The sequence below is a fragment of the Impatiens glandulifera genome, chromosome 2 (genome assembly GCF_907164915.1).
Source record: "Impatiens glandulifera chromosome 2, dImpGla2.1, whole genome shotgun sequence".
NCBI lineage: Eukaryota > Viridiplantae > Streptophyta > Magnoliopsida > Ericales > Balsaminaceae > Impatiens > Impatiens glandulifera.
In genome coordinates, this window is record NC_061863.1 from 50,047,033 (window position 1) to 50,100,740 (window position 53,708).

Genomic DNA, 53,708 nt, shown 5'->3' on the forward strand with positions numbered 1-53,708 from the left:
ATTATCTAATTTATTTTGTCATGTGTGCAAAATTGCATTGGTACTATAAATGGTACTCACGTGGAAGTGTATCCTAAAGCAGAAAATTCGTATTGTTGGTGTGGACGATCGGGGCACACAACCACTAACGTAATAGCAATATGTAACCATGATCTCATGTTCACTTATTTTGTGCTGGTGCAGAAGGATCAATGAACGACTCAACTGTGCTTGATCGACATACTCCTCAATATCTTTTTCCACATCCACTCCCGGGTACGTTAATTAAACACATATCATGTTTATTGTAAATAATACTAAAATTAATTATTAATTTGTTACAGGAAAATATTATCTAGTTAATTCTGGGTATTCGAATCAAATAGGGTATTTATCCTCATATCCTCGAACAAATTACCATCCTCATCATTTCGGAGGAGTACTTCCTTCTACGAGAAAAGAGATGTTCAATATGCAACACTCTTCTCTCAGATCAACCATAGAAAGGACATTCGGAATTTGGAAAAATAAGTGGCGAATTATATCAAACAGAAAATCATTACATGGATTTAATCTTAAGAAACAACTTCAAATAATTCAAGCAACTGCAGGTTTACATAATTTTGTTCGGAAGAATAATATAAAAGTCATAGTGGATGATAACCCCAGTGATGACACTGAAGTACTAGTAGACAATGATATTTTATTGTCGCCTAATGTTTTACCTCGTAATGAAATGGATCAATTTCGAGATGAGCTTTCTAAAAAAGTGTATGATTGTATTAGACATGAATAAATGATAATTTTATATGGATTGTTTAAGATTTTATTGTCATTACTTTCTTTATTTGAATGTCATATATTATATTTAATACAAATATAATTTTGATAATAGACGTATTTATATAAGATTGTTAGAGTTGTAATATTTAAAAAAAAAATTACATTATAATATTTTTTTTATTTTATTAAATTGAAAAAATATGAACTTAAATTAATTAATATATTTATTTAGAATCATGGTTTATAGTTAGTTTATATAAAAAAAAGTAAGAATAAATTTTTTATAAATATTTAATTTAGATAAGGTATTTTTATAAATTAATTAATATTTGTTAGATAAATATATAAATTTTATTTTTTAGTATAATTATTTATTTATTTGAATTATTTAAAATTTAAATGTTATGATAAATAATATGATATGTTATAGTTAGATTTATATGGGGTTTTAATTTTTATTTAAGGTAATTAATACAAATAATATTAAATTTAATTAAAGGATAATTTTAGTATTTTAATTAATAAAATGATTGATTTAAGTTTTGATGTGATTGTTGGGGATCTGTGTTTTATCCCAATAACCCAAACTTTAATTTGGACCTTTTGAAATTAAACATCATTTATTTATTTATTTATATATATATATATATATATTTTCAATTCATTTATTCTTCAAGATTGTAATAGTATTAAAACTCATATATTAATACATTATCAATTCATTTATTCAAGATTTTAACAGTACTCAAGATAAATCTCGAGACTCATTATAACAAAACTAGTTATGACAAAGACATAGGGTTGAGGCTTGTGTTGAGTATTGATGAGAGTTAGGCTACTTGTGTTTGAGTATTGGGGAGAGTCAAATAAGGCTACATGTGTTGAGTATTGAGGAGAGAGTCAAATAAGAAAATAAGTTCAATTGACTGACTATTAGAAGAAGATACATTCATCAAGAACAGAGAATGAAATCACCTTCTTAAGAAGTAAGCTTGGATAGTTATTAAGATCTCTGAAAATAAATGTCTGAGTATTTTAGTGATGTTTTTATTAGAGATTTCTTCGCAAGCTATGCAAAATCAACTAGCTTTGTAAATTTGAAAGTTCTTATAAGAGAAACAAACATATTTTACCCATTTGAAAACACTGATTGAATACTATTCTCAACTTCAGTAGTTGTCTCCCCTATTGACATGAGTTCTCGCTTTGATCACTCAAAGCAAAAGATGGAAATCTGTAGCATTTCGATAGGCAATACAGAGTCAAGCAGTTTCATTCAACAAATGTTCTGAATCTGTCAACAATAAAACATAAGTATAGGAAAATCGCATTATTTGGTAAATGAAAACTCTCATTAAGAAATAGAATCACTTCCATAGTCATATATATATGGAAAATTGAAGGTAATGTGTACAACAGACAGATCGATCCACCAAACATAGCAAATAATCATTGTAGAATGATGACCTTAATTAACTCCTCTAACGTAAGTGACTAAAAATCCATCCTATGAAGCATCAAACAAACAAACAAACCAAGCTATTTCTGAATCTGTATCCTCTTGTCCCTTATGGGGAGATCAATTGGCTTTTGGGCTTCATGAGGATGGTCAGGGCCAGTGTACACCTTCAGATGGGTAAATAGTGCTCTGCCAAGCTGCAGCCAACAAAAACACAAGTTCGAATGAATGAATGAATGAATGAATTATGATTTTGACAAAAGACACCAGTCCATATATCTAACTAACTAGAAGACTCACTCTGCCCTTAGGAAGCATGCCGGAAACTGCATGTTCTACAATTCTTTCAGGAATTCTTTGTTGCAACTGATCGAATGTCTCTACAGTCATACCACCAGGCCTCCCTGAATGTCTCCTGTAAAGTTTCTGTGTCCTCTTTTTCCCAGATACTGCTACTTTTTCAGCATTCACCTTTGATTTGTTTCCAATTTTCAAATGAACCCAAACTCAAGAACAGCTTTCAAAGGAATTATATATACATATATACATATATACATATTACAACATACCACTATAACAAAAGCTCCCATGTCAACACTAGGAGTGTAGGTTGCAAGATTCTTGCCACGAATATGAATGGCTATAGTTGATGCTAGTCTTCCTAAGATTTTGTCTGTAGCATCAACAACATACCATGTTTTCTCCGTGTTAACATGATCAGAAGCTTTTGGATACCATGTCTTGTTCCACACATCCTGACCACCCAACAAATCCAAACCATTAAAGTGACAATCTTTCAACTAACTAATTCATCCCCAATACTAACTAACATTCAAGGATAAAAAGATAAGTAATTGTACAGTGAACATGAAATTCTAAGAAATTAAATCAGTTAAGGTCAGCAATGGGGGAGAAATTTTACTGGGCCGCTGAGTTGAGATTCTTCGTAAAGCCACCTCTGGTCCGAGGGAACGATGGATGAATCTTGGCATCGGACCTGAAACGAGCGGTGGGTGTTCGCTTGAATTGTGGGTTTGGATGATAATGCAATCAAGGGGAAACCCAAAAATTGAGGTTTCGTCAATGAAGCACGGTAAGGTTGTGACGAAATGGGTGAGAAGGCAAGCGAAGAAGAAGAAGATGAAGCGCAAATCGAAGCCATCTTTATCTCTTAGCTTCGGAAAGAGAAGCTTTTTATTTACTTAGTTTCGATAAGGTTCGCAGAGGGGTTTTGGTCGGATGGAGGAGATAAGGGGATAATAGTTATTTTGATCCCTGTACTTTACATTGAGGTTAAATTATCTCCTTATACATAAATTTATTTCAAATTTCTCCTACTTGTACATTAAAATTTATTAAGCTGGACAAATGGGAAATTTTACGAAATGACCCTCATAATAGGGTAGATGAGGTAGATGAGCTGGTGACCACTTCATATTTTTTTGAGGAAATTGTCCCTGTCGCGAGACGTAATCGGATGCCCTGTGAAAAGTTCACAATCGCGAGACGTAACCGACGTTCGCGAGAAGCAAATTTTTTTAAAATTTTTAAAATACAAATAAAAATTGCGTCTCGCGAATGTCGGTTGCATCTCACGAATGTCAGTTACTTCTCGCGAATGTCGGTTGCGTCTCGCGATTGTGAACTTTTCACGTGGCATCCGATTGCGTCTCGCGACAGGGGCAATTTCGTCAAAAATATGAACTGGTCACCCACGCATTTAAAATTATGCGCTGGTCACCAGCTCATTTTAGTTCCTTTGTAAGGTCATCTCATCAAATTTCCCGACAAATATTGTCTAAGGCTATAAGGGAAAATTTGATGAAATAACCTTAATAATTGCCTTAATTTCGTAGATGGCCAACGCCTAATAAAAATTGCGCAAATAATCACTTCCTATTTTTCGAACAAAAATACTCTATGTCGCGTTACACGTGACGGAATTCTAATTTGTCGAGTGTGCCATCGCGAGACGCGTCCGTGCCGTCGCGTGACGCGGGTATTTTTGTCCGAAATATAGAAAGGGGTTATTTGCACCATTTTGATTAGATGTTATCATCTGCACAATTAAGGAAATGATTAGGTCATTTCATCAAATTTCCCCTTTAAGTGATATATATATATATATATATATATATTTAATTCTGAAATATTTTCATTTGAAACGAAACAAAATATATGAGAATAACCAACAAAATATATGAGAATAAATTTGGGTTAGATCTAACTTGGTTCTAAATTTAATTAACACTAAAAATGCTGCATTGTATCGCTTATATTATATTCAATTATAATATTTAAACACTATTTATTGACTATTTGATATTCAAATGCAAATTAGATTTACACAATGAGTCGTTGAAGGTTTAAGATTGTCGTAGGCGCTTCATTGGATTGTCATTTGGTTGAGGAAGATTCGGTTTTTGAACATGCAAAGAGGAGCTTAACACGACTTCACGCACAAAATCTACGGCCTTTGGCCAACATGACCCTTCTTCTTCTTGTGCAGCAGGCAGATGAGAACTCTGTAGCACCATAAACGACTCACCATTTGCGACTGGTCCTAACCACTCTTCCCCGTTTAATCCTCTTTCATTGGACCTTCTTCTTAACATTATCGACGAGTAGTCAGAATCAGAATCGCTGAATTTACCATTGTCAGCCTGGGAATCAACAAGTCAATGTATCAGTATTTAGAATGAACATACTATTGTAATGATTTTGATTGAACCCAACTGATCCAATTAGATATACATCAACTAAAGCAGCATCCAATCCACCATAACATACTGTTAGATTTTTTAGACAATGAAACTTGGCATTAATAACTGTCTTGACACAAAGTTATTTGCAGTGTGTATGGCAACATCACATTTGTAAGTAAACTCATTAGTAGTAAAATAATTTAAAGGTTGTTGATTTAAACAATATTCAAATGATTTCCTCAAAAATTTATATACTTGATTCAGATTGTTTTATTCGAGGTAGAAAAACGAGGAAAGTTCAAACAGCATATTATTGCAATTTCGCCCTTATATAATGTCGTTAATTGAATTTCTTTTCACATTTTGAATACAATCCAGGGGAGAAACGCGAATTGAATCGCATTATCTTTAATTTCCAAATCAACACTTATCTGAGACTGTACAAAAAATAAAAAGAGAAGACATTGTTACAGTATAAGATCATCCAAGGTGAACTGTTCCCACCTCCCTGTGAGCAGCTGCTGTTGCGCTAAACGGTGACTTTTGCTTAAGCCCTACTCGAGCATTAAGCGATATTTGGTCCTCCAATTGGCTTCTTTTAACTTCAACCGGCATTTCTGATGCCGGTTTCCCATTTGCTTGTGCTTTAGTGCTGATCTCCTCCTTTTCTTTATTGGTTCCCGGAGAAATTGAAATTGTCATGGGAGATGGAGCAACACTATTGTGAACAGTAACCAACCGTGAACCAGATGCATCATTTGTGTTTCTGTAACTCTCGAAAGGTAGAACTGGTCCAATAGCTCTCATGAGGCCTGGCTTGTCTGAGCAAAATATATAATATCATCCAACTGCTTTGAATATTCTCAAATTTGCAGATAATAGGAAAAGGAAGATGGTGAACAAATAGTAAAACAACACCAGTTGAAGAACTCCCATCAACTTGCTTATAGATTTAACAAAAAGTAGAATTCTTGGATGCATTTAATAGACTCACTAAAACACAGCCAAATTTTAAAGATGATTTTTGCATCTGTTCCAAATACTGACTTCTATGACAAATTTTAAGCTTAAATCAGAATGAAATGCGATCACAGGTTCAAGGCCAGGTGATACAAGTTTGATTTCAAATAACACCCATAGAATAGTGTCATTTTTAATTTAACATATTGTACAATGCTGGTTAATGATATTTAGCCAGTTTTCAAAGGCCATGTTTTGATGTGGGTCATTTGAGATTAATTACAAATAACACTGTCCAATCTACAAACAACTAATCATTCACATTATCAACCAAAATACCCTTATATATAATTTTTCATTATATATTTTTACCCCTAATGTCTTTCTACCCAAATAATCTAATTTTCATTCACCTGCACCAAACAAGGTTATTTGGAAATAACCACTTAAACTTAATGAAGTTATTTTTGCAGGTATGCACAAGTGACAAGATTAAATTAAAGTACTACAAGTAAATGGAATGAAAGCAGACCTGTGGGTAACCTAGGTGGAGGGCGTAATGGTCTAACGACGTTTCCTGAAATTGTATCTGTAACCCTAGCAATGTTGCATGCTTCTTCCATACCTTGCCTATTACAAGGTACTGAAAAGTTTGCAATCGACTTTGGAGGTATCACACTTGAGTTAATGGTAGAGCTGAATAAAGGATAAATAGAATAATTCTCGGATTAACTAAACCATCTTTTGAGTAAAAATATATGTGATTTCACTCTCGGAGATAAAAAGAAGAAGAAAAGATGATCTTATACCGAGGAAGGGAGGCATGCTTCCTTTCTGGCGGAATAACAGGACCACTTTGACCACTATTTTCCTGGAGATAATTGAACTGCCTTCTGAATTGACCAACAGCACTGCAAGCAATTAACTTGGGGTGGTCAATTTATCTATTCGAGTTGGCTAAATTCAAAAGATATCTCACAGAAACATATTACAATAAGAGAGATGTAAGACCTAGGATACATAAAGTTTGGGCCATCAATGCCCTCCATGTGATCCTTGAGCATCTGAGGATGATGTTCCAGTATTTCTCTATAAATAAGCTCTCTAATATCCTCCTTAGTCACCCGTCGTCTCTCAAACTCAAATTCTAGCTTCGAGATGGGTTGACAAGAAGGTTCTCTCTCAATTTTAGCTAGCCCCTTAAAATAAGGATCAGCCAGTGCCTATTAAGCCATTAAATCAAAGAATGATTGTCAATGAATGTATTCTTCCAAAAACAATTATACAGCAAAAGAAAGTATTACTTACCTCCTCTGCAGTGGGCCGATCCTTTGGGTCAAATGCTAATAATCTTTTCAATAAGTTAAGGGCTAAAGGATCTGCATTTGGAAATTTCTCAGTAAATCCAACGGGATTCTTTTTTCGCATAGATGTCAAGTATTTTCTGGCTTTATCATTCCGAACCTACAATAGAACAGCCAGTCATTAAAATCCGATAATTCGGATAAGCCAATTCAATAAATTTTCTAGTCAATAACATACTCCGGTTATGGTATCAGATGAAGGTGTACCAAGAAGATTAGTAATCAAATCCAACTGATGAACAACACTTTTTCCAGGAAATAGTGGTTTCCCTGTCAGTACTTCCGCAAAGATGCAGCCAATACTCCAGATATCGATAGCAGGTGTATACTGCAATCAGACAAGGGTACTAAAAGTCAGTTTCTGCAATTTTTAAATGGAATCATAAAAAGCACCTTCATGGGATGGAACACAAGACCTGACACAGTTACCTGAAGGACAGGTATTTCAACAACTCCCAGGACAATTCAACAGTCCTCCTGAACAAGAAGTATTTTAATCTACTCATCACCACTTAAAGACACTAAGAACATATTCTATGCAGAAAAAAAAAACATAGTTCTTCAGTTGGCTAGCACTTTCTTAATATTATGTGAACTCCGACACTTAGAATTTAATTTGGGAAGAACTAACAATTCACTTATGGATGTTGCACAAAAAGGCATTTTCTTATCAAAGAAACGTGGACTTGGGAGAATCTGACTCATAACAAAGAGACACACTTTAGGACTAAGAGCTATACCCTTGATAAGAATGATCCGCACAGCTCAGGAGCCCTATACCATCTGGTAGCCACATAATCCTAGCAAACACATAAAATTTAACACAGATAGTTACTTGAATAAAGAAGTTAATAAAACATATTACTGGAATCATCCACCGGTTGAAATCATACCGTCCAGAAAATTGTTGCTGGCGTATCATTAAAGGCAACTCTTGCTAATCCAAAATCACATATTTTAAGCTTACAATTAGCATTGGCCAGTATATTCTTTGGTTTTAGGTCCCGATGGTATACGTTTGCTGCAATAAAATATCTTGATTTATATTTTATAGGTTGAATGGAGAAAAACAGAAAAGAAAAGTATTCAAAGTTGCTCACAAATGTACAATATCCATATGCTAAGACAGGCTAAAGAATGGTTACCAGTATGCATGTATTTGAGTGCACGTAGCATCTGATATAGGAAGAATCGATGGTGATCCGGCGTCAAGTCATCGTTAGCTTTGATGACCTGGTGAAGATCAGACTCCATGAGCTCAAAAATAACATAAATGTCCTTGAATTCTCGCCTAGAAGGTGGTAACATGATACATTTAATGTCAACTATATCAGGATGCAGCAAAAGCCTGAGCAATTTTATTTCTCGCAAAATCCGGGTAGCATCAGAAATGTGCTCGAAAATGTTTGTTATCTTTTTAATGGCTACTTTTTCCCCGGTTTGTGTGTCGATAGCTGCACATACAACCCCATAGCTTCCCTTACCAACGACTTCCAAAATTTTGTATCTATTAGCCTCCCCATATTCAGTGAAGAAGTCCATCTCTTTCACACTCTGTTATAGAATGCAACACCATGGAATTAAACACTATTTGCATAATGATAGATCTCTGTATCTTATCTTGAGGAAGAAGAGACAATTCAACATTATTTTTTTTTACATATTGTTCCTTTATCTATTCTATCCATCATACAAATATTGAAAATGAATGCATGCACTTTTGAAAAAAAAAATAAGAACATCCAATTAAAAGAGATCTCGACTCTTCCAGATGTTCAGTAAATTTCAACCTAATCCACTACTTAACTGTATCATCATGCATATATTCAGCACTATCAAGATACAATACTTGTTAATCAACTTAAGACAAAGTTAAACCGAGAAGATGATAGAAAGAACATCAAGATTCATGTTTTTGTTTTGAAGAAAGACAAGAGCAAGTTTCAGAAGATGAAATCCCAAGATCTTACCAATTAAACACCTCAAGTACGTCTCCACCGTTGAAACTAAATTAAAGAAAGTAAATAATTAATTGAAGACTAAAACCACTGGAATTCAACCGATCGGAGGAATCGATGATCGTAGAGTAATAATCAGCCGCATTTGCCACCAATACCGTCGCTAGTTCTCCACCTTTATCATCTCTCCGAGATTCTAGACCAGCGAAGAACACGGCCAATTCTTTCGAAATCCCTAACTAGAAGGAGTTCACCGTCACATATATCATCACAGCAACAGCAGAATCAGCAGGAGGAGAAGTGAAAAACCCTAGAGAGCAGGAATGGCAGATCTGAGTACACGCAGAAGAGATAGAGAGAGAAACGGAGGATATATGTGTTTCATTATATAGAGGAAAAGGGAAGAGAGAGAGAGAGTTGGATTTCGCGATACTCTTTTTCTCTCTCTTTCTTTATTTTTCTGGAATTAGTTTGATTTACGTTATTTATCAACTAAAATTATAAAGTATTTTTATAAATTGATTTTTTTTAATCAATTAAAATAAATTATATTTTAAATAAGATTAAAATATAATAAAGATAAATCAAGACCACATGGTAAGATATTAGAATAAGCGCGTGGACAACACTTGGCTCGAAAAGCTTCTTAGCCGCTTAATAAATTGGCTGGCTGCTATGTTCTAGCTCCGAAACACGTGTGTTGGACAGATATGGATTAAGATTTATGTGGACTATTAGCTTGACATTTTTTTCAACTTCAATTTTTTAAATTTAAATGTGATTTTTGAATTTTGGGTAGGTTAACTTCTTTTTTTGTTTCAAAAGTAAAACATTTTCAATTATATATTTAAATGATAAAATATTCTCAATAATTATAAATATATATTTTTTTAAATAGTTAATGTATATTAAAAATAATATTATAAAATAATATTATAAAATAAAATTAAGAAATAAAAGAGTCACAAAAATAAAAATAATAAAATATTACAATCATGTTTTACTTTTCAAAACAAATCTTATAAAACAGTATAATCCAAATTTTTCATCAACTACTCAAAGATTCAAAAATCACCTAATGAATTCTAGTCAAACTCAACAAAAGACATCAAATACTAGTCATACATTGACAATAGAAAAGTAAGTGAGTCGTCCATTCAATTTTTTTTTGACATATACGACTTGCCATAATACAACATTCTTACATTCATATATCATTTGTAAAAATCCACCGTGAATAACGTGTTGGGATATCAGGAGATGAAGTATCCCTTAATGCAAAACAATAACAACGTTGAACAATTGCAGAAACAAAAGAAAATTAAAGAACGCAAACACAAGATTTATAGTGATTCGACCGAAACAGACTTACATTCACTTTCGAAACACACAAGAGGCTCTCAACTTTATTATCAAGATTGTTATAGGAGTATTACAATTATTCTCTCATAATGAAAGATCACACACAACTTACAAGGAAGCGATGCTCTCATGGAAAAGACTTGACTTTCTAAGCCCAACTGCACCTTTAAATAAACTCAATTAGTTCAATATCAATATCTTGTACAAAACTCTCAAAGAGATTTTCCAAATATTCTTACCATATTTCTTAACTGTAAATTCATTCTCAACACTCCACATTGATTTATAAGTTATCTTCGTCTTGTCTTCCATCAGTTTTTTTGCCAACAATCAAAGTCCTATAGCTCCCAAATTCAGGAATCGTCAGCATATCAACAACATCGTCACATTCTTGGTAACAACTTCTCTTTACTCGATTATGCTTCTCTCGATATACAACCTCACATCGAACTTTAGTGTGGTAAGCACATTCGACAAAAGTAAAACCACAGTACCTTTAGGCCGCTTAAGTCATCCACACATATAATAAGTTATCCAATGTTTTTGCAAATTAAGATTTATAATCTAACGGATTACAAAAACTGTCAAAAACATCATCATCATCAAAGATGGTACATACATATAAAATATATCTTCACCAATGGTGGAAATACTTAAACCTAAGTATATATGGAGTGAAGAGAAAATAGTTGAAGAAAACATTGATTTTTTTTTCTTAACACCTACCTTCGTCTTGATTCGTCTCCCTCTTTTTGTCTTATTCTTGTCTCTGCAATTTACAATCTGATTATTTACATAAATCCTCAAGAACAACATCATCATGAAAGATGGTACATACATATGAAATGTATCTTCACAAAGTGTGGAAATACCTAATCACAAGTATCTAAGGAGTGAAGAGAAAGTAGTGGAAGAAACATATATATTTCTTCTCAATACACGCCTTCGTCTTGATTCGTCTCCCTCTCTCTTTCTTCTTCATTTTCAAAATTAGATATATGTCGAAAACTGAGGACATCCAAAACGAACTTCCATCGTCTACTCCTCAAAATAAAATATCAATCGAAAGTCGAGAAGACCCAAGACAAACTTTCATCGTCTACTTCTTCAAAATTAGATATCTATCAAAACCGAGGACACCCAAGACGAACATACATTGTCTACTATCTTAAATAAGATATTGATCGAAGTTGAGAAGAATCAAGACAAACTTCTATCATCTACTTTTATATAATCAGATATCTTTCAAAAATCGAGGACACCCTAGAAAAACATCCATCGTCTACTTCCTCAAAATTAGATACTAATCGAAAACCGAGAAAATCCAAGACGAATTTTCATCGTCTACTTCATAACAAATATTTAGGTATCTAGCGACATCTCTTTACTCAAACTCAATATCTAACAAAATATTTATCACCCATTTTGACTTGAACTTTGTACACTCAACCAACTTGAACTGCATACTTCTCTAATTGTCTTCAATTGTTTTTACCATGCTTCATAGTTTCTTCGAAAGAAATCGTGAATGTCCTTCCATTTGAATTGATCGAGCCTCTAATCCCTTTTTCATGACTATGAATCACATCTAAGGTCTCATTCATCTTTTCGCATCAGATGATAATTCAATGATCTCATTCGCCTTCAAATTGATCGACCTCTCATCTAGCCCATTTTTAATTACTAGGAATCTTATTCAAGATCTCAATCCTCTTCTCAATAAGATGATAAATCAATCATCACATTAATCTTAACAATGATCCACAATGCATGGACAATTAAGATAGAACAAAAGAAGTACTCAAATCATCACCTTTAAATTGACCGAACTTCCTATCTAGCCCCTTTTTCATTACTAGGAATCTCACTCAAGGTCTTATTCATCTTCTCACATTGAAAAATGCAATGATTTTTCTTGGTTCATTTGATAGTTACTTCATGATGTCTCCACCTAAATGTATAAGTGTTTTCCATTGGTATTCATCTTCTTAGTCTTTCATTAATATTGCGTATTAACTAGCAACATGTCAATTTTTAATCACTCGCCAACTCAATACAATCTTGTAATTCGGCCTGAAGGATTACCTTGTCAACAAGTCGACAATGTTGTCATTAATAAATGCCATTTTAATTAGACTTGTTGAGTATCATTCTTTCTTTCATCCATGGACAAGGATATCTCTTCACCAAAGTCATCTTCCTCTCCAACATTAGAAGAAATCTCAATGGTCCTATGACAATTCTTTCTTGGTAGTGTGCCTTTTTTATGACATATTTCCACTTTCAGTTGTGATTCCTCTTGAATCACTATTTGTGTCTATATTGTGTGTGCTCTAGCTTTGTCAAATTTCACATTTTGATCTAGTATAACATTATCTCCACCTTATTTTAGACAAACTCTATACCCTTTGACATTTTCTGAAATCCAATAAAGAAAATTTTCTTTGTCGTTGGATCCAGCTTCCCTTGCATTATCATGAGTTAAAGTTTTTGCACCAAAAACTCATTATACATATGTGATGTGTTCTCTTTTCTCCGTGATTGAGTTATATACAATGGTTTTTTCCAGGACATTGGTAAAATGACTAAGTGCTTCTACATTATACATATGAGCCGGGATGTTCCTTAGTTTGAATCAAATTTGAGTTGTTTCTTTCGATTTGCTAAATATGTTTATTCCTTCAGACCATCTTTCTAGTTTCATGTAGTTTGACCCAACATAAGTATGCCACAACTAGAGAGAGACACGACGGCAAAACCCTAGGTGAAGTGCGAACTGTGCGATCAGCGTGCCGTGTGTGCCGCGATATGCCGTCGCGGTCGTAATCGTCGTTGAAGAAACCCTCGATTGCAGTCGCAAAGAAATCACACACCATTCGTTGCCGTACGAACTGTGCCATCTGTGCGATTTGTGCAATCCGTGTTCCGTGTGCGTCGTGATTTCATCTCTCGGTCGGAAGGGTCGTCTTTCCGCAGAAATCTACTAAATCTACTCATCGATCTCTCGGTCAAGACTAGAGTACATCAGGAAATCAATTTCAAACTTATGTGTACTGTAAAGTTGTTAAAAGCTTCGCTGACACGAATCCGTCCGTGTCGGACACTTTAAATATGACTTTTGCAAACATTGTAGCTTCAGCAGTACGGGAAATTCCCTCTTTGTCAACAGTTGGTACAAGCCCGGCCAACTCTCTTAATCGGGCAATGGGTGAATCCAGCACATGCTCCCCTGATCCTAAGATAGAAAATTCGAATGCAACTAACCTCCACATAGGCTTAGGAGAGAATCACACGAATATCCTCTTTGAAAATCATGGGTCTCCAAAGCCAGGAGGAAATGGTGGAAATCTGACTGACGTGAGCAAGAGCAATAATAAAGATTTTGCAGTCAACACGCCAGGTATGTTTTTTACCAATCCCAATAACACTCATGAGATGAATGAAAATGATAATAGAACTGTTAGTGGAATACATGCTGATAGCCTAGATTGTGATAGTCTAGGACATGCTCTAGGAAAAGATAGAGTAGTTCTGGAAAATAGTCTAGGAAATAAAAATGCACAGGTCATTAACTCGGATTCTAATGGGAATCAAATTCAACTTGAGACTATTGAGATAATTGACTCAGACGAAGAAGCAGAGAAAATAATTCAGAAAGAATTGAAAAGAGAAAGAATTAATGCAGAAAATCTGGGTGAAACAGGAAAGATGCAAAGAATGGCAGCGAAAGTATTGGGTAAAGAAACAGACCCAAGGAAATGGAGGGTTGGTTTTAATGAAAGGGCCAATCTGAAAGGACTTAGAAATCAGATAACGAAATTATTGATACTGGGAAAGAAAGGCCAAATCGTTTTAAGCAAAGAGAAAATCCAACAGTACACAGAGCAGCTCAACCTACATTACCTACAAGACTGGAATCTCATAAAAAAAGAGGAGTACGATACTATTGTCAGCTGGTCTGTTGAAATTTTGAGAGAGCTCTCTAAATGCCCCAAAACCAGAGTCTACTTCATCAAGAACAATTCTAATTGGAATGTAGACCAGGTCTGGAAGAAAGCTGAAGAACAAAGAAAAACTCAAGGGAAGGATCAGAAAACAGGGCAAAACCAGAGTAACGAGCAGAATGAACAACAGAAACAGAATGTAGGGCAGAAAAACATAGGGGAAACAAAAGCTGACAATCCAGTTCAAGAGAGGGGAAAGATTTTTCTTGGAACATTTAAGCCAAAAGTTGAAATTATCGGTTCCCCGTTTGAATTCAAACTACCCCAAGAAGTTGAGGAAAACTGCGTAAATTCATGGAAGAATGTCATAGTGGGAAACTTCATCGGAAGAAATAAGGTGCCATTTCTAGTAACCAAAAAAACTCTAATGGAACAGTTGGGGGAAAATGATCTAGAAAAGGTAACATCAAACATTCATGACTTGTACTTTCTCAAATTCAAAGAAGGATCAGATCTCGAAAGTATTCTGATCAATGGGCACACATTTGTTGGAAAAAACTACATGAAACTCGAAAAATGGACAGAAGGTATGAACCTCTTCAGCAAGCCCAAAGAAACTGCGCAAATCTGGTTCCAATTGCGCAACATCCCTCCCCACATGTATAACCCTGAAGCATTAAGTCACTTTGCGAGCCTATTGGGGAGTCCACTCTACATGGACCCAACTACAGAAAAAGGTGAGCATATGACTTATGCTAGGATGTGCATTGAGATACACCCGAGATCAAATCTTCCATACCAGATGACGGTAACAGACAGAAAAGGTGAACCCACAATTATGAGAATCTCATATGAGTGGAGGCCGAATAGATGCTTTGACTGTAATACATTCGAACATGTCTGTTACAAGTGCCCGAAAATAATTGAAGAAGAAAGGAAGAAGAAGATCGAGAAAGAGACAAAGATAGAGACAGAAAAGAAACAGAAAGAAGAACAAGAAATGTTGGAAAAGGAAAAGGTTGAGAATGAAAGACAGAAAATGGTTACTAAAGAATTAGTATTGAGTAAACAGAAGGATCAAGATAAGGAAGGAAATTCAGAACATGGTTTTGAAGAACAGGGGAAGGAAGACAGAGTGGTAAGAGATTCAGAATCAAAGGCTGAGAATGAAGAGGTAACAAAGAAACTTGAATTGGAAGCAAGAATCAATAACGAAGAGGTTGTGGAAAGGGAAAGTGTGGGAGAAAGCAAGAAAGGGGAAGTGGGTGAAGGAATGGGAAAGATAAAGAAGAGGAAGCTGAATCGATTGAAACTGTACAATCTCCAATTCAAAAAAAAGTTGACCAGAGAAACACAAAAATCCCAAAACAAGAAGATAAGAAAATTAAGGAAAATACAATTCCTTATAGCCCTGCTATATGGGAAAAACAGAAAGGAAGAAAAAGTAAAGGAAGGGGAAGTAAAGCTGGAACATCTTCTTTTCATTAATGAACTTAATGACATGGAATATTAGAGGGTTAAATGACCCCATAAAAAGAAGAGAAGTTAGAAGAATAGCAGAGAAGAATGAAATCACAGTATTTGGAATTATTGAAACAAAAGTCAGATAAAGTCAAATAGAGAATGTTGCCCAGGGTTGCTTTAAAGAAGAATGAGAATTTATTCATAACTCTGATGGGATTAAAAGTAGAATCTGGGTAGGATGGGATAAAAGAAGGGTTGAAATCAAGAAATTTTTTGAAAGCAAGCAAGTTATTTTGACAGAGGTTATCAATCTGATGACAAGGGTAAAAATATTTTTTGCGGTAGTTTATGCAAGCAACTCTGGGACAGAGAGGAAGACACTTTGGAATGATTTAAGAAGAAGCATTACGGACGACGAACCATGGGTTATTATGGGAGATTTTAACGTTACAAGATTCAGGAATGAAAGAGAGCCTGAGACAGACATAACACAAGACATGCAAGATTTCAACGAATGCATTCGAGACATAAACTGCATTGAACCGTCTTTCTCAGGTAATCTATTTTCATGGTCAACTACAAGAGGGGCGGACAACATGAGAAAGAGCAGAATTGATAGAGGCCTAGTGAATGAAAAATGGGTGGAATTTTACCCAAGAAGCCAAATACAGGTTTTGCAACCAGGTATATCTGATCACTGCCCTTTGAAATTCTTTTGGGAAAAGGAGAAAAAACAGAAAAGACCCTTTAAGTTCTTCAACTTCTGGATGAAAGATGAAGAATTTAATAAAATCCTTAATGAAACTTGGAACATCAGAATTAATGGAACAAAGATGTTTAGAGTTTGTGAGAAACTAAGATTACTTAAAGGGAAGCTGAATAAACTAGACCGGAAAAAATATAGTGGGATTTCTAAAAGAGTAGAGGAAGCCAGAATGAAACTAGAGGAAATACAAAGCAAGGCACTAAGAGCCCCAAATCTACCTTATAACAGGGAAGAGGAAAAAGAGGCTCTTACGCGATTCAGAGACCTCTGTTCTAAAGAGGAAAGTTTTGCTAAGCAAAAATCTAGAGAAAATTGGCTTTCATTAGGAGACAAGAATACTTCTTTCTTCTATAAAAAATGTTCATCAAGGAATTTCAGAAATCAGGTCCTAAGGCTCACAAACTCAAATGGAGATGTTTTACAGGGACAAAAAGCAGTTCGTGAGGAAGCAATAAGTTTCTACAAAGAGCTGATTGGAACAGAAACTAGCACAACAATAGAGGACAACCGAAGATTGCTTCAACAGATTGTGCAAAGGAAAATCAGTGAAGAAAGTGGTAACAAATTGATTACAATAGTTAGTATGGAAGAAGTTAGAAAAGCTGTGTTTTCGATGAAAGGGGATAAAAGCCCAGGGCCAGATGGTTTCAACGCGAACTTCTTCAAAGAAAACTGGGAAATAGTGGGTAAAGATGTAAGCGAAGGGGTTTTAGAATTCTTCCAAAACAGGAAAATGTTGAAGCAATGGAACGTCACAGTGTTGAATTTGATTCCTAAGAATTCAATTCCGGAAAAAATTCAGGACTTTCGTCCTATTTCATGTTGCAATGTTATTTATAAAATTATTTCAAAAATTATTTCGCAACGTTTGAAAACAGTTATTGATAAACTTGTAGGATTAGGGCAATCAGCATTTATTCCCAAACGCTCTATTTCCCATAACATCCTACTCATGCAGAGCTTATTGAATGGATATGGAAAGAAAAACATATCGCCACGTGTGGCTTTCAAAATTGACATTAAAAAAGCTTTTGACTCGATCAGATGGGGATCAATCCACGAATTCCTCCTTGCTGCAGGTTTTCCAATTATTTTCATTGATTGGATTATGCAATGTGTTTCCACTCCTCACTTTGTTGTGAGCGTGAATGGTATTCATGGAGGCTTTTTCAAGGGTGAAAGGGGAGTAAGGCAAGGAGACCCTATATCTCCTTACTTATTCGTCTTAATAATGGAAATTCTTGACTGCATTTTAAAAATGCTTCTGAGAAGTCATCATTTCAAATTTCACCCGTACTGCAAAGAAGAAGCAATAACCCATATATGTTTTGCAGATGATCTATTTTTTGTGGCTTATGCGGATGTTGAATCTGTTAGTATAATCAAAGAAGCTCTAACAATCTTTTCGAGTATTACAGGTCTATACATCAATGAGGACAAAAGTCAGGCTTTCTATGGAGGGGTTAATGAAGAAAGGAAAGAAAACATTTTCAATATTATGGGAATCAAGGAAGGTGAACTACCAGTGAAATACCTTGGAGTACCCTTGTCATCAAAACAACTCTGATACAATCACTTTAGACAACTGGTAGAAAAGGTTAGAAATTCTGTTTTGGGTTGGGCTACGAAAAACTGTCTTATGCAGGTAGAATCGAGCTCGTTAAAAGAGTCATTTTTGGAATTATTGGCTACTGGGCACAACAGATAGTCATCCCAAAGAAAGTAATGGCTGAACTCGATAGAATCATGAGAGACTACATATGGGGAACACAAGGCAGAGGAGGAAAAAAAGTCAAATGGGAGGATGTTTGCACTCCCATAGAAGAAGGAGGACTAGGAATAAAAAGTTGTGTTGAATGGAACAAATCCCTCACCATCAAGAGCTTATGGGAGTTGGAGAAAAAAGCGGACTCCCTATGGGTCAAATGGGTGCATACAAGATTTATGAAAGAAGAGCAGAGTATCTGGACACTAAGCATCAACGAAAGAATGGCATGGTCATTGAAGAAAATCCTAAAAACAAGAAAAGATGCCTTTCAAATGGTGAAAACCACAATTGGAAATGGAAGAGGGGTACTATTCTGGCATGATCCTTGGTTGGATAATATTCCCATTATATTCAAAGAAGAAATGCAAGGAAACAGAGTTAGAAGAGAATACATCAAGTACTCATTTAGAGACGTATATGAAGGTAGATGTGATTCACTTTTGAGGCGTATTCCAGAAGGTGATAGAATTCTAAACCTAATGAGGCAGAAGCAACTCAATGAAAATAATGATGAAATAAGCTGGAAAACAGAAAGCAGTGAGAAGTTTATTACAGGAAAGGCATGGGAAATTGTTAGAACAAGAGGACAGGAGGTAGATTGGCATAATGTGGTATGGTCTCCAAAGATTATTCCTCGTCACCAATTTATTCTCTGGCTGGTATACAGGAAAATGTTGACAACAAAAGACAGAATTCGAAAATATATAAACATTCCTGATATCAACTGTGTCCTATGTTTGGGAGTTGAGGAAAGCATAAACCATTTATTTGGGGAATGCTCTTTTGTAATACAAATCTGGAGGATGTATGCTGCAAACATGAACATCATCAACTTTCCAAGAATATGGGAAGAAATCCAAGAGTGGATGAAGAATAAAGCAAAAGGAAGATCCTTCTATGTAAGTATGTTGAAATGCTACTTTGGAGCAGTAATCTACAATATCTGGAAAGAAAGAAATTCAAGAACTCACAGTGGAAGAAGTAGAACCGCTGAAGATATTTGGAGAGATATAACTTCAGATGGAAATGCACTCATTCAATCCTGGAGAGGAATCGAAAGGAATGATGAGAATAGAAAGCTCTGCCATATATGGGATATTTCGTTTGAGAAGATCACAAGTAGAATAAAAGTAAAAACGTTGTAAGCGCTAATTGATTATTGTTATTGTCTGTAATTCAATTATTGTTTCATTGTCAAATCTAGAAATTGTCTAGATCTGATCTTAAACTTTTGTATTTTTTTCCCTCTTTTGGGTTTTTTTAATGAAATGACACTAAGCTGTTTTCCAAAAAAAAAAAGTATGCCACAACTTCAGAATATTCTCTAGATTTATTCCTTACTTAAACTTTAGGAAATAAAGATCATTGATATTTACAGATACCTTTTTTAGTCCAATGTGCTCCCATTGTTTTAATAAGGCATCCTTAGCGAATAAATTGTAAGAATGCCCCATTTGAAAACTATTGATGTCTTGTCAACGCATAACGTCTTGTCAATACATAATGTCTTGTTCAGACAATGATACTTGTTTATGTCTAAAAACAAAACTCTATTATGGGAGGAACTCTCTCAAATGTTTAATCTCTTTCTAAATCTAGTTCAACTACCGAAATCACTCGACCGAGGATCAATAATGTTCTTAATTATAACATTTCTACATATAACAGTGGAAAAAGTTCAGGATATGTTGCAACCAGACTTTTGACACTACACTAAGTATCGTCTCAAAAAATGATCGAAGATTAATTTCCCACGATGAATCTTGTATGTTCGTGTAAACTCTTCTGTATTGAATAAATTATCTTCCAAATGTTACTATTTGTTGAATGATTAGACATTTTGGTAAACCATCTAGACCAATAATGATTATACTTAAATCTGATCATTGATACCCAAATAATATCCGACTTCCGATGCAAATCTATCATCTCATTACAATAAACAAATTTCGGGTATTAAGTCTCGCTTGATCCTTACAATATTAACATTATCTCAAATGAATATATATATATATATATATATTAAATTCTTAATAAAAATTAGACTTTCTTTAAATATTAATTTTCTTTTTTATTTAGTTAATTTTATTTTAGTGATAATTGGATAAAAGAATATCATATTTTTTAATTGTTATATATATATAAAGAACAATTTTGATTATGACTTTTTTTCAAAAAAAAATGGTAAGTGGAAAGTACAATCCTTAAGGGTAGTGGCCTTGTGATTATCTTTATATTTTGATTGGTTTAAGAATAATCTTTAGAAGTTCCATTAGCTTCAATTTCCAATATATATATATATATATAAATATATTAAAGCTATATTTTATAGCATTGTCTTGCATAAATTAATCTTTGAATAAGAGCTCTACTTGGATAGGATCATAGGATGTTTTTAAACAAAGATAGATCTAATAAATAATAATATAACCCACTATTCTCAATTAAACAAAATCATATATATTTAAATAAGCCACTAATATATGTCTAAACCAGATTTATTCATAATTAAAATATTATTGTTTTATTTTTATAAAATTTGAAAGATTTAACATGGAGGCATCTCCTATTGAATGATCAGTTATCCTCCTCCGGTAGAAATGAAGATGATCTAGATTCTATGCAATATGAGGTGAGCTCCCTTTTGAGGACGAAGGGTTACAACAAATCCAGGCGCATGATTATAGTATGGCGAAAGCTCAAACTTAAAGTGTTGAAGTATCATCGCTAGAGCCACCTTTGCTTCAAACATTGCCATATTGTTCCCTATGCATATCCTAGGACCTCCTCCAAAAGGGAAGAAACAAACTTGTTTCTTCATCGCCTTCGCTATTCCTTCACTGAATCTCTCCGGTTTGAATTCCTTTGCATCTTCACCCCAAACTTCTTCATCACGATGAACGAAGATCGTCGGCACTATCACTCGCACTCCACCAGGTAAGGTCATCTCTCCTAGTTTCGTCTCTTCATGAACAATTCGCATTAGCATTATTGATGGTGGATATAATCTTAGAACCTCGTTCAATATCATCGTTACCTGGTGGTAAATATGTACATAAATCGCGATCTGCAATGAAATTAAATGAAATGAAAGGAGGTAGATCGATTTTACTTACAACTTTCAGACGATTTAGCCCTTCGTAATCTGGTTTTCTTTCACCTAGGACTTTCTGAACTTCTTCCCTTGCACGTTCTTGCCAATTCGGGTGTTGGCTTAATAAAACTACAGCCCATGTTAGTAGATTTGCAGTTGTCTCTTGCCCTGCGAAATAGAATAGCTTGCATTCTTCTATTACTTCCTTGATACTCATTCCAGCATCATGTTCTTCAATTTCTTCCAGATTTGCTCGTAACAGCATAGCTAATAAATCTCCATCACCTTCTTCTTCAACTACATTCATGGCCTTCATCTTGTTCTCTATTATGCCTAGCACAAGACTATCTATCTCATTGTAGATTTCTTTCATTCTCTTATTTGTCTTGTTTGGCAAGAACCTAATTAGTAGTAGGGAACCGGAATCCATAAGAAGACCTTTTAAACTAAGGAATCAAAGTAAGATAATTACCTCCATCCTGGAATCAGTGACTGCATAGCAACATATACAAGTTGAGACTGTTCCTGTTGGAGCTCAAATATCCTTCTTCCTTCCTCATAGCAACTTCCAAATGCAACCCTAGAAATCACATCCGATGTTAAGTTACGCAGATATGGCGACACGTCCACCTCACTTGATCCTCCTTTTGGGATTAGTTCCTCCCATTTGTTTATTATCTCCCTACAGCTTGTATATATGTGCGGCAACATTTGCTTTGGGAAAAATTGAAGAACAAATTAGAAGATGATTGACCTTGTTGAACTGCAATTATTAGATCTGAAGTCAGTTAGTTTACCTTTAACTTCTCTGCATAGAAAGCTGGATTCATAATTTTCCTATGCTTGGTCCATTTCTCATCCTCATATGTTACAAGGCCTGTGTTTAATAATTTGTGAACAGGGCTCTGCTCTGGTTTTCTAAATGTATTGTTCTTAAGCAATATTTCATTTATAAGCTCAGGATCCATGATGTTAATCCTCGGAAGTGGCCCGCTCCATGAAAAACAATTTTTACCTGATTTGTTTTTCTCGGAATTAATCTAAAGTTTTATGAAGTAGAAAAGAAAAGAAAAGAAAAGGGGGGGTGCTTACCATGTTTCTTCATGATATGATGGTGGAATGGCAAAACAAAAGGCAGGATGTCATCGGTTACGTTTAGAGAGGTAGAACTTGCTTCTTTTGCCATAGTAGCCATATCTATAGTATCTCCATAGAACAACCTATAGGGGTTTCCCTTGAGACCTTGCAGTCTCAGCAACTTTTCTAGCTTTTTAGGCTTCAACCATAGGCGATCCAGAGCTTTCCACATGTATAGTAGTAGTAGTATTATGAGTGTTAAAGCAATGATCAGACTGATCTTGACTTCCATATTTTGAGATGAAACCTTCTTCTATTGATATTTTCAGAAACAGGGAAGGGTATGATCATGGTCATGGATCAATTCCTTATATTTATAGAAGTTTGGGACCCAATTTCTATACAAGTTTCTTGGAGTTTTGAAAGGGTATATGTCAAATTGGATGGACAGAGTATTAGATTTTGCAGACAATATGCCTTCTTTATCTATCTTAGCTAACTAAGTGACATTATGTAGGTCTACTAATGATTGATGATATAAGAGAAGATACATTATTATAACCTCTTTCCCCCCTTATTCTAATTTGGCCAATAAAGGACCACAATATGATGGAGTAGCATTGGTTTTGAATGGAGCAATCCTAATTTGGCTTATGTCATAGTGTGCTTTCGGAGAGTATCCACCCACCCTGAGTAGTTCATATGTCAAGAGACTTGAATGAACCAAGGAACTAACAGCCAACTTGTATGATCTTTGTTCTTTTGTCATGAATAAGTAAGAACTATTTGGTGTTTTCATATTCCTTCAATGATTGTGTTAAACTATAGAAGAAGTTCCTTTCAAACAATGGTATGATGATTTTCTTTTTCTAGTGGGGTAAGTCATTATTGTGATGAAATTTAGGACCACAGTTTATATTATCTTTTATTAATCAAACCCATTATATTATCTTTTATTAATCAACATGTTTGTTTTTGGTAGGATTCAATTGTACTATACTCAAAGAGGTTCCCACATGAGTCTTGCTTAGTGTTTCGAGTTCGATTAATGACATTTAGAGTCGTGCTAACTTCCTTAAAAAATAAAAAACACAACATGACTATATATATATATATATATATATGCTGAAACTCTTCTTCTGTAACAACAAATGATTATTTATTACAACAAATAATTCATTTTCATTTCAAAGCTTTGCACAATCACTAGACATAAATATGTTTTCAAATGTGAAAGAGACCAAATAATATATATCAGTTTCATTAACATTACTACTAAGAAGAATCAGGGAAGACTACACATAACAAATGCAAACTAGTAGCTTTTGAACTGGTGATCACACAGGGGTCGAGCCTTTCTTTCATACTGCACATCTATATCAGAGTGGAAGCATATACTTTTCCAACCCTTCCCTTCCCCTCCTCAAGAATCAATCCCAATCCCAGTCACGTGATGTCGAACCAAAAATGATAGCAATGGTTACAAGAACAGCCTATATGAATGCACACAAAGCATAGTATCAAAGTCAAAAGCTAAGGAGGAATAAAGGAAGAAGGTTTCACGGTTTTGTTTGCTTACAGCGATAGTACATGAAACATATCCTGGCTTCTCTCTGTAGTCAATTCTTCTGCTGCAAAGTATAAAAAGTGCTCCAAGATACCAGGGGATTCCAACAAGGAAGAAGCCAGTTATGAACCTACAAGGGAGACAAAAGAATGATGATCAATGAAGAAGAAACAGTCAATGATGATGACAAAGAAGAAGAAGAAGATGAGAATGGTAACATACAAGAACCATCCCATTCCAATGCCACAGCAAGGAAGACGTCTCTCTCTCATTGGCAGTCCTTCAGCAATGGCATAACCTGGGATTGGGAAGGATCAACATTTTCAGCATAATTGAACAAAAAGGTTTCTATCTATAATCAATGATCAATTATTCAGAATCTATTTCAGCTGTCATTGCAATTTGAAAAAATAGTGTTGACCTAATTAAGGTGTTATATATACACCATCATTTGTACTGTTGAGTTATGGAGGAGGAGATGAAGGATCTGGATGGTAATTAGTTACAAGACAAGAACAGAAAGACATATATGATCTGCAAGGTCAACCAATGGATAGTTATAGATACCTGGAACTGTCTGATAACCATGAGCATAGTACTGCGGTGGTGGTGGTGGTGGCTGAGCAAAGGTTCCTGGAGGTGGAACTGGTTGAGGGAAACCGATAGTTGGCTGAGGAGGATAATTGGCTACTCCCTGGAAGGTACCGTAGTACACCTGCGACGGTGGCTGTTGGTTAGGTGGATAACTGCCAGTGGCGATTCCTCGTTCTTTCCCCTCTTCTTCGGACATATTTCTTGCTCAGAATTCTCTTCCAAGTCTTGAAAGTCGTCGTCTTCAACTGTAATTGTTACGATTAATTAATTACTTCACAATCAAAATGATTGAAGAAAGGCTACTACTTCCTTTTCACAGGGGAGAATGATTCATAGCGACAAAGCCAGCCAGGCAGGTATTATACAAGGAGGAAGAATTTGTATATCAATAATGCAAAGATTCGGTTTGGTTTGGGCTAAGCCCAAAACATCTTTAGGCCCATTTACACTCATTCTATTAAGGGTATGAGTCATATGACAATTATAATTTGACTTGATTTTTTATCCGAATTGATTAGTTGGGGCGAGCCGATAAAACCCAGGTTTGATCCGAGATAGTATTTGTGTCCCACTCCCATTTGACCTCTGACACTTCCTAAATAAGAACTAGATGAGTGAATGATAAGAGGGAGAATTTAAGAGAGTGATATGAAATGACCTCATTGGTTAGAGAAAAGAAAAAAATATAATTTTTTATTTTTTCAATCAATTAAATTGTTTAATGTATCCACCACTTAAGAAGATGTAAATGTATTGTCTTGTTCACTCTTCCATTAAAAGATTTAGACTTTTTTTTTCTTCATTTCCTTTTTAAACTAAATTGATAAACAAATTTTGAAACATGACCTAAATAAGATGATAGATAAAATAAAAAGTTTGATAGCATAGCAAGACAAGGCCATTGATAAACTCCATTACAAGTTGAGGTTTGATTAGGGTATTATCTATCTATCTATCTGATTCATAGTTTCATTTCAGGTACATGCATCACACCATCATCCATTTCCAATAATTTCTTCCAAGAGAAGCTCATTATTGCTTCTATTTCTCGACACCATCAGCAGACGAATCATTGGTGCCCACATACCCTTTTTCGGAGCATAACCATAACAAACCATTTTCTTAACAGCCCAGTTCACATCTTCAACCAGACCTTGACTACACAGCCCATTGATCAACAACTTAAACGAGTCATAACTTGGCCTTCCACCTGTAGACATCATCCTATCCATAAAATCCTTAGCTTCCACAAACTTCTTCCCTTCAAGCAATCCATACACCACCTCCTGATAAGTTGCTTCATTTGGTTCACACCCTTTAAATCTCATTCTCCTTAAAAGCTCAACTCCTTCTTCCACTTTCCCTCCCTGTTTCCTCATCCCCCAAATCAGAGTATTGTAAGCAATCGTGTCTAACTCAATTCCCTCTTTCTCCATCCTCTCGAACAACCCAAACGCTTCATCAAATCGCCTGCGTTCAAACAAACCGTGCATTAGAGTTGAGTATGTTCTCACATTTGGCTTGCAATGTTGTTTAGGAAATTCGTCGAGCAGTTGGAGTGCACCATTCAGGTCACCACATCCACATAGCCCTTTGATTAGGATGTTCAAACAACAGGCGTCAATTTCAACTCCTAATTTCGAAGCACCCATATAAACCTCATGGATAATATCGAATTGCTTAGTGGACACAAGTAAATTGAGAACGAAATTGAAGGTTTTGATAGTTGGCCAACATTTGTAATTCGGCATATCGAAAAGGGTCTCGATTGCTCGGTTTATTCGGCCAGCTAAATGACCGTATATCTTGATTACATGGTAGAAGAAATCATCGGAAAGCCTGCAACTTCTTTCGATCTTGATTCTCTGCATTAACTCTTCAATTGCGTCGAAATGTTTGGCCTGTGCTAGCTTAGTGATGACTGATGTATAGACGGCTTCAGTTGGCCTGTAGTCCTTACGCTTGGAGATTTCATTGAAGGCCGAAATTGCTAAAGTTGGATCTTCAAGGGTTTGGAAAATCTTAACAACTTCATTAGGGCTTAACCAGTCTTTATGATTGATGAGGAAATCAGGACTTGCAGATTTCGGAGACGACCTAGAAGAAGAAGAACGAGTCCATTTTGTAATGAAAGAAGGAACCCAGGAAGGTCTACTACTGTATAATCTGATTAAACAGAATTCAGATTTAGAGAGTGAACTCATCATCTCTTACTACCGGCCGATGACGGCGATCTCTACTTCTCTCTCATCTCTTTCTCAAAACCCTTCCATTATTTAATTTAATTTTTATTTATTTATAAGAACTTAATTTTCATCAAATTTGGAATATTAATTTGTAAATATACCTAATTATCATTTCAGGATTGGAGTTTGAATTTGAGACATTTTATCAGATATGGCTTAAACTTTAATGTTAGTCATTTTAGGTTAAACTATCCAAAATTTAACGTTTTAGTAAAATTTGTTTTAAATGACGTAACAATTATTTATTTTAATTTAATTCCACTTGTTATATTGTTTGATTTAAACAAAATTCCTTCTATCTTCCATTTCCTTCTCCTTCTCGCAATTTGATAAATACAATAAATAGTAAAAGCATATTTTGATATCATGAATTCATTATTTGGCTTCAAGATTCTTCATTTCCTTTTCCTACTCCTTCAAGTTAATCTAAACCTCAACTTCATTATTTGGCTTCTATCCTCACCATACTACACAATGTAAAAAAAAAATGAAATGATTACAAAGGTAAATGTAAGTTGATCCCGCCGCGGGATCTTCTTGAATTAAGAAAACGATGAAAGCACCGTAAAGACGAGAAGAATATAAACAAGGTTTTCAATTTCAGCAATTCATCTATATTTTCACTCAAAGAGAAATACGCCACTTCTGGAATCCAGTCGAGCAATGTGGAATCCAGTCGAGCAACGTCCAAAATCGGGCAGCAAATGCAGCGATCGGATGTAAAATACATCGCTACCCAAGCATTGAATCTTCATGGCCAGACCCAAAGCTGATTTCGTACTCAGGCTGGGCCTATCTTGGGGTAAGACAACATATAAAGTTGATAAGACTCCCACCTTTATAGGATTTTCATTTTTAAATATTTAATAATATTATTAATTATATAATATATTATTAATATTATTTTTTTCTTTTTTTTCTCTATTAATATTAAATATATATTATACAATATATATTTAACTTGTTTATCTTCTTTTTAATATCTTATTTTCCTATTATAATATATTAGTCATTCATATTTCAGTTTATATTATTAAATTTTTAAAAAATAACAATTTTTTTATTATTATTTTAGGATTCTAAAATTTAAATTTGCATTGAGTTCTAAATTCTTAGGGCCGGCTCTCCAGAAACTTAAGCTGATTCGTTTATGCCGACACCGTCTACGAAGAAGTCGAGGTTTGAATTATCTTGAAGGAGGAGGAAATGAAGAACCTCCAAGCCAATAATGAATTCATGATATCAAAATCTTCTTTTACTATTTATAATATTTATCAAAATTCCAAGATGGAAGAAGAAATGGGTCTAACTTGAGGGGAAGATAAGAGGGATTTTGTTTGAATAAAGTAACATGACATGTGGAATTAATTTAAAATAATTAATTGTCACGTCATTTAAAACCTAAAACCGCCCGATTTTGGAAAGACTCAAATGGTTCAATGTTAGATAGTTGGAGTCCCAAATGGCTAAACTCAAAGTTCGAGTATTACTTGATAAAGTTGTCCAAAATTCGAGTCCCAGATAATAATTGGGTCAAAAAATATTTAAAAAATCAAGAATTTAGTTATTAAATAGTATGACAAATTTGTAGAAACAATCTTAAAATTTGTTAGGATGACTCAAAATACGAATTCGTTTGAGTTCCATAACGATGAGCGAAAAAGTAGAGAAAAACGAACAAATCAATCATGCGATGTCAGAAGAATTTGTACAAAAAAACTCTGAGCGGCAATAAAATTTGTCCTTCGTGAGTTGGTAAGTAACGTCGAAAAAAGTTATCATGTGATAACTGATCATATGTATATGGTCAAAATGATGAGAAACTCGTACAAATCAGTAAAGAAGATCCGTAGGAGAGTCTCTAAATGAAAGATCAGTTTACAAAATTCATTATTGAACAAAAGAGAAATCACTTCAAATCTAACAATTTCATCTCTTTTACTGTTAAAAGAAGTACACATATTCGAGAAAGCATTACTCAAGACAATCGGTGGGTAAAAATAGTATACGACCCATCAAAAACTGAGAGTATTATTCCGATTATAAAAATTTGGGACAAAAAATTCAATTCGACTAATAAGATGTCGGATCGAACCAATTAAAATGCGAACTCAAATTTAAGCGGTGGAAAAGAAAATGATACATTATCCAAAATATTGATCCAAACTATTGAAAAAAAAAAGTCATAAAGAGGTTAACAACATGACTCAATCTTCTCTATACAATTTTTAGAGATAGAAGTAAGAAATAGAAGTATTTTATCTTTCATATATAGATTAAAACTTGCTTAAAATTATATATGGCTTGAATAATTTAAAATATAAAAGTTGTATTATAATATTAAGCTATTAATTAAATTCGAATTAATATTAAAATTTTAATAATTTCTCAAAATTAAATATAACTTAAATTATATATATATTAAAATATTAGAATTATAATTTGAGTTTAATTGAATAATGAATTATAATTTAAAATATATTTTTATATAATTTATATCAATAATAGATATAATATTATATATCTAGCTAGTAAAGAAATGAAACAAAATTTGTATTATGTGTAACGCATCCATTCAGTTTGTTTATGAAGAAAGAATAAAAGATCATAATTTCTAAAGTTTTCTACTAGATAGAAATAAAATATCTAACTTAATTCTAATGAATTCAAATTTAACTTAATCAAATTCCAATTTAATTCAAACATAAATAGTTATCCAATTTAGTAATTCAAACTAAATTTTGTTTAGTTTGGAAATTAATTCTTTCAATGTTTATCCGTAACTTCAATAATAAAATATATATGCATAACATTCAACAATACAAATCTTTTATGTAATAACACTCCAGAAGAATTCAAATGAGCTGAGAACGGTCAAATCTTATATTAATAAAATAAACCTCTAAAGAAAAAAAATAACAAATATATAAGGAACTTTTGAACCGTCATAATTAAATAATAAACCCTGTTATCATGCAAAATAATTATAATTAACCAAAAACACGGTTTCAATCAGAATTAAACTCTAGATTTATGTATAATTTCTATCTCTTTATTACTTGATGGTTACTCTACTAGAGTGAGTTAGTTAACAATTAAACGATTGAACAAGAATCGTATATAATGAAAGCCCTCGGGCTAGGGCAGCTCAATCCCCATGGCAGTCCATTTAATAAAATATTTAAATAAGTTTAAGAGTGTTTTAAACTTAATACGTAGTTTAAGATAGAAATTTAGAATTTTCATTTGGTTATAAGTTCAAACCTCACCGAAAATAATTTTTTAAATCAATTTTAATACTAGATCTAGGACAATAACAAAAAATAAACTTTTACTTCTATCGGGGTCAGGGCAGGGTCAGGGCAGCCCAAAATTCGGGACCGACTCTAATCATGATATACATGTTTAAATTAAAAGCTGTCAACTTCTTACATAAAATTAAGACAAAGTTTAAATGTAATTATATATTTTAGTTACCCATCCTATAACTAAAGAAAATTCGAAAGTTGTTAAAAGTATATGGACATCAAAACCGGGGTTTAGGTAGACTGCACAAAATTACCACTTAGAGCTAGGCAAAACACTTAATTCATTTTGACCTAGTTCGGTTTATATATGTTGATTGTCTTCTATATTTATCCATTGGAGACAATATGTACTATAAAGAGGTGACCACCAACTGTTGGAATGTTTTATTCTTTATTTAATTAAAATTAATGAAAAGTCCATTTGACATTCACGTCTGACTTTTGTTTATATGCATTGAAAATTTTGTATTGAATTAAGAAGAAGATGTTTGCTAGCTAGCTAGTAAGGTGTTAGAGGATGATTCTGTTTGAAAAATTAAAACACTTACATACAATGAAATGGTCAGGGTATAGAGTTGGATTGGGTTTTGGGTCATAACTTAATATTAAAAAATAAAATAAAGTCTTTTTTAAAACTGGTTAATAATTACTATCCGTTTGGGAACTAAAATTAAAAAAATACTTACTTCACTAGCTTTATTTAAAATGCCTTAAATGAAAGTGATGACTTTGGGTAATGGGTACTCTTACTCTACCTGTCGGGCATTGAAGTCTGATTTTCATTTTTACTATCCGATCATAACCTTGACCCGACATGTATCTATATTTCTATCACGATCCTCGATTCGTCGGATACCCAATCCCCGATTAAAAACTTATAAGATTTTACAAGTTGAAGAAAAAAAATATAAATGTAATAAATAATAAAATTAGTAATACCAAATTATTAATAAATATTATATATTTATGTTGTAATTTTTTTTAAAAATAATAAATTGGTTGTTACTAGTAAAAAAGTTAGAAAAAATGTTGAAGAAAATTTAAAAATTGAATATAAAAAATGATGATAGGAAAATCAATTTTTATTAAAAAAAAAGATGAAATGAAGATATTTTTTTTAATATAAACAAAATAAAGTTGGAATAGAATATAGAAAAGACCAAATATTTTATGGTAATATTTGTAATGATTAATTATTTGAAATGCCACAATAAATTTTAATAATAAAAAATAATTTTATATTAATATAGTCGGGTATCAAATCTGAGTTTCACATTTTCCCATCATCATCTCCGACTTCGTATCCGATCAGATATCTTCTTCCGTACCCAATTTAATATATTGGGGTCCGACTCAAATATACATATACTCATTATCATTCCTAATATGAATGCTAATTTTTTTTTTTACTTGTTCAACAAGAATTGGAAGTCAATTAATTCCATATATAGTAGTAGGTCAATCTTACAAATACGTGATCGATCAACAATTCAAAATTACGTGAAAAAACATTAATTTGTGTCTCTGCATGCACCCAAACATGTTCTTATATCCGTTTAATTCGATTGAAATTATGATCATGTATATGTTTGGTCAATATATAAATTCTCAGCACGAGATTCAAGTTTGGTCAATAATATTAATGATGTTGGTTTTGAATCTACTATATATATATATATATAGAATATGATTTTCTTTTAGCTTTCGTTGGATTGGACCATCTACCAACCAACCCCAATTAAATGCTTGGTTCGCACGCATATCAATATCATGTGCTGACTCAAATAACAGTCAAAGCCCACCATTCTTCTTGTATATTATTATTATTATTATTATTATTATTATTATTATTATTATTATTGGGTTTTAAAAGCTTTATTAAGATAAAATATATATTATTTAATTTTTTAATTTATTGAAGTAGTTTAACATATTTTTATATTCATAATTTATAAAATAATTTATTATTATTATTTTAGTTGATAAATAGAATAATTATAAATAAATAAGCTATGATATAATTTTTTTTGTTAAAAAAATACACGCCAAACATACCATCAAACTAAGTTATGCTTTTAAATTTATAATGTCTCAAATAAAAAATGATCTATTCATTTTTTTTGCTAAAAATTCATTTCCCATTTTTAAAGTTTTTCTTTAAATGCTACATTTTACCTTATATATGTAAATGATGTGGTCTAATGATTGGTTTTATCATTTAATTTCTTTTAGTAAACTTATAAAATAAGCTCTCAAAGTTAATTTGTTTTCTAATTAAACTAAAACTAATATTAATATGATTTTACAAGGCTTATTCAAAATGAGAAATAATAGGGAGCGATAATAATATTAATAAAATGTCGACCAGAATGATATGTAATTTGTTGAGTAAATTCAAAATTAATATGAGAGAATTTTCAAATGTATAAGACACACTTGTCAGCTTCTTGTTAATATAATTTATATAATTTATTCTTTCTCATTCAAATATAATTAATATAATTTCAATTATACAACAATTATAACTCAATTCTTATATTTTACTTTGCTTTTTTATAATTAATTAATTATAATGTTAAATATACATATTCACTTTATTTTCTTTAATAATAATGCATACAAAACATAAATTTAAAAATAAATAAATTAAATAATCGTAATGAGTTATAAAAAAGAATTTTGGTTCCAACTTGAACTTTACAACTAAAAAAATGTTAGTCAGACACATAGTTTGATGAATACAATTAATTTTAAAGTAAATACATTGAAACTATTTGAGTTTAAAGCTTGACTTCATATATTAAATATTTAAATATAACTCAATGACCAAGATTGTAATTAGCGAATAAAATGATTATCTAAAAAGAAACAGCAAATAAAATGATTATCTAAAAAGAAACATTGGAGGTTGGTTGTGACATGCAATGGTACCCAATACCATGTGTCCATTGGTCGAGATTTAGAATTTTAAATTCGGTTTAGAGTCGAGTACAAGGAGGAAAAAAACCTTTCCATCAGATTCAGAGTAGGGGATGGATTTCGTAAAATTCAAACCAGATACCCATCTATATTAATATTAAAAAATATAAATAATTTTGAAATAAAAATTATTTTGAATTTTCACATGCCATGTCACGTTATTACAATAAATATATTTAATATATTTAATTCTTATCTTATCTTCATTTCATGTCAACATCAATTTTTTAATAGTAAAAATATATTTTTCTTCTATTAATTTTTATTTTCCCTTCTTTAATAACAAATATTTTTTCCTTCCACACTCTTTATCTTCAACATTAATCAATAATTTCAGTTTTTGAAAATAGAGAAAAGTTCTAGAGATTAGGCGCCGAAATCACCATAGTTCAAAGGAAGCGCGTTCAGCACAGGCGAAACGACACAATCAGGGACATACCTAGAAAATTATGTTGGGGTAGGCTTGAAAATGAATTTAGAATAGATTAAAAAAATAACAGAAAAATTATGGTTAAACGTAAATTTGACTATTTTACTATGAATTAAAGAATCAAAATGAGATTCATCAACCTTTTCAGTTCATCCCTCTTTTATTGCAAAAGAAAAGGGAAAAAGAAAAACAAAAGAAGAGGAAAACAACCTGTTAATATAACATGTTGATATGATTTGATATAGTTTATAATCTTTGTTTGTAATTTCTATTAATTTAAAATCTTTATTTGTAATATTTGTTTGTATGTTTGATTGTCATTAATCAGGTTCTTTATTGTCGTTTAATTGTCATCATTTAATAATAGATAGGGTTGGTCTAACTTTGATTATTGATCCTCCACTTTTAGAATTTTAAAGAAATAGGTTTAATCGTTTCCCAAAAATTAAATATTAAAATAAATCATAAAAAATAAAATTAGAGATCCTATTGTAAAAAATATATATTTTGAGTGAGCTCCTTAACATAAATAAATTCGGCATGTGATTAACTATTTAAAAACAAAATTATTTATTAAAAGATATTATCTGAATATAAACATAATAAAAATAATAACTTGTGAAAAAATATCCATAAATTGTAAAGACACTCATAAAACCTATCAAACAAACCTTAAAAGATTTCTTTCACCCCATAATTAAATAAACCCCTTATACATCTCTAACCATCTCTTTATTTATATATATATATATATATATATATATATATATATATATATATATATATATATATATATATATATATATATATATATATATATATATATATATATATATATATTAAAAAGTAAAATACACAACATAGAACAACATGAAAGATTGGTCTTAAATATATTTCTCCCATCATAATACTCCTCTCTCTATATATATATATTAAAAAACAATATACGGCATGAATGTACACAAATTAAGGGGTTGAAGCCCACCTCAACTCTTGAATCTATTTAACTCTTGAATATTTTCGTCCCTGGACACGATTGATACAAAAGAATGATAGGCACATGCGGCACGATCGGTACGGTCAACACAGTATTATCTTGCGCTGTTAGTCATCAAATTGATGCTGGAATCATCATTGATCAAAGAAAGTGCGATCGGCACAGACGGCACGTCACGATCGATACATACGACACAATATTGTTTTGAACCGTAAGTCAGTCATTAAGTGTCTTTAGTCTAGGGTTTCTTATGAATTTAAAGCGCAACTGAAAATTCTCTTGATTCTTGATTGTAGTTTATCTGTGATCATCTTTTAGGATTTCTGCAATTACTCTATTTTGTACTCTGTTTTTACCATCACAGGGAAGGTGAAAAACATAAGTAAAAAATTTAAAGAAGTTAAGAAGTTTGTGCTGGAAGAAATTAAGGAAACAATAGTCAAAGAAATTGAAAAATTGTTGAAGAAGTCAACAAAGAACAGTAGAATAACAACACAAATAAGCAATATGCTTCAATTGCTGCTGGGAAAATTACTGTAAAAAATAATGCAGGAAAATAAGGAAATAATGAAGGAGCTTGAAAGATACGCTATAATGAAAGAGCTAATTTGTTTGGGCTCAAGAATTAGATTACAAAGGTCCTTATGTATTCCAAAAGGGGAGAAATTGTCATTAATAAGGAGAAAACATAACATATTATAATTCCACGCAACACCCACTATCTTCAAAATTAGAATCTGCTGGAAAAAAAAAAATATAAAGAAATTGTTCAATTGTTAGTTGCTACAATGAAGGAGCTGACTAAGACTCCAAAATCTAAGTAATATACTATCAAAAGTAACTCGACGTGAAAAATTAATGAAATCTAGAAGAACAACAAAGCAAAAAAGACAGAAGATCATGCTTATAAAGAGAAAAATATACTTGGGCAAACACATACAAAAATGGAGGTACTGAATTTTCCATTTTAATTTAAATTGCCTATTAAAGTAGAAGAAAACTGTATAAAAGAATGGAAAAATATAGTTGTGAGAAATTACATAGGAAAAAAATAAAGTATCATTCCCAATTACTAAAGAGTCAATATTGAAGCAAAAAAAAGGAAAATAGCCGAAGAAGATTTCAACAAATGTCAATGATCTATATTTCCTTAAATTCAAGACTTAACTGAACCATGTTCAACGCTTCAACACTTAACTGAACCATGTTCAACGCTTCAACACTGTTTTTATGCTAAAAAACTTAAAATTTTAGTTATGAAGGTCATGGTCAACGTTGAACCGAGTCATATTTAGCGATTCAGCACTGTTTTTATGTTAAAAAACTTAAAATTACAGTTCTAAAGGTCATGTTCAGTGCTGAATAGAGCAATGTTCAGCGCCGAACATAGCCATGTTCAGCTTTAACACTATTTTTATGTTAAAAAAACTTGAAAGTTCAATTCTGAAGGTAATGTTCAGCGCTAAATAGAGCCATGTTCAGCGTTGAAATGAGTCATGTTTAGCGTTGAATTGAGCAATGTTTAGCGCTTCAACACTGTTTTTATGTTAAAAAACTTGAAATTTCAGTTCTGAAGACATGTTCAGCGCTGAACTGAACCATGTTTAGCGCTTCAACATTGTTTTTATGTTAAGAAAACATAAAAATATTTCAGTTTTGAAAGCATGTTCATCACTAAACTGAACCATGTTAAGCACTAAACATATTTAACGCTTCAACATTGTTTTTATGTTAAAAAAAATTGAATTTTCTTTTTTGAAAATCATGTTGAGCGCTGAATAGAGTCATGTTCAATGCTGAACAGAACTATGTTGAACACTTCAGTAATAAATGCCATGTTCAACACTAAATAGATCCATGTTCAGCGCTGAATTGAGACATGTTCAACGTTTAAATTAACTATATTCAACTGACTGTTTTATCTATTTTTGTAAATGTTTTTAAGCACGGGTCATTTATCTATTTTTTTTAGAGTATATATCAAATGATTCGTGAGTCCTCGACAACACTAGCAGTATTGGCCTTAATTGCTATTGAATCTAATGATTTATATGAAACAAATAAACTATAATATTAGGGTTTCTTCCTTAAGAACATACCATTTCTGACGACAATGAGAACTTTGCTTTGATTCGCGAAATTTGGATTGGGGCTCGAAGGTACAAACATGGGAGTGATTTCGTAGCGTTTTGGATCGAAAGAGTTAATGAGAAGAGTCACGTTGAGAAAAACCATTTCGTGTTGTGAGAGAGGAATACAAGGATGGGTGAATTGCAGCGAGCGAAAAACCCTCAATTTTTTTTTATTTAATTTTCTTCTCTACATCCGATGTGGCATGCCACATTGGATTCACTGTATTTCGTTGCGATGTCAATCGCTGCCTCATTTTTCTAATAATTATATATATTATGTGATCAACTCACTCGTTCGTGATCTTAGAAACATGTGGATGACCTTATTTTTCTCACGTTCTCTTTAGTTCAATGATAAATAGTTCCAATGATGTGTGGTTTTTAGAGTAACGATTTGACTCTCAAAATCTCCATTCTCATAATTAAATTAATATTTGGTAAATTATCTCATCCCGACAATAAGAATTTTTAAAGTTTTCCATGGTGTTCTCGACATGGTTTTCAGTAGAGTCCATAAAAAATGTTGAGGGTACAAAGATTGTGATACAACATTAACAAATGTGTAAATGGTTGGAATTAAACTAATTTAATTGGTGAATGAAAATAAGAATGTAGGTAAATAAAATTCACACTCCATTCAATTGATAAAAGGGTTTAGAAGAAGTTTCAAATTTTATTCAAACGTTGGTAAAAATTTTTTTTTTTTAAATATAAAATAATATATTTATAAAATATTATCATAATATTATAAATTATGATAATATTCTTACACATTCAAATATGAATTAATAGTGAATTTTAATTTAAATTATAATTAAATATTAAATATTAATTATTTATATAATATTTAATATTTAATATTTATTTATAAAATAAAAAAAAATACTTATCAATTAGGTAACATATAGACTATTCAATTAGCCAACTGTCTAAACATTATATTTCAACATAGAAAATCATTAATGTTAAAATGAATGGACTAAATTCACATGGAATTCTCAGCAATATATACTTATTTTTTATTTATTTTTACAACTGACCACACATCTTCATCATCCATCTCATTCTCTCTTTTTAAGATTTAAAGAGATAATTCTTTGGACCATTTTCTTTAAACCTTATGATTGAATGAGGTATTTTGTCAAGTTCGATTCGTAGTGATTTCAGTTTTAAGTCATTACCAAATTATTGTACAATGAATGTATTTGATAATTTCGTTTATTTGTATATTTTATTTCTTTGTAACATCATACTTAATATCATTTTTTAATTTAAAGATAAAACACTTAACATAAACTATGAATGCCCCTTGTATCCGAGTCGTCGAGTACCGGAGCATTTGATATCTTTCAGCATTAATTCCTAGCTAGTTGGTTAATCATGAACCCGATGAGAATTGGCTAGGGGTCATTGTATTCAACACACTTACAAACTAACCATGTAGCAAGACTACATGTATCATTCATTATCACAATAAAAAATATAAAACTACAATGAAATCTTCTCCAACCCATTTTCAAAAATAATAAATTGTTTACACGGTATTAGTTAGGAAAGTAAGCGATTGAGTTGGAGAACCTGTCTAGCTAAAATTCCCTTGCATTTCAAGTCAAAGCAAAAAAAAAAAAAAAAAAAAAGAATTTTCTCTCATCTTGTGATGGAAATAAAATTTATTTGAACTCTTCACATATATAAACTTATAATATCCTTTAAAAAATCATTAAAACTATATATAGTTTAGTTCTTTATTTTAAATATTCATAAAACTGGAATTGTACCCCCCAAAACCTAATTCAAAGTTGAAAATTCTTTAAAGACTTATCTATATTATGGTATATTAATCATATTTTTCTTCTAAAAGTAGCATGTGCGCATGGTGTATCAGAACTGGATGGCATACAATTCTAGATCGATGTAACCAATTAATGTTTTATAGCATGCAGTCAAGACAATATATATATAATAATTAAAATGATAAACATACCTGCCATATTAACATTTCTCACCACAAAATATTGAAATTTGTTAGATGGGTATATTATTAATATATTTAGTTAAAAGTATTAGCTATTATATATAGAACAAATATTAGTTGTGAAGAATATCATTTTAGACTATAACTTTGTTAGAAGTTTCAAATATATTTATGTTCTACAATATATATATGTTATATTTATCTAGTTAACTAAAAAATAAATGAACTCCGGTCCGGGTGACTTCCAAGCCAATAGACCAACTCCAAACTTTGCAAAATTAATTTTTTTAATAATATTTTAACTTTATTATTTAATTATAAAATAAAATATATAAAAAAAATTTATTCTTCACCATTTTCGAACTTGTTAACGCTAGTTTTACGATATGTTTGTTCTAAGTGAACAATTTTGGCTTATGTTTTCATTTTATTCTCAAATTGTTAATTAATTTAGTTGTGTTTTAATTGTATTTAGTGACAAGGTGAACACTTATATTTATTTTTACTTTTATTTTTTTGTTATCTTAAACTCTCATTCATTTATATTATATTGTAAGTAACTTTATCAAAAATATATATTAAAATTATTTTTTGGTGGACTATTTAGTTGGAAAGAAATTTGAAGTCGTCTGATGAATATTATTCATAATGTTATTATTACGACGTTTTCAGATATACGTTTCGAATAGTCGGTAAAGTCGGTCGGGAAGTTAATCGTTTTTCTCGAAAATTTATAAGCTCGATAATTAACATATTTATCAGTGATTGGTATTTTTTTTTTTCTAATGTCATATTTTTATATTTTTAAATTATTCTTATCATTTTCAATATACATGAATTAATCAAAATAATAATAATAATTATATATATAAATTTAAAATTATTAATCTTATTAAAATATTTCAAACTAAAATAATTGTCTCAAAATATTTCATTTTAAATTATTATTATTTTCATGAATATATTGATATTTATTTATTAAATATTTAAATATTTATTTTAAATAAAATGTATTATAAATATATTTATATATAAATTAAAATTTTATTAAAAAATTAAAATTATTATTTAAATATAATTTATTCTTAATTTAAATAATTATAAATAAAATATATATACAGTTTTAAATTATCAATCTCATTAAAATAATTAAAAACAAAATATTTAATTTCAAAATTTTACTACATTTAATTTTATAATTAAATTAATATATTAGATATATATTATTAAAAAATATTATAATTATAAAAGTTGTTTGACCTGATGGTCCACATAGATTTAAAGATTCCAAATCTAATATTTTCTTAATTATTTTAATTTCTATTAATAAATAAAATAATCAGTGTTTGCTAAATGACAAATATATATAAACATACAATAAGTTATACCCTTGGACCTTGGTCTCTCTTTACCGTCATCAATGAGATCGGTCATTAGGTAAATCTATTAAAATCAAGAGATTAAAAAAGAAGTTGATATCTACTTCATTAAAATACACATGCATGGACCTGAAGAACAGAGCAAGGGCCTGTTTGGACAGCGTTCTCCCGAAGGGGAATCTCGCAACCGTAACACAACACACTTGATGTGTTGATAGTTGAGATGAAAAAAAAAAGTGTTCTTTTTGGTTGTATAGAATGAGAAGTTTTTAAGCGTCGTCATACATCGTATGAGCGTATTGCTGAATAAAAAAAATGATTTGGGGATTACTTGGTACTAATATGATTGTTGCTCTCAAAAGGTTTAATATAGGTCTTCAATAGGGTTTAGGTCGGCTTTATTTTGTTTATAATTTATTTAATTATTATTATTGTTTTTGTTTAAAATAGGACTTATTTTGAATGTAACTTTTGAATTTGTTTCAAAATTAAGAAGAAGAAAAGAAAAGTGAAAAGAGTTCTAATGAGTTTTGAATGTGATTTTTCTTCTTCATTTTCTTCTCAAATTATTTATGTATAATGTATTTGAATGAACACATTATACATACATGTATATACAGGGGCGGAACCAAAAAATTACCTGTGGCTGACTCCAACTTGCATATCAGATTTAACTTTTTATGCTCTGTTTTTTTTTTCCAATAAAATTTACACGATTATTAGAAGATGGAGACTCGTCATGCCCTCTCAATGCACACACTTGCAAAGTGAGTCACCGAGTGCTTTCAATAGTTGTTGTAAGCCGTAATCTGTTATTTTGTTTTTCATCTGAAGACTATGCATTCAGTACTTTGTCAATATGACAAGGATATTCATTAGATTATCAAGATATTCAACTGCCCTATCATGTGGTGAAATATTACATCTTATATGCATAACAAAAGAGCATCTATCCTTATCATTAACTCGCTTTCAATATTTGAATCCATCTATTGTAAATGTAAGTTTTGGGGGTTGCTTATGTTCAAACAAGAAACATGGGAAACAAAAAGCAGCATCTTTCAAAGGAGAGTATTCTAACCAAGTAAAATTTCTTAAACCAATGACTTTGGAACCGTCGATTTTGATTTCCAAATTTAGTCAGCGGGTACTCATCCTTAATAGGTTGATATGACCCCATCTTGATATAAGCTCGTCTAATTTCATCCCTTTGATTAAAAGGATATTTCCATATCGGAATACTTAATGCTGGATCAAATTTAAGAGAACTTACATCAACATCAATTCTAGGAGATTTGTTAGGTTCTTGAATAGGGATATCAAATTCTTTATTTAAATACCGAATCAAACCAATGTAAATATTTTAATTTGTTTATTAATATTAATTTATATTTTCTTATAAATTTTTGAAATAGTTTAAAATTAAAAAATATAAAACACTATTATTATTTTAATTTTTATATTTTACCCTTATAAATAATTTGTATTATTAATTATATTGAAAAAAATAAAAAAAATAATGTATAATTATTATATAAATATAATTAAAAGTGACCTCATTTTCACAGTTTAGTTATATAACCAACTGGACTAAGAGTCATATATAAAATACATATATAAAATGTTTTAGCTAAGAGTCATATATAAAATACATATATAAAATGTTTTATTTTAAGATTTTAATTTAGGTGATGCTTGACTTCGCCTTGTATATATACTCTAATGTAATTGCTTGTATATATACTCTAATGTAATTGTGTAAGACTATAAGCTAGCTCTATGATCTATTATTATTATAAAAATAATAAACTATGAATAGCAAATTAATCTTATATGAGTTGTGTTAATTTTTTGAAAAAAATTAAATATGGCTTTACTAAGTTGATTATATATATATTTTTATTTTCTAATTTAGGAAACTAACTTAATACCGATTATATTCTAGTCATATCTAATAATTTATATTTGATATACATTAAACTAGTATTAAATAATTAAATAAATAAAATCAAGTAAAAAGTACATAAATAATAACACTTTTAAATAATTTTTCTTATTAAACAAAATATAAAAATAAAATTGACCTATATCAAGTGAGAAGTAACTTCTTAAAAATTAAATGTCACGAGTTTACGTAGAGCTTTTTAAGTTGAGGTGGATGTTATAGTTGTGAGACATATAATAAGTCTTTCGTTAAATTTTTTTTTTTTTGGATATATATATAAAATTCCTTTATTGTAACACTAATTAATATAATCCAGTTTTTTAAATAGATATAAATTAATTTTTTTATATTAAAATTTCCTATAGTGAATATATACCTTTGTTAGTGAGTTTTGCATATGCATGTTACACGTATGACGTATATAGACTGTCATACCATTTCTATTTCATTTAATATATAAAAAAAAATAAAAAAATAAAATTTACTTCAACTTGAATTATTTAAATAATTTAAAATACTTCTACATTATTTCACTCATTTTCTCATCAATCACATTATTTAATTTATTATCTAATATATTAAAATATCATCTACTTAAAATTATTATTTTTTATTTTATTATTATGTATTAATATATTTTATGTCATTTTAGTAAAAATATTTTTATATCTTCAAAATTATCACCATTATTATTTATTTTTTCTCCGTTATTTAATTTATCATAATCAAGGCGGATGATTGTACTGGGAGAATAATATATATATGAAATATTAATACTTTGACTTGACTCACATTCACATGAAAGAAACATAAAAATAATATTATTTTAAATTTAATTTCCAGGTCTAAGTTGGACAAGTTCTTCATAAAATTTAATACGCAATCAAGGTCGTGGCTTTTGAACAGTAGACAAGAATTAATCTACTCAAGAAGCAGAAGGAACTTCTCTTTAATTTCTTCAACATTTTTTAATACTGAACCTCCCCCCAACAACTACTTAATATCCTCCTCCTATATATATGCAGTATGAAGAACACAAACTCACAAACTCACAAGCTTTTACAAACACATACAAGTTAAAGTTTAAAGTTTAAAGTTTAAAGTTTAAGTTCAAGTTCAAGTTAGAAATGGGTCGTGGGATTGAAAGTGTATTCATCCCTGTTGTTGACATGAACAAGATTAAGTTTCCTGGAGAAATGGAGAAGATGATGGGCGCATGCATGGAATGGGGTTGTTTTCGCCTCATTAACCATGGCATTCCTGCGCCGTTGATGAGGGAAATGAAGGCTGTTTCAAGGTCGTTTCTCGACCTCCCCATGGATGTAAAGGAGAGAAACTTTAACCCTATTGGTCGTCGAGGATACACTGCCCCCCACCAGGTCACGCCGGTTTTCGAGGCTTTGGCTTGCCATGACATGGCTGCACCCGGTGCTCTTCAGGATTTCTTTGATCAACTTGCTGCCTCTCCTCGCCAAAGGTTAGTATTAACTCTTAGAAGAAAATAATTAATTTGTTGCAAATTATGAATATTAATTAATTTGTTGGATATGATGATAGGGAAGTAATGTCAGAGTATTCAGAAGCTATACACGATGTTTCTAACATGGTGGCGCGAAAATTGGCTCAAGGATTGGGACTCAAAGAAAATGATATATTCAGTGAGTGGCCTTGTTTGTTGAAAATGAACAAATATAACTACACTCGAGAATATATAGGGTCCACGGGAGTTTACCTACACACGGATCCTGGTTTCATAACCGTCCTTCAAGACGATGAATTAGTAGGTGGGCTCGAGGTCGTTCATAGGGAAACCGGCCAGTATGTTTACGTTGATCCTCTTCCGGATTCTCTAATCATAAACCTTGGAGACCTTGCAGCGGTTAGTAGTAACTTTTATTATTTGAATATCTATTTTTAGACATGATCACAATTTTGGAAATTAATGAAGTAACGTTCTTTTATTTATATATTAGATATGGAGCAATGGGAGGCTATGGAATGCGAGGCATAGGGTTCAATGTTATGAGGGAAAAGTTAGAATATCGATTGTTTTGTTTATGTTCGGAGCAAAGGAAGGGGAGGTGTCCGCACCCGAAGAATTTGTAGACTCGGAACATCCACGCTTGTACAAACCGATCAATGCTGATGAATATTGGTCGCTTCGTATTGCTAACCGCTCTTCAACCGGAGCTGTTGATCTCCTCCGCCTCGATAACTAAAGTGCTAATATAGCATGGAATCAATTAAAAAAATATTTTTAAAGATAACATTGTTATGGTAAAAGTTCATTAACATGATTTAATTTATTCTATTCATGATTGTTACACATTTCTTAATATTTTCATATTTTGTAATAATTGTATGTCAACATTGACTTGTATTCCTATCTAAATAATAAAGATCTCTGTTTTTTTTTCTTAGACTGACATGGAATTAAAGTTAGATGTTTTTGATTTGAATTATGGTATAAAAATAGTAATATGAATTATAATTAAAAAAAGTAATTTATATGTAAAATAAAAGATAATATGTTTATTAAATAACACTAGAATTTAAATTATAATTCAAAATACAAATTTATACCAAATAAAATTCATCAAATTTTATTTTTACAATACTATTTGAGTTTTTAATAGGTTGAATTATTATAATTAATATAAAACAAGCTCATTAAAATTATTTAAAGTTAATTTAAAATTAAAAAAATAATAATTTAATAGATAAATTGAATATTTAAAAAATATATATAATAGATAATTTTTTAATAAATAAAAAAAAGGAGCTCCACAAATCGTATAGATTGGGCACATTGTTTGACTGATTCCGATGGCACATCACATTTTTCTTTTTGTAAGAATATATATTTCTTACAATAATTCAACTAATATTTATTTTTGGTAAATAAATTTGACTCTAATTTGAATAATCGGTTCTTTCATAATTAATTAGTTGGTCACATATAATAATTTATATAGTCAAATGAATGAAATACAACTAGGAAAAAGAAATCACTACAAAAATAGATTTTAAAGTGGAACTATTAATTTCGAGTTTTTATTAATTTTTAGAAATTAAAATTAAATAAAAAAAAAACTAGAACAAAAGAAATGCAGCTGCAGGGCTTTTATCTAGAAGAGTTTTCTTGGCATCATAAAATAACTTGTTTATTAGATAAATTAAATTTATTCAAAGTGTATATTTTTTTTAGTATTTGTTTGATTAGTTTATTAATTATATTTTCATATGTTAATTTTAACTTGTTTAGCCTGTAAGTTTTTATTCGTTTGAACGCATTTTATATGTTTGACTTGTTTAATATGTTTTAATCTGGTCAATATATATTTTTGAAATTAGTTTAAAATGGGTTGACATATATTTTGACTAATTTAATAAGTTTTGATATATTTAACACTGATAGACTTGTTTAATAGGATTTTTTATATATATATATATATTTTAAACTAATTAACACATTTGAATCAATCTAACACATTTTTAATTTAGATGAAAACACTTTTTTTATTAAATATGGAAAATAAATTATCAGTAAAATATTAAAATAAATTAATAAGTGAAAAGTATAAAATCTAAAAAATTATGTTAATATAAATAAGTGTTTTTATGTTTTTTTAATTATATTATGATTAGTATTTATTTTTTATTTTTTTAATATAAAAGCTAGCTTAACTATAAGGGGTGACTTTCATTTTCATTCTTTTAGTGGATTAATATTTATTTTAATTATTCAATGTGATTAATATTACACTTTGTAAATTATAAAAATATTTTTTAGAAAATAATGAACTGTTAAATAAAATGAATCAAAATATTTTTATCAATCAAGAAAAGTTTAAAAGTATTTTTTTTTTATAGTTATCCTTAACTTAAAAAAATAACTACTTTCCTAAAATATTTGAAACATAAGTTTTAAATAGTAGACAACCATAAAAAAAAATCTGGATAATTCAAGTATCCCTATCTACACAAGTCATGAGTAGACAGACTTGCACATCGGATTGAATTATCACGCTATTAACTTTGTACGGTATAACATAATATTATCTTACTCAGTAGTGGTCTTAAAACGACATAAATACGAGTCAATGCGATTATGGATTGAACATTTCACAAAAACAGACATGCATATCACGACGTTGTCCAAACTTGATATGACATGAGACTAATGACCTCATTACAATCTAAAATATTTTAAGTGAGAATCAAATCCATGCATTTTGAATTCTTAAATACTTTTTATTTTAGTTTTTGTTAGGCGAGTTAACCTAAAAGGTTGAATTGAGTTGGATATAGTCAATGGATTATATAGAGTAATTACTTTTATGTTATTGAATTATATTGAGTAATATATATTGTTTAATTTGTTGTACTTTTAATAGTTGTTCATGATTTATGAAAAAATATTTAAAAGTTTAATTAATCAACTTACTTCCTTAAAAAATTAATACTTTTTTTTTGTTTTGTGAATTTTATTTAATAAACATAATTTAAAGAGTACTTACATTTAATAAATACATTTAATAAAAAATGATTAATTTATAAAATAAAATAAAATAAAAAATATTTTAGTATTTTAATTAATAAATTGCTTAAATTAAGTAATGTGATTAATAAGAGTAAATAATCCATAAATTTTAAATCTTTTTTAATTCAACCAAACAAAACTCAGTAAAGATGAGAAGTTGGTAAGTTTTTTTTTCGCATTCTTCTAGAGAAGTTTAAGAAAACAAAAATAAGTTCCAACATATCTCTTTAAAATAAACGATAGTTCAAATTCATAAAAGAAATGCATGTTAGGAATGAAATTAACTTTTAAAAAGTCTTAAGTCAAAGAATTTCACATCTTAAAATTTATACATTAGACTTGTTCAATGGAGAAAGCAATGTACTTGAAGAAAGTACTGTCATATGTGAAAATATACTATACATATAATGCAAAAAAATCTAGATTTCTAATTGTATAATATTTAATTACTCAAATGTATCAACAAAATCGTTTGAATTTTTCAGCTAATGATTTGGATCCTAATTGAAGAAGTCAAGTCTAGTAAAATTTGAAAGTTCAAAAGTTAATTCAAATAAGTAATTGAAGGTCATGTGTTGCTTTTTGTAAGATTTGTCAACTAGGAACTATCTTTCCAATAATGGAAAGGTGGTAAGTAATGGATCGAAGAAGGACATGAATGATGCATTACACGGTACAGTAATAACAAAAATTTTATTAAAGAATTTTCAACTCAGAATTATTTATCTTTTTAAATTGGTTTTATTATTAAAACAAAGTAAAACCAATTAGTGAATAGTAATGATCGTAGACAGAGCTGGTCCCGAAGTTTGGGCTGACCCAGCCCCGGTAGAAAAAGATTGATATATGTTTTGTTGTCTTAGGTCTATTTTAAAGAATTGTTAAAAAAAATGCTTTTAGTAAGATTCGAACCCATAACCATATAAAAATTCTAAATTTTTTTTTCTTAAACCACCCCGTCACAACTATTTATATTTAAAATTACAATAAATTTAATAAAATAGTTTGATATTTTTAACAAATGGGCTGTCCTAACCCGAGGTCTTGCCGGGTTTACCCGGCCCTGATCATAGATAAAGTGAACCCAACAAATTCCATTAAAACCCGCCCCGAATGGGTCTAGTGATATCAGACCCGCATTAAAGAAAACATTAATCCCAAGTCTAAACAAGTAGATTATGTTGGGGTGGGGGGCAAAACAGTCAACAATTCCAACATTTGTTAATTAAAGATGTTTCAACTAATAGAAATTATGTTTTAAATCTTGAAAAGTGTAAAAATAATTAACTAATTAATTAATTAGATGTCTTAATCTTATGTTATGAGGTATATGTAACAAAATCCAACAAACCCCTTTTCTATTAAATATTCTTGAAAAGGTAAAACCTTCTTGGATAAGACTTTTTCAATTAAGAATGAAAATTCAAAAGTGATTAATCAAATGATAAAAATCCATTATAGAATTTTGTAGCAAACCATAGCCCAGTCTTCCTTTGTGTAGACTAATAATGGTTCATCACCTTCCTAAAAGAACATATATTGGCCCTTTTTTGGAAAGAATTTATAGTGTAATTATTTCGTTTGAACTCAGCTCCAGATCGATGCAAATACAACTAATTTTAAAGTAGGGTAAACCAATATACAAATTGTGGTTAAGAAAGAACACATAATGGCATTCTTAGTCTTTTCCTCAATTTGAAAATTGGTTAAACCAAACTGCTACATTTTGGGTATTGTCTAATACAAATTATTCTAATATATCTCTGTTGAATATGTCTTACCCCATAACTATCTAGTGATCCAACTGAACCAAACATTACATAACTTCATACATATATATAGGTATCAAAGACTTAAGCCTTCTTAAATAGCCCTGTTTGAATTGAAATTATAAAATATTTATTTAGATAGAATATGTAATCCATTATTACTAAGAAACTGAAAGAAACTCCCCAAATAGAAGAAATAGATGTAAAAACAACTTAATGAATCGAGAGATTAAACGGGAACAAGAGGGATTCACCGAAAAAATACTTCTCCTCCCCTTTTTTCGGAAGAAAATGTAGGCTCTCTTTTCAGCAAAACATGATATCCTTACATTTCTAAGTGTTGAGTTTATTTATGTTTCAAACCATAGTTTGAAACCCGGCCCAGCCCACCGGTCATTAAACCAGGTTGGGTTGATGAAAAAACCGGAAATATAATCAATCCAGTTAAACCCGGCCAACCCGCCGGTTGGATCGGAAATCCGGCAGCCCGGATTAACCCGAGTTTATCATATTTTTTAAAAAAGTTACTTTTTTTCCTTTTTCATTTATCACTCTCTTAGTTCTCCTCTCTCTATTTTTTTGTTCTCATTAGGTTTACCTATTTATAGTTCAATATGGGTAGATTACCGATTTCAAGTTCTAGACACTAAAAATGTCAAACTTTTTCATTCACTTTAAGCTCCATCTCCTACTTGAACCAACTTGATTCCGTTTTTACCAGACTAAAAAAATAATTTAAGGTGGCATTGTAAGTCATAACTTAAACTTAATTTTTTCTCAAAATAAAAGCATAGTTATCCAAAAATCGGAGGTTATAGTTTGATTTGAAGTCTTGTCCCTCGCATAATCCAGTTAAGTCTATTTTATTTCATATTCTTTTAAGTTATTGTCATTATTTTTTTTGAAAAATTGACTTATTTTGAGATTCATACTTCATATTGTCATTTAATATTATTTTGAGGTTCATACTTCCTATAATGATTATTAGGTCTCTGAATTATTTTTTTTACGTGTAATTTGTTCCTAGATTATGTTGGAGAAACACCAACATATGCAATACCAAATAAGTGTACAATCTTAAACTTCTGTAAAAAGAAAAATTGATCATGCATAGACTCATCGTAGAGAAGACTTGGTAATTAACCAGAATAAAAAGTTACTCATTTATCCCTATAGTCAATAGTCAATTAACAGATTGTAATTGTGAAACAATATTTTGAATTTTGATATTTCCTTTGACTATTATTATATAAACAATTTGATGAATTTTTGATATTTGTATTATTTTATTATTATATGAAATTACTGGTTAATTAGTAATTCAGTCTATTCACCCGGTTGATGTTCGGACCGTGTTTCAAAATTATGCAAAAAAAAAATTGTCCATTGTAGAGAGGACTTAATAATTAACAAGAATAAAAAGTGACTCATTTATCTCTAGAGTCAATTAAAAGATTATAATTGTGAAATAATATTTTGAATTTTAATATTTACTTTGATTATTATTGTATAAGCAATTTGATGAATTTTTGATATTTGTATTATTTTATTATTATATGAAATTACTAGTAATTCAGTCCATTCATAGGGAGAGAAGATGGTAGAATGTAGACAGTTAATGAAGATCCGGCCCCGAATTTTGGGTTATCCTAACTCCCGATAGAAATAAAAGTTTATTTTTTATTGCCTGTATTAAAAATTAATTAAAAAAAATTGTTTTTGGTAAAGTTTAAACTTATAATAAAATGAAAAAACTAAATTTTTATGTTGAACCACTAAACTATAACCTATTATGTTATGCTCAAAATATTCATATATTTATTTAAATATTTATATATTTTATTAAATATTTATATAAATGGGCTGTCTGCCTGGACGAGTTAATGATGGGTGAATTAGACGTCACCTAAAAACTAAAACGCCTTAGCAATTTTTATTTATTTAATTATAAATTATACATATCAGTTATCACCACCATTTAATATTTTATCTTTCTTCAATTATTTAATATTTTAAAAAAATGTTTAGTAATATCTCTCTTTAATATTTTATTATTATAAATAATATTTTAAAATTATTAATATATATATTTATAATTTTAAATATATTATCAAATCATTTTTATTTAAAATTAAAACGTTAAAACAATTCTTAAAAAAAATACTGATATTGAAGATAAATATAACTTAAACTATGAATAATTAATATTCAATATTAATAAATAAAAAAAACACTCTCAGATAATATAACATGAGAAATGATAAATTTGAGAGAGGGGATGAGAGAGAGAATGATGTGATGCAATTTGATTAGCCAAAAAAATAATAAAATTTCTCAATCTTCTCTCTCTTCAACTTTTGTGATGTAGTGACACATCATTCTCTCCCCATTTCCTCCTCCTTTGTCAATTCTCAATATAACATTATGAGTTAATTAATTAATTAATTAATTAAGTTTATAATACATTTAATAAAATAATAAAATATATAAAAAAAAGTTAAAAGAGAAAAAAATGGGAGAAAAAAGAGTTTTAATAAATATATATCTAAAAATTATATATTTATATATTTTATATATTTTATTAATTTTATTAATTTATTTATTCTATTATTATTCATTTTAAAAATAAATAAATAAATAAAATTATTAACAGCACATCATTTCCTCCCTTATTTTTTCTTCCAAATTATTTCTCTAAATTATTTCTCTATATATATTCCAAATTATTTCTCTAACTTATTTCTCTATATATCAATAATAGATGAGATAAATAATTAATTAAAAAATAATTAATAATTTTTTATTTAATTTTTTATTCTCCTAAATATATATTTATCAAATATAATATATATTTTAATATATATATATATATATATATATATATTGTTATTAATAAATTATTAATAGAGAGATAAAAATAAATTATTAATAAAGAGAAGAGATAAATTATTAATGACGAGAAATAAATAAATTATTCCACTCATTCGTTTAAGTCATTAGACTATTTCCAACGAAAAACCTATTTTCAAACTTATTTTTGGTGTAAATGTCACATCAAACAGTAATTTTTCTCCAACCTCATTCTCAACCCCAAAAGAATATTCTTATAATATTTTTCTTTACATCAACTTTTATAACCTTTTAATATTATCCCAATATCTTACAAACTTATAAATTACACCACAATATTATAATATCATTCAATTATTTTAAAATTAATTATAAATTAATTATAAAAATTCATTAAAAATTACAATACACAACCAAAAAAAATACATATGAAAAAAAATACATATGAGATTGAAATAAAAAATTATTCCTACAAATAAAAATGAAATAATTTTTTAAATGTTAGAATTGTTGAACATTATTATAAATTTATGTTATATAAAAAATATTATATAAATTAAATTAAATTATATAAATAAATTATATAAATTAATTAAATTAATAATTATAAAAAAAAAGTTTAATATAAAATATAGGATAAAAATAAAAATATAAACAAATTAAAATATAAATAAATTAAAATATAAATAAATTAAAATATAAATAACTTATATAAATAAGTTAAATATATAAAATTAATTAAATAAAAGTTAAAGGCTAAAATGTAAATAAAAAAAATATATGCTATTGTGTATAGTAACCATGCATATTCGCCTCCTTTGGAGAGATGGAATGAGAAATCTGGTTTTTCTTTTGGAGTTTGGTTTAAGGATAAATCTCATTTTTGGGTTCCATTGGAGAGGGTCTTAGTTACAAATGTTTAACTTTCTATCCTTACTCATTTTTATTAATTCATTCAAATTAGTAACTTTTATTTTTTCTGTTGTTTTTTTTTTATTTTGATAAAAAAAAATAAGGAACTCAACCATAAACATAAACGGCAATAAAAATTACTTTATCATTTTATTTATTTTTGTTTATACATGAACCATTTAATTAAAATAATAATAATAATTTATAAATTTATTATTTTGCATTGGGAATACATTATCTTTTTAATAATTTATTTATTATTTATGAAAAGTGATCAATTAAAAAAGAAAAAGTTAATGCTTTTACATATTAAAATATACAAGTCAATTGAATAATCTCCAAACATCACAATATTGTTGGGAGTTAAAAATAACTTTGATATTTATTTCCATAATAGTAATTAATAAGGTACCTAAAAATTATCTAAATATTAAATATTAATGTAGCCAATTAAAGGTTTTCAAAATCAGATTATATAAATCCCATTAATCATTAATGTTTAATTAATCTTCGCATGTAATGATGTACCAAAATTACAATAAACTAAAATTATTAAATTTTTTATTTGAAACATATCAAAAGTACTTTTGTTGACTTTGAAAAGGATAAAAGTAATATAAAATGTAGCTTATGTATGCATGCCTTAATCAACATAAAACTTGTAAATCCTTAATTGTAAAAAGCCATTAGGATTAATGTGACACGTGTGATTAAATATATTTTTTAAAAATTTTAAATAGTTAATGTGTCCCAGCTAACAATGGATGGCTCGGATTGATCTGTCAAAAGTACTACCTCTTATATATAAACAAATTAGAGCCATTGGATGGTCCATCAATGACATGTGTAGAGTCCAGATGCATTGAGTTATGTTGTAGTAGAGAACATTGGATCACTGTGTGAGAGTAGTTTAAAAGCCCTCATAAACATAATATCATTTCTTAGTTTGCTTGTAATTTTTCATAAGGTTTGTTTCCTCTCTTTCTCTCTCTAAATTATTTGAAATTCTATCATCGAATATAACACTTTTAAGATAGAACTGTCAATTTTTTCTTGTATAAACAACAACAAAAATATAATATCAAAGATTTGGTTTTGATCTTGTATATAATGTTTTCATGATGAAATGATGAAGCAACAATTTCTTGTTTATCTTATATATATAGATTTAATATCAAAATTGAAGTTAAATGATATATAATTGTCGAAACTGATTAGATTTTTGTTTATATGTCACATCTTGATTTCAGAGGGAAAGTCGATCATTTGAAAAGCTAGATAGCTGCAAGTTCTAAAGTTCAGTTTGGTGAAAATGGTGAGTTTAATCTTATTAATTAATCATTAATATACTTTTTATATTTCTTAGGTAATTTTGATCTAATATCAACCATGTAATTTT

General features: G+C 30.3%; 6 protein-coding genes across 6 annotated transcripts; 1 reads left to right on the forward strand and 5 right to left on the reverse strand.

Annotated features, from left to right (window-relative positions):
• Nucleotides 1-2,119: 2,119 nt before the first annotated feature.
• On the reverse strand, nucleotides 2,120-3,442 carry LOC124927867 (50S ribosomal protein L13, chloroplastic). The gene is made up of 4 exons (XM_047468356.1): nucleotides 3,144-3,442; nucleotides 2,791-2,976; nucleotides 2,522-2,692; nucleotides 2,120-2,418 (listed from the first exon to the last, which is right to left on the reverse strand). Exons 1-4 carry the CDS (start codon nucleotides 3,381-3,383, stop codon nucleotides 2,302-2,304), a joined length of 714 nt encoding a protein of 237 aa, XP_047324312.1. The 5' UTR covers nucleotides 3,384-3,442; the 3' UTR covers nucleotides 2,120-2,301.
• Nucleotides 3,443-5,218: 1,776 nt separating this feature from the next.
• Nucleotides 5,219-9,563, reverse strand: LOC124925924 (mitogen-activated protein kinase 19-like). Its single transcript, XM_047466061.1, has 10 exons — nucleotides 9,221-9,563; nucleotides 8,396-8,804; nucleotides 8,144-8,271; nucleotides 7,991-8,050; nucleotides 7,429-7,578; nucleotides 7,195-7,350; nucleotides 6,898-7,109; nucleotides 6,696-6,797; nucleotides 6,419-6,582; nucleotides 5,219-5,747 (listed from the first exon to the last, which is right to left on the reverse strand). Exons 2-10 carry the CDS (start codon nucleotides 8,790-8,792, stop codon nucleotides 5,407-5,409), a joined length of 1,710 nt encoding a protein of 569 aa, XP_047322017.1. The 5' UTR covers nucleotides 8,793-8,804; nucleotides 9,221-9,563; the 3' UTR covers nucleotides 5,219-5,406.
• Nucleotides 9,564-21,094: 11,531 nt separating this feature from the next.
• Nucleotides 21,095-23,029, reverse strand: LOC124928077 (cytochrome P450 CYP72A219-like). Its single transcript, XM_047468610.1, has 5 exons — nucleotides 22,699-23,029; nucleotides 22,404-22,621; nucleotides 22,079-22,320; nucleotides 21,629-22,007; nucleotides 21,095-21,549 (listed from the first exon to the last, which is right to left on the reverse strand). The coding sequence occupies exons 1-5, from the start codon at nucleotides 22,973-22,975 to the stop codon at nucleotides 21,124-21,126; spliced, it is 1,542 nt and encodes a 513-aa protein (XP_047324566.1). The 5' UTR covers nucleotides 22,976-23,029; the 3' UTR covers nucleotides 21,095-21,123.
• Nucleotides 23,030-23,902: 873 nt separating this feature from the next.
• LOC124928078 (60S ribosomal protein L18a-like protein) lies at nucleotides 23,903-25,180 on the reverse strand. The gene is made up of 4 exons (XM_047468611.1): nucleotides 24,818-25,180; nucleotides 24,473-24,548; nucleotides 24,263-24,380; nucleotides 23,903-24,176 (listed from the first exon to the last, which is right to left on the reverse strand). Exons 1-4 carry the CDS (start codon nucleotides 25,038-25,040, stop codon nucleotides 24,114-24,116), a joined length of 480 nt encoding a protein of 159 aa, XP_047324567.1. The 5' UTR covers nucleotides 25,041-25,180; the 3' UTR covers nucleotides 23,903-24,113.
• Nucleotides 25,181-25,705: 525 nt separating this feature from the next.
• LOC124926255 (pentatricopeptide repeat-containing protein At3g14580, mitochondrial) lies at nucleotides 25,706-27,103 on the reverse strand. The gene has a single exon (XM_047466450.1). The coding sequence runs from the start codon at nucleotides 27,049-27,051 to the stop codon at nucleotides 25,840-25,842; it is 1,212 nt and encodes a 403-aa protein (XP_047322406.1). The 5' UTR covers nucleotides 27,052-27,103; the 3' UTR covers nucleotides 25,706-25,839.
• Nucleotides 27,104-43,362: 16,259 nt separating this feature from the next.
• On the forward strand, nucleotides 43,363-44,454 carry LOC124924840 (2-oxoglutarate-dependent dioxygenase DAO-like). Its single transcript, XM_047464829.1, has 3 exons — nucleotides 43,363-43,712; nucleotides 43,793-44,114; nucleotides 44,209-44,454. The coding sequence occupies exons 1-3, from the start codon at nucleotides 43,363-43,365 to the stop codon at nucleotides 44,452-44,454; spliced, it is 918 nt and encodes a 305-aa protein (XP_047320785.1).
• The last annotated feature ends 9,254 nt before the right edge of the window (nucleotides 44,455-53,708 follow it).

Coding starts and splice junctions, on each gene's coding strand:
- LOC124926255 (XM_047466450.1), bottom strand. CDS start 27,051: ATGATGAGTTCACTCTCTAAATCTGAATTCTGTTTAATCAGATTATAC.
- LOC124924840 (XM_047464829.1), top strand. CDS start 43,363: ATGGGTCGTGGGATTGAAAGTGTATTCATCCCTGTTGTTGACATGAAC. Junction 43,713..43,792: donor GCTGCCTCTCCTCGCCAAAG/GTTAGTATTAAC, acceptor ATATGATGATAG/GGAAGTAATGTCAGAGTATT. Junction 44,115..44,208: donor ACCTTGGAGACCTTGCAGCG/GTTAGTAGTAAC, acceptor TTTATATATTAG/ATATGGAGCAATGGGAGGCT.
- LOC124927867 (XM_047468356.1), bottom strand. CDS start 3,383: ATGGCTTCGATTTGCGCTTCATCTTCTTCTTCTTCGCTTGCCTTCTCA. Junction 2,693..2,790: donor TGGGAGCTTTTGTTATAGTG/GTATGTTGTAAT, acceptor AACAAATCAAAG/GTGAATGCTGAAAAAGTAGC. Junction 2,419..2,521: donor GCATGCTTCCTAAGGGCAGA/GTGAGTCTTCTA, acceptor TGTTGGCTGCAG/CTTGGCAGAGCACTATTTAC.
- LOC124928078 (XM_047468611.1), bottom strand. CDS start 25,040: ATGTCCGAAGAAGAGGGGAAAGAACGAGGAATCGCCACTGGCAGTTAT. Junction 24,549..24,817: donor TGGTTATCAGACAGTTCCAG/GTATCTATAACT, acceptor TCCCAATCCCAG/GTTATGCCATTGCTGAAGGA. Junction 24,381..24,472: donor ATTGGAATGGGATGGTTCTT/GTATGTTACCAT, acceptor TCTCCCTTGTAG/GTTCATAACTGGCTTCTTCC.
- LOC124925924 (XM_047466061.1), bottom strand. CDS start 8,792: ATGGACTTCTTCACTGAATATGGGGAGGCTAATAGATACAAAATTTTG. Junction 6,798..6,897: donor CCAAACTTTATGTATCCTAG/GTCTTACATCTC, acceptor AATTGCTTGCAG/TGCTGTTGGTCAATTCAGAA. Junction 5,748..6,418: donor TCCACCTAGGTTACCCACAG/GTCTGCTTTCAT, acceptor TATTTTGCTCAG/ACAAGCCAGGCCTCATGAGA.
- LOC124928077 (XM_047468610.1), bottom strand. CDS start 22,975: ATGGAAGTCAAGATCAGTCTGATCATTGCTTTAACACTCATAATACTA. Junction 22,321..22,403: donor TCTATGCAGAGAAGTTAAAG/GTAAACTAACTG, acceptor TTTTTCCCAAAG/CAAATGTTGCCGCACATATA. Junction 22,008..22,078: donor TCACTGATTCCAGGATGGAG/GTAATTATCTTA, acceptor ACTACTAATTAG/GTTCTTGCCAAACAAGACAA.